The sequence below is a fragment of the Haemaphysalis longicornis genome, unplaced genomic scaffold, assembly GCF_048455015.1.
Source record: "Haemaphysalis longicornis isolate Haplotype H1 unplaced genomic scaffold, Haemaphysalis longicornis Haplotype H1 scaffold_8, whole genome shotgun sequence".
Lineage (NCBI taxonomy): Eukaryota > Metazoa > Arthropoda > Arachnida > Ixodida > Ixodidae > Haemaphysalis > Haemaphysalis longicornis.
The window spans coordinates 185,085,905-185,146,852 of record NW_027526445.1 but is presented as its reverse complement, the minus strand read 5'-3'; the positions used below and the strand labels follow the sequence as shown (position 1 = coordinate 185,146,852).

Here is a 60,948-nt window from a genome sequence, read left to right as displayed (position 1 = left end):
TACATTGAGCAGCCATTCCTGCAACACAAAGTAAAGAATAAAATCTCCGTTGGACGTCACAGACCAGTGAAATGTGGTCTTTCTCTTTTGCAAAAGGTTTTAACCTGAAAATAAAGTCATTGAAGAAGAGTAAAAGGGGACCTGAAACATCCGTATTTAGTTCGAACTTTTCAAACTGAGACTCATGTGCTGATGTTCGTTTTAGCCTACCTCTTAAAAAGGGTACGATGAAATTTTTTTAATTACAATAAAGTAGACGCGATTTGTAATGTCAGTGCGTTTTTTTGACCTCCCGCAAGAAAACTAAATTCTGGGCTTTTCAGTGTATATAAACAGGTGTATCCAGAGCCTGTCATAGCAGCCGCAAACTTTTAGGCTTACCACTGTACCTAGAGTTCCACCACGAACTTCTGATCCGTCAATTCAACGATGGCCATCGTACACGCCATGTAAGTACCTCAGTGTTGAGTAAATTTTTGTCAGTAGTAAAACTCATTTAGAGTGAAACACGGGCCATACTTAACACAATCAGCTGCACTGACTTAACGAAAGCGACAGCTGCTCGCCCGCTCACGGTGCCCTTGCCAAACTTTCTCGATACGTTCACGTAATCCAAACCTGTGCGATATTGCGTTACAAGATAGGTACAAGCCCACTATTTCGCAAGGTTGTGAATACGATTTCAGGCCAAAATTTGTCGTGTGCATCCTAATATTGCTCCGATTCGCTTTGCAGCACCCCCTTAATCGGAATTAAACTTATCTGCTTGAAGAAATCGTCAATATACTGGGATACGGATATCAGGACGTTTTTACCGCATCAACTAAAATTTATCTTGAAATCTACATTTCAACATAGATTTGAGAGGGTAGTTTTGCACACAGATCCGTTACGCAGATTGGGGTGTCAGCGTCCCATACTTCTTTTCAAACATTTTACGCCTAAGCGTAAGAGCTCAGAGCCGGCTGGTCTATTTTTAAGTGCGAATGCACTTCTTAAGCGAGCCTGAAGCGTCCGCCGCCGTCCGCATAGATACAGCTGCGGGTGCGCGCGCTCCTCGTCTTCCTTGGCAACGGGGGGAGATGGGCGCGCGCTGCCTGGCCGCTGACATGGCACATACCCACGTGGGGGATTGGCCAGGAATCTCCTCGTCTTCCTTGGCAACGGGGGGAGATGGGCGCGCGCTGCCTGGCCGCTGACATGGCACATACCCACGTGGGGGATTGGCCAAGAATCGGGCGTGAGAAGGGCTAATGCACCCGCTTAAAGGAGTACTGACACGAAATTTCAAAGCTGAGATCCGCTCTAGCAATCAAGTACAACGACAACACAAATAGGTGTCTGTGAATAAATGCATCTTTCTTTCTTTGTAGTTGTGTGTGTGTGTGTGATCTCTCTTTCGCGAACATTACCGAACCGCGCAAATTCGACTCGTGCATTCGCACTTTCACATTCTTCCCCTCGGGGAAATGCGGGGAATTTTTTCGTAGTAAGAGTTACCGGAGAAGTCTTCAGAGCAGGAGCTGCTGTTATGCAGAGGACGAGCTGGACGTCACCGGCTGAGCGGCACCGCGGTAGGGAGCACGCAGTGCACCAAAGATGGCGTCGCGTGGCGTAGCGAGTCCACGTGTTTTTCATTAGCCCTCAAGTATATTAGTCATCGTGTATAGATTCATTGAGTAAAGGGGAATACGAAAGTTGGCTGTCTAAAAATCAAACCAAGGTGTCCCAAAAGAATCATATTATAAGCGTCCAAGAAGCGGCAGGAAATGGTCGGCAGGCCAGTTTTTATAACAAGAAAGGGTGACCGTGTAGCACGAGGCGACATGAAGATCCGTTACGTCAGATGAGTCTTGCTTTGGGGCGCTGTAGTGCTGATCGCAAGGACGCGGTTTCTATCCCGGCTGCGGTGGCTGCCTTTGTGATGGAGCCGAAAAGCAAAAAACGCCTGTGTGTCGAGATTTTGGCTCACGTTAAAGGTACCCAGTAGGTCAAATTTAATCCCGAGCCGTACACTACGACGTATGGGCGCGTTAGACCCCAACAATTTGGATTTGAACGTCATTTTGACCAACTAAAGTAATGTTCCGTGTGTCAACCGTGCCAAACCGCAGGGGGCTGACGCAGCGCTATTTTCTGGCAGAGCCGATCGCCCTGCGCGGGCGTGCTCCATTCCTGAGTGGCCCTGCCTCATCGTCATCGTCATTCGTATCACAAGCATTATTGTCACCGCATAAACACTGAAGAATACGAGGGCGTGTCTTTGGCGTGGCTGCTTCCAGGAACTATGCACAAACTTACCCAAATACATACTCTTTTCCATTTGTTCTACTAGCCTGAACAGTGGTTGTTGGACGGTTACGATATATCTGACCCGCAATTCCTAAAATCGCGGCGCTCTATTATGACCTGGGAAAGCGCAGCCCAATGTAGGCGTGCGGCTATTTCGGCCACAAACCACTAGATTACATGTTTTGTGCAATCGCCATATTAATGTAACCTTGCCTCAAGTGAATTCTACATGTTTGAACCGTCTACGGCGGTTAAACCCGCATAGCGGCAAGAACTTCCACTCGATGAAGAGGTACTCCGCTTGCAGCGCGCGCTGTTTTCGAGAACACTCCCGAACAAACCCTTGTCTGTGTAAATTTACAATGTTCAAATATTGACGAACTTGCATTGAGTTTAGGGTAATTTATTTGCACATAAATTTCAGCTTTGTGGCGCCTGCCCAGAATAAATAACGTTTAATACCTGATTGATTTGATTGATTGATTGATTGTAGGGTTTAACGCGCCAACGCAACGCAGGCGGTGAGGCGTGTCGTAGTGGAGGGCTCCGGATTGATTTTTACGACCTGGGGATCTTTAACGTGCGCCAAAATCTCGTACACACGGGCGTTTTTGCTTTTCGCCTCCATCAGAAAAGCGGCCGCCGCGGCCGGGAATCGATCCCGCGATTTCGTGCTCAGCAGCACAACGCCTTAGCCACTGAGCTACCGCGGCAGTTTTTTTTTAATATATACTTTTCTTATCTCACAATTCCTCGTATTTCCGCCACTTTTACTTTCAACTTCAAGCTGTTCGTTACAAAATCCGTTTCTTTCTTTTAAGGCATAGCTTAGGTCCCCGCCGAATGCTGATCTTAGCACTGTTTCTTAACTCCATATTCTTAATGTTTCCCCAGCTATCACCATATCGCACACAAGCACACTTACAATCAGCCTTCCTTTCAAAAAGCTCGGCTATTTCACATCTGTAAGTTTCTCAAACTTATTTTTAGGATTTCAGGGTCATTCTTATTGGTTCTCTTCATTTTCTACCTCGTCAAAGTGAATAACCTTAAACAACTTGGGAAGAACAATAACTGCAGCAAAACGTTTTCCCGACCGTATTTTTCTCCTTTTTGTTCATTATGCTTTGTGGAAGCGTTTAATATGAAAGACCACCTAACCCAAACCATCAGTGTATCACTCATCAAGTAGCCGTTCATTAAGTGCGTGCTTCTCGTCAGTCAGTAGTGCCAGTTTGTTATTAGATAAAACCTTCGCATCATGCCCCTCACTGGCTGCACAATTCATTGTTTTTCGTTGTTTGAATTTTCTCTTATCAAACGACCATAATTGCCCTAGCCTGGATTCCGTGGACGCACCTCTTGTTATAAACAAGTAACGATGCAATGTTTACCTCTGTTTACTTTCGCTACGAACCAGAGGCTGGAGGAAGTTGGCGTTTGAAATTTTTAGTTTGTACCCCAAAATATTGGCGTATTCATGGTAGGTTGTGGCCGTTACTGCACCAGGGTGGCCAATCGTGCTCTGGTGAGGGAGTGCGTTACGGGCAATGCTCGCCGGGGTCAGGCCACACCCCAAGCCCCAACAGGTGGGAGTAAGGGTTAATGGAGAATACCTCAGTAACCTCAGATTTGTTAATGACGTTGCCTTGCTAAGTAACTCGGTCGACGAATTGTAAAGCACGCTTTCCGCACTAGATGAACGGAGTAGCACCGTGGGCCTGAAAATTATTATGCAGAAAAGTAAAGTAATGATCAACAACCTTGGGGCAGCACAACAGTTTGGGATAGGGGGCGAAGTAGTGGAAGTGGTAAAAGAAATATCTACTTAGGCCAAGTTGTGACCCCGGATCCCAACCATGAGGCAGAGATAATTAGAAGGATCAGAATGGGGTGGGGTGCATATGGCAGACATTCTCAGATAATGAATAGCAGCCTACCATTGTCCCTGAAGAAGAAAGTTTATGACAGCTGAATCTTACCGGTACTCACCTACGGGGCAGAAACGTGGAGGCTCACTAAGAGGGTTCAACTTAAATGTAGAACGACTCCCAGGGCAATGGAGCGGAAAATGATAGGTTTATCATTAAGGGACAGGAAGAGAGCGGAGTGGGTCAGGGAACAAACGCGTGTTAAGGACATACTGGTGGAAATTAAGAAGAAGAAATCGACGTGGGCAGGACATGTAATGCGCAGGGAAGATAACCGCTTGTCATTAAGGGTAACAGAGTGAATCCCGAGAGAAGGCAAGCGTGACATGGGGCGGCAGAAAGTTAGATGGGCAGATGAAATCAAGGTGTTTGCGGGGATAAATTGGTCACAGTTGGCACAGGACCGGGGTAATTGGAGAATAATGGGAGAGGCCTTTGTCCTGCAGTTGGCGTAGATAGGCTGGTGATGATGATGATGATGATGACCTCAAAATAGAGTTTAATTTCGCTTAGGCAACTGCATAAAACTAATAAGCGAAATTGTCGATTCAGAGAGAGAGAGAGAGAGAGAGAGAAGAAAACCTTTAATGAAGAACAGTGAGGTTAGCTGAGCCATGGCACTGTCCTGCTACGCTAGATGATAGAAGAAGAAGAGAAAGAAAGCAAAAAAGAAAAGGAAAAAAGAAAACAAAAAACAAAAAAGAACAGTAAAAATGAAAAGGTCATTTGATGCGACCAAAATTTGCAGTCACAAAACTCTGTCCACTTCTGGGCTCCAAAGAAACACCAAGAGAGAATTTATTGCACCTGCAGCATGACTGAGACCCAACCAAGGTCCAAAAACAGCCCTCAGTTCACGTCCCGCACCATTTTATGCAACTAACGAGAATAAATACTGGTCTGGCTAACTGTTATATTTAAAGCTTTTTCTACTAATGCAGGGTAAAGAGGCACGTCAGCAACGCCTCTTCCAGATGTAATTTCGGTTCCTTGCATAGAACTCAATAATGTCAACTCGTTATCCTCTAAACATGCTCGAAACTTGCTTTTCAGGATTCTGTGCTTTATCTTGGCCAGTTTCACCAATTCAGATGCTTTTAGCTTTCGAGATACGCCGGAGAGTGAACACAAGTGTGGCGGAGAAGTGAGTAACAATTTTTTCTGGTTTAACGGCCCTAGTGGACAGAATTGAAAGGGGTGTTGGTTTTGCCATATATACTTTTAGGCTACAGTAATATCTGTTTAATACAGAGGAAAACTCAAAGATGGGCTCGTCTTTTACCTTTCCTGTCGAAGTTTTCGTGCGCACATGAATTAGCAGCGACTCGCCCAACTGGCCAATGTGCCACCACTAAAATGTATCGTTAAAAGAATTTATTTATTTTTATTTATTTACAGTATACTGAGGTCATGGAGGACCATGCAGGTGGGAACATGGTGATTCAGATATACATTTTATGTGGCACGGCAGAAGCCACATGGCGCACAAGCACCCTAAGTAACAAATAGAGAAGGAATAGACATATCGGCATAACTAGAAACATTAAAAAACGGTTTAACGCAGCCAATGAACAAAATAACACACCTTACTGAAGGGTTCAATACACATCACATCAAGAAGACACCATAGAGGTCTCCGAAAACAATGCCAGGTGTGCAGAATACTTTGCTGCTAACAACAGATAACAGGGCATCAATAAAACATCAGCATTTAAAAACAGACAAAATACAAAGGAAATGTGACAAGGTCGTTTATCTGGTTGACTGCGTTTCTATATCAGTAAGCAGTACACTCTCAAAAACACTTACAGATTCCGATGAAACAATTTTTTCAGACAACGAATTCCAATCAGCAATAGTTCTACGAAAAAATGAATATTTAAAAAGGTTCGTGCGAGTTTGATAAGGAAGGATGTTATGCGCATGCCGATTTCTGGATGTGCGACTCAAGAAAGGCTGAATATATGCGCGCGCCTTTACGTTCAGTTTGTTGCGATAAAGCAAAAACAAAACGTTTACCGGCTTTTAATGTATAGATCGTTATGGGGTCTTGAATTTTTATTGTATTCCGTATCACGCTCGTTCGGTGAAAACGACATATAAATAAACCCGGGGCCAAACGTTTACAGGACGCGATATGAGCAATCAAAGGTAATTTCTCCATGGCCTCTTGGCTAACTCCCTGATAAACATATGGTGATGATGCTCCGAAGCGTGATATTTTTCTTACAAGTAAAAATAGAGTGATGTACCTGCAAACTGAAGACAAATAAACTTGGAACATTGAAATCGCCTCCTGTACTATTTTGTTCTGGTGTGTACATTCCGCAAGCAAACCAGTGGATTTCGCATTTCCGGAACAATCACTCTGTGATGATGCGACGTCGTTAGTCAGCTATGACCACTACGCCCTTCCTGGGACTATTTTATCGCGACAGCGAGTTTATTTTGTTATGAATCGAAAACAGGCGGCATGACTTCACGGCATTTTTGAAGCCAGCATGCAGCCTTGTTATCGTCGGCTGCAGTATACACAGAACTCGAGCAAATGATCACGCAATGCCGCTTTCGGCAAGGTATATTGCAGGGTGGTTCCACCACCCATCGCATATGTGTTTAGCGCCTATGCTACACGGGCGATTGAAATGGCATTCGAGTCAACCAGCCGTTCGAGTGAACTGCAATCGACCTCCCCCTTATCGGTCTTGCCCCCGGTTTTCTTTGAAGAGTGAAGCCAATTACCAATACGGTTCATTAAACTCCGTTGCAAATAAATGAACTTCGGCACAAGTTTGATAGTCAAAGTAGAGTGCCTGAATGTTCCTCCTCGCCGCCCCTACGTTACGGGTGCAGACAATCGCGTCGTCTGCTTCGGCAGCCGCCATATTGATTCTCGCCGCTCGGCCCGCGCGCTGCAAAAACGGGAGTCCGATATCAATTATCGTGCGCAGTCGCATTCTGTGATCATAAAATACATTTACAGTCAACGATACCTTGCTTGTAGAGTTGTTGGCAGATCGTAATTGTGAAAACACTGCTCTAACTACGTTTACAAAACAAAGAAGGCGGAGAAGCACGTGATGCACGCACAGGGAAGCGCATTCATGTGCACGCGCCTCCGCTGGCGTGCATCGTGTCTGTAACCTTTATAGCTGCTTTAATTGCGTTCAACCGTCAGAGTTCAACGGGGAAGGTACTGCGCAGTGACTCTTCACGAGAGAGGTATGTTACATAGATGTTTCGGTTCTTCCACCGCGCCTGCCGGATTGAGAAGTTCGCTCCTATTACTCCGTCAGCATTTTAGGGGCGAAGCCCCTTAGGAGCTCCTGCTTCCGGCGTCTCATGCCGCCGTATTCTCATGTGGTCACCTACTGAAACACCGGGACACTCATTTTCGAACGCATCGCGCTACAATGTAACGCGGAACTAAAACACCCGGCCACTCGTTTTTGAACGCCTCGCGCTACAACGTAACGCATGCTAAAACCTATAATGCATAAAACCGGTTCAAAATAAACTAACATGACTGAAAGAAGAGTTTAAGCTTGAACCGGTTGGTACATAACTTTGAGGGTAAGAGGCAGCGTTACAAACGATACGAAGAAGAGACGAGACAACCAGATGCGTTGATTCATCGTCCCGTTTGCTCAAAGTCAATTAAAGATTGGTGTATTGTTCCCTGTCCGCTTCAGCAATCGTCAATCACAAGCACAAGCCGTTTTTAGACGGGCTATAATTTGGGTTACACTCAAATACCCACAGGCTCTTGACACTAGGCCAACATTTTGGACTGTGTTAAGCAGGTTGTTTGGTCTCACATTTCGAATGAGCACACGTTAAAATGACGTGTTGTGTGCAGTGTTGGGTGACGTGTTCCTGGTGTGCGCTGGTGATTTTGCTTTGTGCGAAATCGTGCTGCCGCGCGGCTTCGCGTCCGGGTGCAACGTGCTATGTTTCCACTGCTGTGGCGTGTATGCTCGATCCTTGTGAGTCACTTATAAAAGGAGTTGGCAGTTCTAGGCGAAGAAGCCTTTCGGTTACGCTGGTCCACGCGCTCCATAGTTGTCAGGAACAACATCCCGAGCATACTTATTGTACCGTATTGAGTTACATGTAGTTTCTGAACTTTTCTTTGGGCACCTGGGACTTTCTGCGGATTGATTTTGCAGTAGCTTGTTTCACTACCACAGACATTTGATGTACGAAGTGTTGACTGCATACAGTACTTGGAAACGGATACGGTTTTTTTTTCTGTTTTTCGGCACCGCTGTTAACACTAGTCGCGGCGCTGCGACCACCAGATGCAGGTTTTATAATAAATTCTCTTTTCACACAGGTTGGGCATTGCACAGCCATCGCGTTGTCCCGTGCCACTATTCCGAACTGGGGGAGATGGGGCATACAAGTTGCTTAAATCCGGTTTAACGCCAGTTACCGCGGCGCCGCCTCAGCAAGGGCGCGATTGCTCCTCTCACCGGCGCTTCTACGGCGCCCAATCAGCGCGCGCCGTGTGGCATGAGAAAAACCAGCAATCTTTGAATACACTGATACGCTGCATGCACAAGGAATCAATTCGAAATTGAAAGTAAGGAATTTCTAGATGCCTTCGGCCTAGTATACAAGGCAGTGGAAATATTTTCTGCCCTATTGCTCTTGTTCGGAAACGTTGCACACTGCCTAGGGGTGAGAGCAGACATCGAAGCCATGAATGATCTGTAGCTTGCGACAGCAACATAATTATTGGTACTTTAGTGAGCTCATTATCACCTCCCGCCATTGCAGGTCTCCTAATATCTGGGGTCCGCCTCCTCCGCCCCCCCCATGTGTACGCCTGTGATCGTAAATGAGGATATTTGCTAAAAGAAGACCACAGAAATGTAACAAAACGAAACAAAAAACCGCTGAATATAGCCCAAGGATAAACTAAGGACCGAGAGATATCGCCACTTTGGCGATTCATAGCGAGATCTGCCTAATAAAAGTATAATGATGCGACGAAATATCGCTGCAGGTCTATATTCACCGTCCTAATCCGATTAACAAACAAAATTGACCCAGATGATGTCATGAAAGAAACGTATAGTTTATGAAGCGGCCAAGCGGCGTAAGAATGCTTACACATTAGTTCGTTTATCCTAGCACCTGCAGCATCCACTTTTGGGCATTACAGTAACAGGGTACAAAGTCACAAAACATGATCCAGGGTACAAATGATACCTACGAGAAAACAATCCAATGAAACTGCCAATGCATTAAGCGAAATACCAGTGTGTCCAAGTGCGTGTTACCACCAGCAAGACGAGGAACAACATGGTGAAAAAAGATGAAAAACATTATAATTTTATTTCAACGAAACAACATCACAGCTTCTTCAAATGTAGTTTCCGTTGTGGAGACGTACAAATACGCACGGCGTACCACGCACGACTTACCACGCTGCACATTTGTGATACACTTGAGTCTTTAGGGTTCTGTTGGGAAGCGAAACATTTTCCACCAATTTTTTGCTGTGGTTTGTGCGCAGCAGCAAGCAGCAACAAGGCAATTTGAGCCGCGAATCGTTGCCAGACAGAGATGCAAATTGAAAACGTGCAGCTGTTGTACGGTTCTGCTGCGGAGAGAGTGACAGCGAATGGCGGCCGGCGCCTCCGAAAATCGTTCTGGGCGGTCAAGACAAGATGTTGCAATATTCTCTGGAGAGGGAACGCCAAACTGCTGCGCAGAATGCCCGTAGACCATGTACAGCGAGTGCTTAATCCCGCCTAGAGATCTTGCATATTGACCATGATATTGAGAGACTCATGTGATGTAAACTGATGTAAACATGTAATATAATGTAAACAATTTTAATCCGGTGTCCCTCTTCCGTGCTGTTTCTGAAATCTTCGAGATTGTTTTTTACGAACGGTTGTTCTTTTATCTGAAAGGAAAAATTTCCCCCTTCCAGCATGACTTTGTAAAGGGAAGGGCCACTGCAGCAAACTTGTGTGCTTTCCTGGGGTACACCGCTCACGTTGTGTTTAACAAAAGCCAAGTCGACACAATTTATTTGGACTTGACAAAAGATGTGATAAAATTTCGCAGGAACTGCTTTTCTTGAAACTCAAACAAATCGGGCTACGCCCAACATAGTGCTCCTGGTTTGGCAGCTATTTGAAAAATCGCTCTAATCAAGTGAAACATTTACATTGTTTGTCTAAGCCATACTTGTCTCTATCTGGCGTGCCAAAGGGCTGTAACCTTGACCGTTGTTATTTCTAGTGTTCATAAATGATCTGCCATCGCATGCACGCCACTCGAGGACTTTGTTGCTTGCAGATGACCTAAAACACTTCCGTAAGATAGTGAGTGTGCGGGATAGTATATTGCTGCAGAATGTCATCTATTTTATCGAACACTGGTGCACTGAAAATCGACTGCAATTGAATTTAAAGAAAACGGTTGTTATGTCAGTCAGCAGAAAATGCGATGGCATTGTGTTTAATTGCAACCTCTCAAATGAAGAAATACAGCGCGAGTGCCTTCTACGGGACAATGGTATCCAAGTGGACTCAAAACTGGACTTTCGTTCACATGTGTCTAACGTTGTTAAACATGCACTTCAATTTCTTGGTATGGCTTCTCGTCTCACACAAACATTTTGTCTTCTTACTCTCTATTGCGCATTAATTAGACCCAGTCTTGAGTTTGCCTCTGTCATACGGAACAATCTGCCTGTTTCTTCCAGTGACGCAATCGAAAATCTTCAGCGCAGGTTCATTCGTATTGTCTATGATCGATACATTGGTCGCCACCGTTTTTACAGCTACCACTCCATTTCAGCTGCCCTAGGCATAGTGTCTTTGCAAGATAGGAGGCAAGTGCGAGATATGAACTTTCCACAAAAACGTTGTGCGCGGCCATATGACTGTGATGAACTTTCGACGTCATTACAGCTACGAATCCCATCTTGGAAAGCCTCGAAGTGTTCTTATACGTTAATCGACCAGATTTAGGGGAAATATCTCCAAGGTCGAGTAAGTTTGTGCGAAGGAAATTTTGACATCCACCTCAATGCAGCTGCACGCCTACAAAGGAAAGCTATACACCTTTCTCAGAAACTTCGCAGTTGAAGAAAAATTCCTCCTGGCCCAGGATTCAAACCCGGGACCACATCCTAACCGGAGCAGTCGTTCTAACAACTGAGCTAACCAGGAGGCTAGTCGTTTGTAGCGCGAGAGCGAATGATCAACAACTCTAAGTGATGGACTGGTGATAATCGACCAGATTTAGGGGAAATCCCCAAGGGGGAGTAAGTTTCTGCGAAGGAAAATTTCCGCACTTTTATTTTAGTCGATATACGGATGATATTACGCTATGGGTCACTGGTAGCAGCGACGCATTTATTGACAACACGTTACAGCAAGGTGCACGTGTCGTGAATGAGGAAGCACAGTTTGCGGGCCTCGAGTGCTCTCCCGAAAAATCGGAGATTCTCCTCCTACCAGCCAAACCGGCGTCTCGAAATGGTCCCGACATCAAATTTACCTGAGGGAACATTTAATCCCAGAGGTGCGCACCCTCAAAGGCCTCGGTCTTGTCATTCAGCATACTCGCACCAATACAAAATTTATCTCGAAGTTAGGCTCACACTTTATTCAGACAATTGGACTCATCTGACGAATTACCGGACACTACCATGGTCTCAAGGAGACGGAGACGATCAGGCTTGTTCATTGCATTGATCATTAGTCGCATAACATATTCCTTCCCCTACCTTCGAGTTCCGAACGCAGAAATGAACAAAACTGACTTTATTATCAGAAAGGGCTACAAAGCTGCATTACAAATTTGTATGAGTGCATCCACTGCCAGGCTTGAGCATCTCGGGGTTCATAATACTGCCCAGGAACTAGTCGAGGCAAATCATATCAATCAGCTCCGTCGGCTCTCAACAACGTCCACAGGACAGCATATACTGGTCCACCTTCGTATCGGGCCCAAAGTCTGTTCCGAACCGGCTATCCCCGTCCCCCGGCCTATCCGCGACTTCCTCCGCGTCCGCCCTCTTCCGAGGAACATGCATCCAACCTATCACCGAGGTAGAAGGAAGCAACGGGCGCGGGCGCTCTTCAAGAAATTCCCCACCAAACCTGATATTGTGTACGTGAATGCAGCCTAATAGCGCCATGACGACGCTTTTGCCCTGGCAATCATTAATAGACCGAGTGACCCCCTTGTGAACTCTCTGTGAGCGTCTGCACCAGCACCCCTTCAGCGGCAGAGGAGGCAGCAATGGCGCTCGCACTAGCAACTCGGCCTTCACCTACAATTGTAACCTCCGATTCAAAAACAGCCACCCAAAACTTCGGCCGCGGGGACATATCGTCCGTGGCGTCCACAATTCTCGTTCAGAATCCCCTGACCTCCCTGGTAAACATTGTCGGTACCCCGGCACACACTGGTTTGGGGGAAATGTGGCAACACACAACGCAGCACGAGGATTCACTATCCGTGCCGGTGCCAGCCTCGTCCGCAACCACAGCGCCAGGTCAGCTGCCGGGATGAGTTAACGAAGTACCATGATATCACTGTTATGGAACGGGACGCGGACGCGAGGCCATGGCTGAGCCGGACCGAGGTTTGGTAGCTTCTTTCCCCTCTCTCCGATCGTAATGATAGTTGGCGGTTAGCCGCCTTTGTCCTCTTCCTTACTAAATCTGCAACATTCTTACTAAATCTGCTAAATCCTTACTAAATCTGCGGAGCCAGCTGCTTGGCCGAACTCGGTCGTGCTGGTACAGTCGCGTGCGATTTGAAGGTAATCGCGCGAGCGTCGACCGACCACGACGATAACGCTCCCACGCGGCTTGTTTTACTCTGCCTGGTTCCTGGTTTACGCTTTCTTCTCTCCCTCGGTCGCTGTTTATTCTAGCAGCCATCCCTCCAGCAGCAAAATCAATAACCCCTTCCTCTTTTTTTTTATCGCGCATGCAGCGACGACGTCCTACTCGTGGTATTTTACAGCAGTTCTCGAAAAGATGGGCAGAAACACATTCTTGGGATAGCACCCATAACAATGGGTGCTATCGTTGCTCACGATAACCAAGAAAAAAACGCATACGTGATTGCAACAACACAAGATCACCACAAAGCGGAAAGGGTGGTTTACTAGCCGCAGGAGTGATCACTGCTTGATGGAACAGCGACAGAGAGAGAGGAGAATGCATAAACTAGGTCCCAGTCGCTCCGAAAAAGGCCGCGGAGGGGCGTTATCGCCTTTATCGGTCGAAGCTCGCGCGATTACCTTCAAATCGCACGCGACTGTACATCCCGCGGCCTCGTTTAACGACGACGTTGGAAATGTAGAGTCGCGGTGCTGGTCTATCCTCTCTGCCACAGACGACGACAAACCCACGGTTTTGAAGGCAGCCCTTGTTGCAAAGGGGAGGACTGCGCTGGCGGCGTCCTTTTTCTGTGAGGTGCCACCTTTGAGAGGCCCCTGCTTCCTTTGAGGTGGCGACAAAGTCTTCGTCACGGTTCCCGCCCTTCTCAACGTTTTCTCGGAGATTCTCTCCTTTAGCGAAACCTTAGCGCGACTGACCGTGTATGAGTACTCGTCGTCCTCTTCTAAGTCCTTTACGAAGGTGTCAAAGTCGAGGAGGTTCTGAATCAGCCCGTCAAGCTATCGAAGTTGATCCTGTTTTTGTTCTACGTCACGGCACAAATCCATAAGAATACTGATATTCGGTGTTGATGATTGCAAGGCACGAACAGTCGTACTGGCTAATTCAGTTATGTCCGCCCGGAGGATGGCCCGCGAAATTCTAAGTCTTTCTACGACCTGCCAATCATCAGAACCAGGGAGCGCAGCGAAGCAAGGGTCGCGATTGTCCGATGGGTGGGGCTCATCTCCGGGTTCTAGGAGGGGGGTCTGCGTCCAGCACACAGCCATGGCAGGCACCGTTCAAGGGTGAGGCCTCCGAAATGAGAAGATCCGACATACAGAGGCCACGCACAACCTTGAAGGCGCTGCGCTGTGAAGTCCGCTGGTGCGTCGTTCCCGGGTTTCGGCACCATAATGTTATCGAACGGGACGCGGGCGCGGGGCCATGGCTGAGCCGGACCGAGGTTTGTTAGCTTCTTTCCCCTCTCTCCGATCGCAATGACAGTTGGCGGTTAGCCGCCTTTGTCCACTTCCTCTTCCTTACTAAATCTGCAACAATCACTACGCACTACCGCCTCTCTTGCCGTCGATACCCTCCTGCCCACCCTGAGCTAACCAACCATCAGAAGCACTTATGGCAACTCCTGCAGACAAACTCTTTTGCCTGCCGAGCACAACTGCATTGAATTCAGCCCTCGCAAGTTCCCTCGCAAAATTGTCCACTTTGTGGGGACCCAGCCCCGCTGGTCCACTCTATGTGGGCCTGTCCTCAAGACCCCTTTCCCTCTATAGTTAATGAAGAGCAGTGGGAGCCCTGGGCAGCTCAGACCCAGAGGTCCAGATACTTCTGCTCACCCGTGCTGACAACGTCACCGCCAGCCTCAAACCGACGGCCACACCGCTCCCGTGAACCCGGTTAAGGCTCAATAAAGTGATGGCTCCCTCTTTCCCGCGAATACGGTATGACTGCGGGAAATCCACTCCGCGAAAGAGCCGCCCAGGGGTGTGTGTTGGTGCGCACTTAGAAAAACAGGCTTCTGATAAATACTGCACAAGTAAGCCAGTCATTGTACTGTCAAGAAACAAATTTGGTGATATCTGATTTATGTGCGCCTTCAATAAATGAATGTAGGACATTTCGAACAATTGTTTTAAGTGAACTTGGGTGGTATCCACCGGAATTAAATGTAATATATGACAGGTGGGAACAAATAGGGCAAAGGATAACTACTGCATGTACTAAACAATGACAAAACAAGGAGACTGCTAGATGTAAACACTGCTTCTGTGCAGATATTTGTGTTTTCGTAAAACGCTGTTAATTTGTTCCCTCAATAGTACTTTTGTGTGTGCACACTGGAAAATTTATAATTCTATAGCCAAAATATATATTTTACCTAGCGAATAACCACTCCACCTTTGCATTACTAAATGCTATACCGTACGTAGGACCGTTCTGGATTCCGGGAAACATGAAGTTTGGCTATAACGCATGGCATTGGTGTTCCATTACAACAGCATGATAACTCTTGAGAACTGAGTTGCGAATACCCAGTTTCTATGCTATGCTTAGTCGGGCTGACTACTTCGTGCGCAACAGCAAGATGTCATTCTGAATGAGAAAGGAATGTTCTTCTCTTACGGAAAGTTAGGTCATTAAAAGCTCTCGTGTTTACCGACATATCGTTTGTACGTAGATGGTTCTGCGGAGCCTCCATGTTGAACGCAAACTTTTACTCTTGAGAAACAAACTAAACATCTAACTTTTATCTCATACTCTGATCTTCATGCAACATTTTAGTCGTTACATGTAAGATTTATTTCATTTTTTTTACTTTCAGTGCGACACCAGCGGTAATACCTGCCCACAAGGCTGCACATGCTACTTCGGGAGAGGTGACAATTCAATAGGCCGATGCTACTCTAATGAATATCCTTAGCCTGAGACCAGCGCCGAGATCATCGAATGTTCGGGAGTTTCTTATTTTGAACCAAAGAACTGGTCAATATAATAAAATTGTTCATTTTGAACTCGCTGGCGACATGTCTTGTCAAACTACCTGACGAGTGCGCTGCTCAAAAGCATATTCAAAAAATCAAAGCGCTGTGCTTTGCTTTGCTTCTACGTATCCGCCCTCCGTAAGGAGAGCAGTAAAATACCTATAAGAAAGGGCGTCAGGCAAGGAGATACAATCTCTTCGATGATATTCACAGCTTGTTTACAAGAAGTATTCAGAACATTGAATTGGGAACAGATGGGAGTAACGGTTAATGGAGAATATCTTTGTAACCTCACATTTGCTAATGACGTTGCCTTGTTTTAAGTAACTCAGGGGAGGAATTGCAGAACATGCTTACCGCACTGGACAAACGGAGTAAAACTGTAGGACTGAAAATTAATATGCAGAAACTAAACTAATGATCAATAACCTCGGTACAGCACAGCGGTTAGACATAGGTGGCGAAGCCGTGGAAGTGGTAAGGGAATATATCTACTTCGGCCAATTTGTGACCCCGGATCCTAACCATGAGGCAGAGATAATTCGAAGGATAAGAATTGGGTGGAGTGCATTCAGCAGGCATTCTCAGATAATGAATGACAGTTTACCATTGTCCCTGAAGAAGAAAGTGTATGACAGCTGCATGTTACCTGTACTCATCTACGGGGCTTAAATGTAAGGGTTAAAATTAAATTGAGGACGACTCAGCGCGCAATGGACCGGAAGGCGATAGCTGTAACATTAAGGGACAAGAAAAGAGCGGAGTGGGTCAGGGAACAAACGCGTGTTAAAGACATATTAGTAGAAATTAAGAAGAAAAAATGGACGTGGGCAGGGCAATGCGAAGGCAAGATAGGGCGTTGGTCATTAAGAGTAACAGAGTGGATCCCTAGAGGAGGCAAGCGTGACAGTGGGCGGCAGAACGTTAGATGGGTAGATGAAATCAAGATGTTTACGGGGATAAATTGGTCGCAGCGAGCGCAGGACCGGGATATTAGGAGAATAATGGGAGAGGCCTTTGCCCTGCAGTGAGTGTAGATAGGCTCGTTATGATGAGGAACCGTAAGACCACTTCCTTTACTGGAAAAACCCATCAACTTCAAACAGTCCGAAGCAACTGTACTCGTCGTGGTGATGTAAATGAATGGTTCTACGCGCAATGCTCTGTATTTAGCCGATGCTTTACACCTAATATTTTTTTCTCTGCTGCCTGTATAGACAACAACATAAAGCAAATAGGAGCTCAACCTGGTGATCGAAGTTCGTGGACTTAGCATAATTAAATCACTAGTTATTTAACAATTCATTATTTTTACACGCTTGTAAGATATACACTTCTCTCATCTTACAAATGTTTTCATTTAAATAATAAACTCCGGGTCTTGCGTTCACGTAAATATTTCTTAGAGCCATTCTGCTTCTGCATTTGGAAAAAAAAGTCACAGGTGATATCACCACGATCAACTTCAAGGAACAGCGTGCCGTTTTGCGTCAAGAGCATATCCTTTCGAAGAATTTGCTGGAGGACATCCCAGAAGAAAAAAATAATGTCCCTGCAATGAATGAAAAAACACGTTCAACATTCTCAGGCTTCTTACAGAGCCTACACAATCATTTACACATGGCAAACAAATACCCATGTCGTCTAACCATGGGAGAACCGGTAGTGTCTGAGTACCCAGATTAAAATAGAACACTTTGACTCCAGCAGCGTGTAATTATCCTAACAAGGTTAAGAATATCATGACTCCGTCCTTTGAGATAACTGGTTCTATACATTGGCTTAGGACAGAAACGTTTACCTGCGTCACCATACAAACGCTGGGATGTTACTACTGAAATGCAGTCTATCTAAAATCCCTCATAAAAGCACCGGACCGACAACATAACTTCGCGCAAAAAACACTCACAGCATATCTTTTTATATCGTCATCACTATAAATTCTAGAAAAGCTGAACACAACGTTATCCAAAAAAGCTACACAGAAAGGGGTCAGTTTAGCCCAGACGAAACAAAAATCTTCCTACAAGCTGCTTCACAAACAGGTTCGCAATTTCTAACCTACCACCTCCTATATGGCTGATCAATTTGCTGCGTTTCTTTCGTTCATACCAGCTTGCTAGACAAACAATGCAAAGATTCAACGGAACTTCTGAATGTATGATGGTGTACTAAAAAAAGGCCTGCATTACATACCATATCTCCGCTCGTGCAAAGATGGATACGAGGTGCCTGGGCTATGCCTTGTTCGGGGCCGGCATCTCCGGCACCTTCTGTCCTCAGTACAGCGTGTCTCCACGGTAGCTCTCTAGCTGCACCCCAAGATACTCGGAAGGTGTGACTGTATACTCGACCCGTTCATAAATTCTGGCGTATCTGACTATTCCCTTTTCCACATTCCAACCCATTTACCCAATTGAGACTGCTGCCTGATGTTCCGCAAAATTTTCTGGTGACTAATAGATCGTTGTGAACCCCCTTTTATTATTACAAAAAATGACCACGTCACCGGCACATGGCAACGCCTTTCTTCAGATGCTTCCAGCCAAAACCCTCGAATCGGGTTAACTCGAATCGTTTTTCCACGGAAGCGACCCCATATTCTTCCTGCATGCGTCGCCAAACTTCTTCATATATCGCTGTTACATGCTTGAGACTGCAAAAACGGGGCGTGAGAAAATTATAGCCTCTCTCTATTTCTCTGTCGCGTGCGTGCGTGTATGCGTGCGTTCATGTGTCTCTGTGTGTGTCGTCGACTGCACATAATGTTTTGATGCCTAAATTCAACACTGAATATCTACAAACACAATGCCAAATAGCTGTTTTACGAAGTTCAGAACTTTTATTCTGTGGCCTAATGTTTCAAAAAAAAAGTTAGGTGTCATTGCTATTAGTTACACTCCAATGTTGACGTACTAGGTGCCTTGAAGTAACATGATTAAGTACGGAATTCCACCACTCAAAAAGGGCAAGACGGGATAACCGTGGAAGATATTCCACGTTAACTTCTGCTGGAAGCATGAATATTAGGAGCTTCCCTGCCAGCTTGGAACTGCATTTTTTACTCCAGGATATATAACGAGCTGAGCTAGGCACAGCACAGTCCATAATAGGTACTTTTAAATGAAAACTTTGGAACACTCAAAAAGGATTTATTATGAGAAATTATGTGGATTATAAGATGAGCTATCGCCCTCTGTGGCCATTGCCATGGCCGCTTCACGTTCGGTTAATTAGGGTTGAATTGAATTTAATTGAATTTTATTATAAAGCGTGAAAATGAAATGTGAATGGGTACAGAGGCACTGGGAGGTCTCAAGGTAAGAACCGCAGGCGGGACCTCCCATCATGTTTCTAATATTTCAAAAAGTAAATATCCAGCAACACTACAATACAACGCCAGCAAATAGACACTCAGCATAAAGTAGAGAACGACGAATACAAAAACAAACGAAAAAATATTACACTAAGAAACAGGAACACTAAAAACAACAATGAATACAACTCCAATCTATTCACAAATCGGGATAATGCTACATTACAAAAACACATAATACTGCAGTTACAATTCAATCAAACAGAAGTGCCTAACAAGAACGTTTTAGATGCGACGCCGAGAGGAGCATCTCTTGGCGGCGGCCCTGTCCTTCCTGCGTTGTCGTCGTCCGCGTCCGCACAGCTGCGTCTCTCCTCCGCTCGCCTCCTCTCCTCTCTCCGATAGCGAACACTCTCGGCCAACATCTGCGGGCGCGTGGCCCAGCGAACTCTCACTCCGCCGGCGGGCGGCACTGCGTGCGGCGCAAGCGCGCTGTGCGCATGTCCAGCGCCCTCTCTCTGCGCGGTCTCCTCTCCTTTGGGCGCGCTACGCATATAAGCGGAGTGCCGCGCCCCGGCAGGTCTCTCAGTCGACGGTCGTCCGCGCTACGATTGCTCTCTCTCTCTCTCGCATTACCCGACGATTGCTCACGCAATTCGAGTAATTGACCCAACGGAAACGCACAATGAAACCCCCTTCAGCATCGCATCACACCAGGGTTGCCGCGAGGGGAGGTGGGCGTAATTTTTTTAGTTTAAATTTAAAAACGCATGGTGAATTAGAAGATTTAATATAAGGGGTTAGTGAATTCCAGAGTGAAATGGCAGAGAACAGAATCGTATGTTTGCCGTAGTTAGTGTGTGTACATGGGAGTTGCAGATTCTGGCGTGAGGCAAATCGCGTTGAATAGAGATTAGAAGCAATGCTTTGAGGGGAAATATCTAAAGCGAGGTGATCATAAAAAATGTTAAAAACAAGTACCGGAGCTGTAGCTATGAAGTTGATGTAGGGGGAAAAACACGGAGGTGATAGAACAACGGGGAAGATTCAGCTTGCCGATGGGAAAATGTAATGATGCGTCGCGCTTGTTGCTGCAGTGTCATTAACGGTGTGATCTTGGTGTGATACGCATCACCCGAGGAAGAAATGCAGTATTTTAGATGACTGTGGACAAAAGCGTAATACTAAGTTAGTAGAGTTTGCGAGACGAACTATGGTCCAGCTCTAATCAAAACACTGATACGAAATGGAACTTTTTAAATGAATATTACGTGCTTATGAAAGTTAAGGTCAGAATCAACTATCACATCATGAAAGTTAATCCTAAGACGAATTTAAATTTCATCACCTGAAATATAGATGGAATGGAGGGCCCCAGATAAAACACAATGTCCTCAGGACGTCCTCAAAAGGTGCAAATGTCCTCACTTTTCTGCGATGTGTTCCTGAAATCCTCAGTCCGGCAGTGCCGTTGATATCCTAGGAATGTTTATTTGAGGACTTTCCCAAGATGCGCTAATTTTTGTTTCTAGTAGACAATGGGGACGCTCGCTAATACAATTTTCACGCTCAGGTATTCAACACAGATAGTGATTACTTTCTAGTCCATGGTGTTTGTAATACAGACAAAAAATAGCGTTCTAATATACTGGCTGGCTACACCTTCAACATTCAGAAGAATACTAACATCTTCAGCAAATTTTCAAAATAAAAATGAGCCAAAAGAGAAAATTTTCAGAATGTGCTTGAGTTTTGTGCAAAACAATTTTTCAGCACTTCCATTTGCCGCTGGCAACCAAGTGCAAGTACTTATTTTATGCACGCCAAGTGGAAATTTTGAAGACGAAATCCATCCGTAGCCTAGGAGGGTAAAGCAGGCTCTCAAAGTGTCTAAACGCGTGTGCCGCACATTATGCCACGCTGTCGTTGCCAGATGAATAGTTAAAGCTACCGTTAACATTTTTTAGCAAATCAGGCACCAATTCGGAGCCCTAAACTAAACGTAGGCGTACACTTACTGGGTATTGTATGATTTTATAAGTTTTTTCAACGCATTCATGTTTGATGAACAGAAATAAATGAAATATTGTTACGTGGAAAACAATTGGACAATCCCCGATGTCCCACCAAGCACGACGACGAGGAAGTGGCTGACGCGCAGCGCTTGATAATTAACCGCATGTATGTTCGCCCAGTCTTAGCGTTTGGGTGCGTTTTGTTCTCTGGCTCTGCGACCTTGAAGCTCTCGCCTTTGGTGAAGCTTGAACGTCAAACATTGCGCTGCTGCTTAGGCCTGCCCGCTTACGTTCCGATTAGGGTGTTGTACTTAGAAGCCGGAGTCCCAACGCTGTACTCCAAGTTCAAATACCTAACAGTCAATGCATTCGCAAAGTTCTTTAAGTCCCCGCTGGCCAGACCACAGGCTGTTTTCCTCCAGCATGCAATGTCGTTTTTTGGTTCCTATTGGTCTCGTCTCCGGCGACCACAGGTCATTTTTGCAAATTCGTTGCTTACTCCATTAAATACCACCTTCCTTTCAGTTCCCGCCTTGCATTTACCATCCAGAGTAGTAAGAATTTCGTTTCATAATATTTTCCCCCAAAACGCTAAGCTTCTCCCGCCTAACATAATCAATAACATTCTCCTGGCTGACCAGACCGAATACCCATCCCACGTGGTCATTGCATGATGCTTCGAAAAAAGACAAAAAGGTTGGGGTGGGTATTTTCTCTCCGACATTAAATTGGTCTTTTTAATTGCGATTACCAGATTTTATCCCCATTTTTTATGCAGAATTTTTTGGTCTACTCCTTGCAATCCTGAGACTTGATTCGGCGAATTCTTCCGTGATGTTACTCACCGATTCCTTGTCCGCGTGCATGGCTCTCTCCTCAGAAACTTTACATCCTATTCTCAAAACGTTTTATTCCTGCGTCCCCATTCACGTGCGGGAGATTCGGCTCGTTTGGCTACCCGGCCACTGTGGGTTAACCCTCAATGAAACCGCTGACATATTAGCTAAAACAGCTTTGGCTTTACCGATCGTCGAGGTTCTTCCCCCGTTTTCTTGCGTGTTGTTGGCACGTTATCGCCAATACCTGTTCAATCAAGATGCATCTGATCATGGTCTGAACACTTCTCCTGAACTTGCACACCTCAGGTACCGCTGCAAGAGAAGTTTATGCCAAGCTCGCTTGTGCGAAGTATTGCTGACTCCTTTTCGTTGTGGTGTGCCGCAACTTAATCGGTATTTATACAGGGCAAATCTCATAACCTCCCCCTTGTGCCACTTTTGCCACGAAATTAAATCCGAAGAGCAGTTCTTTCTTTTTTGCCGCCGATTTTCTAACAATCGGAGAAGGCTGCTGGAGATTCCCCTGCTACGCCTTGGACTGCTTTTGACTGTACCGGTGCTTTTGTCGTTTGGGGGGACTAGGCTGGGCCGATGCCATAGGGACGTGTGCAACGCCATCCACTCCTTCCTTTCGGAGACAGCTCGTCTGCAGTGTTAAAAAAATTCCGATTAGGCTTACTTTTACTATAGTATTCCTACTCTTCTTTCTGTTGTTGTTTTTTGTTCGTGTTTTTTTCTCTCTCTCTCATTAACTTAGACCAAATTCTCTCTTCTGATCCATTATTTTGCCTCGCATGATTGATTGTAATGAAAACATAACTCTTCTTGGCCAAACCCCTAAATAGGTATGCGTCATTTTTCGGGCCACCACAACAACCGCCGGTGCGAGCTCGGCAATAGCCGCCATGTAAAAAGTGTAAAATACATCATCCGCATCTGATGGTTCATGTCATGCGCCACGTAACATTTTTGGTGGAGTGTGCGGATTTCTCCCCGTCCTGGCCCCGGCATCGCTCCGTCTAGGCACCGGCGCAAACATCGAGGGTGCGTGGGCCGTTTCTGGCAGCCCCAGCCCCGCCGCGACCAGCACATGACGATTCCCTCGCCCCGTGTCCCCAACCCGTGAGAAGCCGATCAAGAACCAAGACGCAAACGAAATGTGACCTGCGAAGACGTTTCGCCCAGCCGTGTCCACAGCCTTTCTCTTCCGACGCTGTTCTCCGCACCCTCATCGGTTCGTCGTGGCCTTGGGGGCGTTGATGTTCGGGGATCAGTCGATAATCGGAGACCTCCATCGTCATTCGCCGTGGAAAGGACTTCAGTGTTTATACGCATCGCATCTCACCCTCACCGCACCCATCCATTCACGGTGACCGAGCGCGACCGGGACTGTCATCTTTGGCTGGGGGGTGATGTTACGAACATTGGACAATCCCCAATATCCCACCATAGACGACGACGAAAAAGTGGCTGACGCGCAGCCGGTGTGAGCTCGGTGATAGCCGTCATGTAAATAGTGTAAAATACATGATCCGCATCTCATGGTTCATGTCGTGCGCCACGTAACTATATTAAGCAAAAACAAATGGGATCTGAGGCGCGAAATGCAGTTCCAGTATTTCGTGAGGAAGGTCAGTCGTGTGGAAGAAATTTATAAAGCTTGACACTAGGGCACCATGGTGTCGTCTACTGTGTCATTTCGACTCTCGTGGAAACTATCTTATCTACCCCCGTGCGCCCTGGCTGCAGCTCGCACACTGCCGACGTAACGAAGAAAGCCGAGGCCGCCTATCTTCAAAGATTCGACTCCCTACATGCCGGGGAGTGGCTGCTGCCGATTTGAACTCGCCGACAGCCGGTGATTTCACGTTTCGTGAGACATTGGTGGGCAGAATGTCTTCCTTTAAGTGTACATGATTCGTAAATTAAAAACAAACAAGCGTCCGAAATATTTTACGGTGTCTAGCTATAAATGTAGGTTCTTGTTTACGTATGATGTTATACTCTCCCTAAACGCTATTTTGTTTGAGTGAGAAATGAAACAAGCGCCAAATAATAGTAATAATAATAATTATTATTAATATATTTGCACAAGAACATAGTTTTCTAGAGGAAGACAAGACCAAGCAGAAACGAACAAGTTTTCGATTGGTGCATGCTCCTTCAATCACTGAAACACGCAATCCAAATTTTTTATAAAACATTTAGTGCACCCGTACGCGCTCCTGTTTCATGACCAACCTTATCGAATTTCCACGCTTCCATTCCAGCGTGCTTACAGCAACAAGAACGATGACGAGGTTGCACTGCCAGAGCTGGGGGCCAGTACTTATTATGAAAGTTTCGGCTAATGTTCATTATCGGTAAAGTGACCAGCATTTTTATTTTCATCAAAAATAATGGGGGCATGATTGAAACTTTATTTCTCTCTTGCTCTGCTATAGTAGAGAGAGGACGCACGGGAAAAAGCTGCAAACAACGCAGCTTGAAGACCCCATACGCCCCAATCCGATTGCTTAGTTCATATACATTTCGCTTCGTACATTGGCCAAAGCACAATTTTAACGTCTACGTAATATGTGGGTCGCTCAGAAGGATAAAATAAAATCACAAAGCACACTGAACGAGAACAAAAAAAAAATAAAATAAACACAGGCATAAAACTCATAGCACGTATCTTAAAAGGCACAGCATAAAACCTAAAATAAAATTCTAAAACTCTGCACAAGGGGTTTGCTGTTCGCGCAGTTTGCTGCTTGACAAACATTTTAATGCAGTCTCATCAAGATAATTCACAGTGATTCGAACAGGTAAAGAACCGTATACAATTTTTTCTTTGAAGTTTTTTCGAGGCAGATATTATTACTTTCAAGACAATTTAGATACAATTGTAAAATATAGCACAAGGACTGTAGTCGATAGTTAGTACGGAAAAAAGGCAGGAACCATGCCAGGCGCTGACGTAAGTTTTAAGAAGTGGCATGGCGTGTGAGTTGAGGCATGGAAATAAATGATTCATTGTTTCTTGATATTGCATTCTGATACATAACTAGTAATCTAAAGTCGTATAAGGTATTGCCTTTAGTTACATGATATTGTGCGAAGTAGCGTTCGGTGTGTGCATACCATGGTACATTTACAATTAGTCTAACTGTTCGTTTTTGTGCTGCAAGTAACTTTTGAATATTTTCTATGTTGTTGTTCGCCACACGGTATGACAATATGTCATGGCTGGAAGCAAAAAAGCATTGTATATAACTAGCTTCACTCTCGTTGGAAGAGAGTACCTGGGTTTACATATTACACCGTTTATTTCATTCATTTTATTGCGTATTTGGTTGATTTGTAGATCCGAGCTGAGTGTTTCTGAAAAGACTACGCCTAAGGACTTTATGTTTGAAACAATATCAATAACTATATTTCGATACACCAGTTGAATAGTATCACGTATAATTTTGTTTTTCGCTCGATATATTACAGCTTTTGTCTTGTTGGTATTCATTTTTAAGTAATTTTTTTTCGCACCATTGTCGAAGGTATTCGAGAAATTGATTGCCATATACTGACAATGTTGATTCTGTGCTCTCCGAAACTATCATGGTGATATCATCCGCGTATGCTATCATGTTACCTGCCAATGAACTATAAAAGATATCAATAATAAATAATAGGAACAGCAAAGGGCCTAAAATACCGCCTTGTGGTACACCAGACAAGATTGGTTGCATTTCTAAGAAGATGTTATTGTGAGCTACTACTTGACGGCGGTATTACAAGTATGATCGTATAAGACTAGCGACCGAGCCTCGGATGCCGTAATAAAAAAGTTTGTCCAATAAAATTTTGTGATAATTACATCAAATTCCTTTGAAAAATCTGTATATATCCCGAGGGCAAGATGCTTTAGCTCACATGCCTTAATTATTGTTTCTTTTTGTCTCAGTAGGGCAGTCTCTGTTGATCTGCATTTCCTAAAACCGAACTGACACTCTGAAAGCACGGAGTGCTTGGATAAGAAATTGTTCATTCGGTTGTAAATGATCTTTTCTAAGCCTTTTGATAATACTGAAAGGATCGAAACTGGTCTATAATTTGAAAAATCAGAAATGCTTCCACCTTTATGTATGGGAACACATTTCGCAATCTGCATTTGGCTTGGAAAAATCCCAGTACCCAGTAAAAGGTTATAAATGAAAGCCAACACAGGGGCTAGTAGGTCGATCACATATTTGAATGGCTGAATTGGAAAACCATCGATATGCTGAGCCTTGCTAAGTCTGAGATTTTTGTATATTTCTTGAACTTCTATTTCAGTGGTTGGAGACATGAAGAAAGATTCCTGGACGCTTGGAGCCCGATAAGCGTAACCGCATGGAGAATTAGACGAGTAGCATAAGGATCGCGTTACATTTATAAAGAAGTTATTGAATTTGTCTGAAAGTGCTTTACCGCTTAAAACGGTGCCATCATGGTCAATTGTTTTTGGTGACCCTCTTGATCGGTGGTTGAATACGGAGTTTAATTGAGCCCAGGAGTCACGGTAGTCCTTGTTGGAGGTAGAGGAAAAAACGCTATTAAAGTAATCGAATTTCGCCTTTTTTATGCCTTCAGTCCCTATGCATCATGTACTTAACTCCACAGAACGTATTCTGTGTTGCAATTCCGGAAACGAAACAAAGACAAAGTCGACATTGACAGCAGTGCCCTCTCATTCTTCGTCAGGTTATGTTTCAGACCTGAGGAGTAATTTGCGCAAGCTGAACCCAATAAAATCCTGTACACATACGTCACTACACGACTTTCATACGCACTGCACATACAGTACATTATTCACAGAGAACAAGGAAAAAGAAACACAGAAAAGGCAACGGGCCCATATCTATGAGCAATTTTGATCAAATTTTATTTAACCACCAGTAATCCCACCAGGAATTTAGGGAAGTTTATAATGCCAACAGCGAGTCTTGTATGACCTCGTGTGGTGGTGGACAGAAAGGAAGAAAGAGTAGAAGGAAGATAAGGAGGTTACTCAAGGAAAGAGTGAGACCTGTCCGGTTGCCTGCGCTACAAGTGGAAATGGGAATAAGGGGCTCGGAAAGAGAAGGAAGGACTGGTATAAAATAAATTATAAAAAATTGAGGAGCAAATAACAAAGACAGGGCGTGGAAATGACAAGTACAAAGACGGGCAACAAAAGGAACGGCATAAAAATAAGCAGGAAAAACGGCAAAATTGGCAAACGAAGGATGCTAGATGCTGGTAACGCCCTTCAGAATCTGCGTTTTCCCCTCTTATGCACTTCAATCTGCTTCTTCAATACAAGAATTGATGATTGCTTCTGCTGCACCGAGTCTACAACTGAAATATGAGTGATTCGCTGTGTACATGATGTAAATAGTGTAGATAATTTTTATTTTTTCCCTGTAGTGGAGCTGCTCCTTTTTGGCGGGCTTTTGTGCCAAACTGACTCTTAGAATTGCACATGTATTGTTTAAGCTGCCTCTCACTTACTCTTCTCATTCATGCTGCCCCTCCTTTCATTTATGCTGCCTCTATTTATACTAGCTTATTTTGTCCTTCTGCTCTTCTCAACTGCAAAATGTTTTTATATTCAAAGTGGTTTTCCTTCCAAAAAGTTTTTGGCTTCTAGCCCTGTCTGTTCATTGGCTTTAAAGCTTTAACCCTGCCACGGTTTTGCTGGGGCAAGTCAGTTCCCCCCATAATTTTCCTCTTTCCTCATTGAGAGAGGGGGACAAAGAATTTTATAGATCAAACATCCCTGCGGTGATACTAATGAACACTTGAACTGCTTTCTTTGGGTTTGTAAGTACTTAAAACTATAGTTACCACCAACCCAGAATGGCACTGCATGTTTTGCATGCTACCCTTAGTTCCTGGTTTGTTTTTGCTGAGTTTTTGTTTAAGCTGCTATTAAGTAGATTAATTGCGACCCAATGAAACATGCCAACATTATTAAATTATCTGGTGTGACTTCCCCAAGCACACCACCAATGCCCAATCTGCTAAGCTTTCATAGAAAAACGAAAAATCTCTTGAGTGAGTTTCTCGATGCACATACATAGTAATATTAAGCTTGGGTATCTCATGGTTTTTGAATCTAAGCCAGTGCCAGGGCAACTACCAAAAGGTATTTCAATCGGAGACAAAAGGTTGACGCACCTGCTGCAGGGTCGTCGTAGACATGAGCTAGTACAATATCTCAGAAAGCATGTTTGTTTAACATAAGATGCAGCAACAAATACGATTTCCATTTGCACGTATTTCTTGGTAGCAATGTACAGTTCAAACTTCCATTCGCTAGAAATGCAACCAGTTGTAAAGAGCACCTCAACAGATCGCGCAGACAATCAGCTGACGCACCCAGGAAGTGGAAGGGGAGAACGTTTGAAACAAGGGGGAAGCAACCAGGAAAAAAATCAGGGAAAAAAGCAATCAGGGGGAAGTAGTTTGGTTTTAAAGGAAGAGGAAAATAAATGGACTGGGTATATTATTGAGCTCTGATGGGAGCTCACCTGCATTTAATACGGTCCTGAAGCGGGAATAGTAGGGGAAATAGGATCGGAGTGATAAAAGTAAAAATTATAAAGGTGAGGAAAGAGCAGAGAAGAGTAGTACCACTGTGGTCGATTCCATCGCACGCTGCACAACACGAACACTGTGGGCTCGCGTAGTGCGGCATCCGGGGGACGAGAATCCTCGAGGGGAACGGTGAAGCGCAGAGGAGAGCTTGCTGTGACAAGGAGAGAAGTCTGCGGCGGTCCTGACCGCTTCGAAGTTAGCTGAATTGGACTGCGGCCGGCAGACGGGCACTGAAGGCGCGGGAGCGGGCGACATTGAAAATCAGGGCAACGGCCCGCGCGTACAACGGGCCGCCGAAATGAAGTCCCTCCGAAGCAGAGGAGCGCGAAAAAACACGCCCGCTCAACTCCGAAACGATGACCGAACTCCCGCGACGCATCCCTAAAGGCTACCTCTCCGAGCGTGCGAATTACCGGCTAATCTACGGGCTATCCTTCTAAGTTGCGGAGAATTCAGCACTGCATATAACACGTTAGCATGGCGCCAAACGTTCGCTACCTGCGGCAGGAAAAACTTCCCGAAACCTTTTTAGACACCGAAGTTGTCACGGCGCATTCACTGCAGCGCAGGCTGCCATCATGCAATTCATTCTTTTTTAGGTGAATACCCACTGCTGTTGCCAACTCTAGCAGGAAAAAAGACAGCGGGCAACGCTCTGAGGGTGGCTTCATAGCTGCGCTCAGGTTTAGCATGGTTTCAATACACGGGGTGGCCGGGCAGCTTTCCCTCTAGAGTTAGTAGTAATAACTCTATGCTGTAGCCAGTCGGCCATGAGAAAGATGGCAGCCACGCAAAGAGTTTAGTCACCTATCGTGTGTGCAAATAACAAAGGTGAGCGATCTGTGTAATTTTACTGGATTTGAAATGTCGGAAAGCAGCGAGCCGCAGTTCAGGCGGGATCGGAAAGGCCGCATCGATGCATTTTCCGCGTTAGTTGGCAGCGCAAGTAATCCGATCTCACTAGGCGATCTGCGCATGCGCCAGTTTCCGGAAGCGGCGCTGTAGCCATCTCAATTGTAGTACTCCGTGCGTGACTGGTTCGGCGCAGCCCGTTTGCTAGCTGCGTGTGTTGCTATGTAGAACGTTTTGCGCGAATCCTCACTGTTTGCGGCGGCTAAAAACAGTGAAAAGCTGTGTCGGAGCTCCAAAAGCTCCAAAGTAAGTATTGCATTTGTGTTTGCCCGGAATATTACGTTGGTAAAGAAAAAAAACGGCTGGAAGTGCAAACACACGACCGCATTGCGTTGTCGTTAGTTATTTAGTTGATGCACTTGCATCCCTTCATGTTGTTTTTACTCATATTTGCTCAATCATTATTATTTTTTTACAACGCGAAATCTTGTTCCTGTCTTCGTCAGAGCAAAATCTGTTTCAGTGAGCAAGCGCACGCAATCGCAAAGCTATGATATGTGGAAAGCAACTCGGCCAAACTGACCCTGAGCTCTGCGCACCTTACGCAGCTGCGCAATAAACAAGAAGAAACGTAATCGGCGGTGTTGGTTTTTGTTTTCTAGGAATACTCGCACGCATTTACGGAGGAATGAAGCGAGCCAGGCGCTAAATGATGTGTTTAATGTGTACGGCCTGCAGTCAGTAGTCAAGTCTTATACCCAACAGCGTTGCTGCTTTTGAAACCTCGCGTTCGTTTATAAGATTAGTAAAACACTGCTGAGGCCGCCTTTGGCATTGGTTTCGTTACGATAAAATTACCTGTGTGTATTACCCGCCGTACTTCCCTAGAGGGGGTCTCATGCACCGACGAAATTAGGGCGAAAGGAGTCTGTAATATGCTATTCGACGTTACGATTGTTCCGAGCTGCCGCGCGTTGGCTTAGTAAACGCACGCGTTTCCTACTCAATTTCGTAAGCTGCGTACCTGCGACAGGTTGCGTGCGCCCGTTAAAAGATTTGTGCGATTGTAGTGTTGCCATCCACTGTATCTAGGTTTATGTAAAACATGTGGTATTGTGTTTTAGAACGTGGCCTTAGTGATCTAGAACGCAGCATTACTTTTTTTTCTACCACGACAGCAGTGACTTGTTAAAGGAGTACTGACACGAAATTTCTGGCTTTCAGTTTTATGCTGTAAAGAATACCTATTGGCCCAGTAATTACGAAAATCGAACCGAAAGCCGTCAGCCGCCAACACAGAATTAATTATAGCACGTTTATTGCCACCAATTTCAAATTTGGTCGCCGCGCGGGAAAATAGCCGTTCGAAGGCCAGCCTGCAAGCGGGCCAGACTTACGTCACGGTCTCACCCGTGACGTCAGGGACGTTTTTCTTTCCTCCATGCGTTCGCCGCATCGTCTGCTACGATTGCACATGGTCTGCGACTCGCCCGCGCAATCGACATGTCGTCTGATCGTCAGGCTCGGATGAGTCACTGCCACCCGACAAACAGAACAACTTTATTTGACCAGGCGATTAGGCCGGCGATGTCTTCGCCGTCCTCCGTTTTTTAATATGACTGCGGCTCGAACCGGCACAGACCGTGATAGCAACAGCTTGTCGCCACTCTTCTAATCAATCTGATCACGAAAAAGAAGCTCCACATGCGAGAAAGTAGATGTTAGTGTGTTGAAAATTGTGGTAGGAGTTGTTATCAGCGCTGATTTTAAAAGTGGCGTTCAGATATTTGCCGCGATGGTAAGCCTACGCTGACCGGCACCGGAGGTTCGGCGCTCCGACCCACCACTGCCGGTACCACGGTGCGGCGAGCGGCCGAAAGATGGCGCCACCTGCACGCTAGAATCAAAACAGGCCGCGGCAGATGTCTTGGTCACCGATCGCTGAAACGGAAATTATTGCCAAAATAAAGCTTCATATGCGAAAAAGGGGATGATAGCGTGGTGAAAAGTTGTGTAAGGGATGGTTATTCGCAGTTGTACAGATACCAGCGATCAAATAGTCGCCACGATACTAAGTTCCCAACACCCGAGGTGACCCGTGCAACTCCGAGCCAGCTGGCTTTGGCAACAGTTCTTGCGGCCGCCGCCGCGCACGAACTCAGTCCACGTTTAGCGCTGCATGTGGTCGCGTGAAAAATAATGCATCTTGGCGTCGTCGTCGATTTGCTCGGACAAGCTTCCACGAGCAGTACTTCGCATACCGCGAGCTTGCCATAGCACACCTTGGGCGAGCTCAGCGACGCGCACCGCCGCGTCGCCGCGGTGCCCGTCGACATCGTGCGCAGCGCAGTTTTCGGCACCAGTGCCGAACACCATGCGCCGGCAACGAACTGAAGAGCAAAGACGTCGAACACGCAACGTTTACAAGCATTGCTCACACAGCTACGCCCGCGTCTCCTGCCCAAACTAATACCACTGACAACAGCAGCGCAGGATATCGTTTCCGGTTCTGAAAACGACTATATGACGTCACCCTGAACCGGCCAGACACGCAGGCCAATGTTTGTCACGCCGAAAGCGATTGCGCTAGTGCTGCCGATTTGTGGAAGCTCGGGGCCTGGACAATCAAAATCGATTTTAGATGTGATTCCGGCCTCGGATCGCTGCAAAAATTTCTGTGAGGCATCTGTACAAACTACTGAAGCCAATTATATCATTTCTTAGGTATCGAAATGTGGTGTCAGTACTCCTTTTAGGTTCCAAGGCAGTCTAGCTATCCTTGAGGAATCAGTTTAAATGATTTGTTGAGCAGTGTTGTAATAAAAAAAGACGACAAAACATTGATGTGCAACAGCGTTACGTTCATTTTAATTGTAACGGATTAGTCAAATTTTGGTTGCTAGCACATGTTGCGTTATGCGGCATACCTTTAAATTTTGAAACCAAATTTTATCGTATATTTTAGTTTACTCTTGCACTACCTACAGTTACTTAAGGCAAGCACCTGGTAAAGTTGTTAGTCGCCAGCGCTTTGTATCCTAGCAGGCTTTTTTGTCTTAACTGCAGAATGTGCTGAACGAAGTTTTTTTTTAAAAAAAAGGCCGCATGGCAACTTTTTACCACAGTTTATTTTTGTAGGACCGGAAAGGGTCCTCATGGCGTTACTTCCAAGCAATATTAACAAGGAAAAATGGACCAATGAAACAAGATCTTTGAACCCATTTGCAAAGGAGCACATTTTTTACAGTAAAAATATTCATAACTTGCTGTTGGTAGATGGTATTTGTAACTCTGAAAAATAGCGTGAAAATAGACATAATAGACGAAGATTACGCAATCGCGTGAAACCATGGAAACATATGCGATAATTGTGTCAGTGACACGTTGATTTTATTTATCTACGTGGAAATGAGGCAGTGTTTCTGGATCTTTTAATACGAATGCGATAATAAACTGGTTAGCACATAGCTCGGTGTCTTCTTCAAAATAAATATAGTGGAGAGTGAGTGCTAGCGGCCTGCTTATCCTTCGTGTCATGCGTCTTTTTTTAAGCCTTTTATCAAACAACACTGAAAAAATGTAGCGACATTTTCCCTTTCTGATCTTTATGCACAGTTTTAGTTGGTTTGGTTTTATTCGACGTCTTCATGCATATAGTATCAGTATCCGTACCGGAGGGTTTCTAACTTCTGATTTTAAAACCCTTTTTTTTCGTACTTTCAGTGCCATGTTCCTAGCAACAATTGCACACGGATCTGTGAGTGCCATCCTAGAGGTGACGGTGAGGATGGCACTTGCGAGAAAAGAAAAAGCGGTTGGTTGAAGCCTTCGACGAAACTCCCCAACCTGAGGCCTAAGTTGGCTGTTGATATAGACAGACATGTCATCGCTGTTGTTTAACAGACGTCCCATCGCACTTTGTGTACCGACATCTTGGGATGTTTGAAAACGTATTTTCCACCAAAGTCCTGGGAAATAATAATAAACATTACGAATTTGGTCTCGCTGTTGACCTTTTTTGGGGAAACAATTTAAAAGTTGGTTGCTCAGAAGCTTGAACACAATGGCAAAGCTTTCTGCTCTATGCGATATAGGTACTTGTAATTTCTTTTGATTTCCACTTTATCAAAAAAAACATCATAAACAGAAACAGCCAGTAGACCACAGCACTCCACGTAGTGACATAAACGCACGGTGCTGCACGCTTTGCCACGATGGCAAGAAAGTGTTGGGGTAAATATTACTACGCCGCTTTCACCAACATACCTATATATACCTAGCAAATAGGTGACTGGTAAAACGCGGGAAGGCTCAAGGGTACATTGTTTTCTCCCGCGGAATGCCGCCACTTCCGGTTCGGGAGCTCTCCTGGCCTCCCGTACACCGTCGGCTTTCACGCGCGTGTGTGCTTGTAGTTTATCCGTTTCCACCGGGGGAAAAAACGCTCATGCATCGGAAATTGCATAAATAACAACGATTGATCCTACTAGGGGTGCATCTGACGGGTAAGCACACTGTGACAAATAAGAAACACGCACACACGCGCCTGAAAGCCGCGGCATACGGGAGGGCAGGGGAGATCTCGAACCGGAAGTGACCGTTGCAGACGACGTACCCGTGAGCCTTTGCGCTTTTTACCGGTCACCTATGCTTCATGACAATCCAAGGGTGCGTTTCCGTCGCCGCTCTCTCTCTCTCTCTCTCTCTCTCTCTCTCTCTCTCTATCTATCTATCTATCTATCTATCTATCTATCTATCTATCTATCTATCTATCTATCTATCTATCTATCTATCTATCTATCTATCTATCTATCTCTCCATGTCAAATACTTGTTTGTTTGTTTGTTTGCTTGTTTGTTTGTTTGTTTGTTTGTTTGTTTGTTTGTTTGTTTCAACATACTATCAGTCCTGTACAGGAGCAAGATAGGAGTGGAATTCTATTTCGACAACCAAAGTAGTACATACAATATAGAAAAATCACGGGGTCCGGACAGTTCATCGAACGCTGTTTTATCGACGGGCGTTTTATTGAAGCCATTTTATCGGGTCTTTTTCCTGGCCTTTTCGTATAACAAAATTTGCAGTACATTTCGTAGTTCCCTCCTCACTATGTAATTTGCGAATCTTGTCTCCACAGCGAACCTATTTAACAGAATTTGTAGTCTTTGTACATGTTGCCTTTTATTTCCTGCTTGCTTTTTGTTTTTGTCATGCGTAAAATTTGTCTGCGCAATTTTTTCGTTCTGTTCATTGTGCAGGTGGTACTGTCGTAACGAATCTCCTTGTGTCTCTAGACCCCCCTCTTATCCGAAGCATATCACAGCACTGTGGCGTATAGACTAGAATGCCGCGATATGCCTTGTATTTTTTTGTATACAGCGCTTTTGTATCAGCACACAATCTAATTATTTCGCAGTGTATGTTCTACATAAGTAAGACACTTCTTGGCGCTTGTGGGTACAATGTAAGAAACCTAACTGGAACGCTAGCAAAAGTCTCCCCCGATTCCTTCCTTCCCAATTCCTAATGGGCACTGAGTTCACTTGCTAAGAGGTTACAAAGCCTTGTCTGACTGTTCTCGATGTCTATCTTAAAAATAACAAGAAAAAGGTTAGTTACAAAATTAATCACCATACTAAAGTCTGGTTCGTTTTCATATCTCTGTCTCCCCTCGTTGACGAAAGCATGTCTGGGGTTTTTAGCCCAATCTCTTTTACCTTTTTATCATAAGGCATAAAAAAACATTAAGATCAAACTAGTACACACCAAAAAGAGAGAAATTGTGGAGGTCTACTCATTAGAGCGCCGTCAGCCGATTACCTGGAAATAAAAAAGTAAAATTGAAAAAAAATGATAACGAGCAAACAAAACCTAATATGGATCGTGCGATTGGCTCAACAAACCACACAAAAAACCAACAAAGGGCGCTGTCTGGTCTGGCGTCTTCTTCCAACGCCACCAAGGAAACCTGAGGTTGGTGAATCGAAGGAGGGACGTAAGAGTGTCGATGCATAAGTAGAAAATTATACGAAATCGTGTATATTTTTTATTTGAGCATGATCAACAGATGCTATGATAACCTGTCCTACTTGACGAGTTCGCCTATGACGAGTTGGCCGTGACGGGTTCACTTGCGGCGAATTCTCTTAGACTCCACCACCTCTGTTGGGGCAGCAATTAATTTCACTGTCGGAACCCCCTGCTCCTCCCCCCTGTTCCATTCATAAGCAGTAATCTTTCCGAAGTTCTTGGCACGATATTTCTCCTGATACAAACAATGTGACCACATGGTGCGCGTAGGAGTCGGGTGCAAACCACGTAAAAGATTGGGGAAGGACAGGACTTTGGATCACGTAATGATCAACCATGGCGCAGGGGTTACATTTGGCAACACCAACTTGAATACACCGATACACATGTAAGGAATATTGCGCACGGGGCTGCTATTCTAGTTGCTACTATAGTGGCGAATTCTGTAATATGAACAAGGGGGACATACATGCTTGAGTGCAATCAATGAAGATACAAAAAAGAATTTAAGAAACTCGAATAAAACAAAAGTGATTAAAAACACAGGAAAGACACGTCAACATACATACATACAGGCCGGTTTTTGTATGCAATGCACCGCAGCCTGTAGAATGAAGCTAATTGTAGGTTAGGTTAACGCGATGGCCAGTTAAACAAAAAACTCCCACCTCCCCTCGCGGGAACCCCTGTGTAGATGCGACGCATAGGGGGTTCACGTTGCAGCGTTGGACAGCGGAGGAACGGCGCTGGAACGATGGAGCGGAGCCGCGCAGGCACCGCGTTTTATAGCGCGCATAACGGTGAGGGGACGCGCCGGCGCCAGTGCGTCTGCCGCGGCTATGACGCAACACAATCCACTTTAATCCAATCCAATCCAATCCAATCCAATCCAATCCAAGCCAAGCCAAGCCAATCCAATCGAATCCAATCCAATGCCCCTCGCGAGAGAGTGGTCGCTATCGGAGAGGAGAGGGGGTGAGCGGTGGAGAGCGCAGCTGGCGCGGCGAGGAGAATGGGGCTGGGGCGGACGCCGACGACGCCGGATGCAGGGACAAGGCGAGTGAATGAGATGCCTTCGCATCTAATAAACCCCGAAAATTACAATCAAAGCTGCAAAACCACACTTTCGATGAAACGGACGTTGGTGGTTCGATAAAACGGCATTCGATAAAACGGCGTTCGATAAACTGCCTGGGAACCAAAAATCACAATGACCATGGCGTTGCACGGAAACAAGCCCAAGCGGTTTCAGACAGTTTTTCGAACGCCACTTCATAGAAGCCGTTTCATCGAACACCGTTTCATCGAACGCCGTTTGGTAGGAGGGCGTTTCATCGAGGACATTTCATCGAATTTGGTTGTGCACAATGAAGCAGGGGTTTCAGAGCGCATGGATAGAAATAAATGATATTGATATTTTTTTGCGGGCTACTATGTGCATCCTTTTGTTGTTGACTCTGCAAACTGCGCACTTTTAATGCGGTAGAAACTGATTTGTTTGCTCAAGCATGGGACCAAGCGCACTGGTACGTGGAAAGGCTTTGATGAGTTCGCAAGATACTAGCATCTACAGGGTGATCAAAGTTATGTAGACAGATTTTTTTTAATTAGGCGCTTAGATTTACGCGCAGGCTACCTCTACGGTGAGGTTATGGGCCCAGGGGGACAGATATTTATAAGGTAATTATTGATGTAGGTGGATTAATTAACTAAAATTGATTAACTAACTTTTTATTGGATACAGTAGCCAGGCATGTTTGTATTGGAAAGTTAGACGCAATCATGTTTCTCCGCACTTTCATTTGGCAGAATTCTTCTAACGCATCCGTACACCGAGATATTGAACTGCGAAGTTTAATTGCCTCTAGCATGATCACGCATGCTAGAAGTCAAGACCGGCGCATAGCTCCTGCCTTCTGTTCTGTGTTTTGATAGCGGTTGCGAGTACTCGAGATTGCGATAAGGCCAGCCAAGAATGAATGGGTGCCAGTTATCACTTTTTCCTATGCCTCCACCCCGTTGTCAATCTAAACATCGTACACAGCAGGCACGTCCCAGAAGGGCGGAGCTTTGCACCAGTGCAGACTGCCTTGCATGCGTAATCATGCCAACGGCAATTAAACTTCGCCGTTTGATATCTCGGAATACGGATGCGCTCGAAGTATTCTGCCAATTGAAACTGCTTATAAACATGATTGCGTCTAACTTTCTATTACAAACATGCGTGGTTACTGTAGCCACTAAAAAGTTCATTCATCCATTTTAGTTAATTAAGCCTTCGCAATCTATAATTACCTCGTATTTACGTGTCCCCCTGGGCGCATAACCTCACTGTAGAGGTGGTCATCGCGTAAATCTAAGCGCCTATTTTTTAAAGAAAACTCTCGACTTAACTTCGATCACCGTGTTTATAAGCGCCTCGGCTAACGTTATTTCACGACGGCGTCAAAAATGGAATTGACAACTACCGTACGTGGGATCTGTCTCCACGGCTACGCATACATTGTCGACAAAAAGGTCGACTGCCGAGTGTATTAGGAGTGTGAGCGCTACGTCCAGTGCAGAGGCCGCGCGGTAACCATTCAAGAAGGGCAAGCCGACCAACAAGTACGCAGAGCGCGATAACATGACCACGCTCCGGACAGAAAAAGGTTGGAGGTCGGGCGTGCGAACGTAGCTTTAAAACGGATGGCTACACGCACTACTAGCACTCCTGTTCGGATCGTCCAGGTAAGTACATCCCAGAGGCACTTTCATATGCTAAGCTTCTCCGCGTATTCTTTTTTTTCCCTGCACAGCAAGTTTCCTGTTCCCTGGGCGCTGAAGGACGCCAAGCCATTCCATGACATGACACGCTGAGAAAGGTTATAAACAGGGCACAAACGTCACTATTCCCCAGCCGCATGGCACCTGCTATAATGGTGCGAAAAGAATTACGTCGTCGGAAAGCCACGCCAGCTGCCCGGTGGAGTGGTGATCCGCGCGCCACCCCGGTTTCCCCCTGCCTTCTGGTCGGTGCAGCCCTTAGCGGAACGAGGGTTACCGCATGAAAAAAAAATTACGCCCACCTCCCCTCACGGGAACCCTGGTGTGATGCGACGCTGAAGGAGGTTCCGTTGGGTGTTTCCGTTGGGTCGATTAGTCGAATTGCGTGAAACGCGTAGTGAACGTGAATTGCGTTTCAATCACATCGTTGGGCTCCACGCGAGCGGATGCGGGCGTAGCGCACCCGAAGGAGAGGAGACAGCGGAGAGAGAGAGTACTGCACATGCGCACAGCACGCAGCGCCGCCCACCGGCGGAGTGAGAGTGCGCTGCGCCACGCGCCCTCAGATGTTGGGCGAGAGGATTCGTTATCGGAGAGAGGAGAGGGGGTGAGCGGAGGAGAGACGCAGCTGTGCGGACGCGGACGCCGACGACGACGGACGCAGGACAGGGCCGCCGGCAAGAGATGCTCCTCTCAGCGTCGCATCTAATAACTCCATAAGCCCGGTTTACATTGACCCGACGAGGGCGCGTTGAGTTGAAATAAGCAGGTTTTTTTGGAGTCGACGCACTCGTGTATAAGCGGACGCGGTGAGTCGAAAAGCCGTCGGGGCGAGTCCGTTCGACTCGCAGGCAGGGGGTGGGTTGACGCGCTCGTGAGTGTTCGCTATCGAGAGTGTTCGCTGTCGGAGAGAGGAGAGGGGGCGAGCGGAGGAGAGACGCAGCTGTGCGGACGCCGACGACGATGGACGCAGGACAGGGCCGCCGGCAAGAGATGCTCCTCTCAGCGTCGCATCTAATATCTCCATAAGCCCCGTTTACATTGACCCGACGAGGGCGCGTTGAGTTGAAATAAACAGGTTTTTTGGAGTCGACGCACTCATGTGTAAGCGGACGCGGTAAGTGGACAAGCCGTCGGGGCGAGTCCGTTCGACTCGCAGGCAGCGGGTTGGTTGACGCGCTCGTCGGTCTGAGTCGGCGGGCCGTGGGGAGCTGAATACCGTATTTGCACGATTATAAAGCGCCACCGATTGTACCGCGCGCGTAGGTTCACGCAGGAAAATCCGAAAAAATAATTGGACGTCGGCTTTACGGCGCAGGTGTAAAATACATTACACTACTTACCCAGAAGAAGATTTTATTTTGCGCGTGCAACTATGGCAGCAAAAAATAAATTGTGCTTCGTAAACTTGCTTATCCAGCTACTGCAGGGAATAAAACTATTGTTGGAAACATTGAAGATGTTTGCGATTTAAAGTCTCTTGACCTTCATAATTTTGCGCGTGACGGACTAATTGCAGTAGTAGAAAAATGTGTAACAGCTGACCAAGGTCTGTCATTCAGAAATGAGTGCGCAGAAATTCACTCACGTGATATTGACGGAATTTTTATTGGATTGAGTTTGAGTTTGGAAAAACCTCGTGCCTATGGCAATGTTGCTGGCCGATTTAAAACCTGTTTCTGTTTCGGAGCCTGATTGTAGCGCGCACACAAATACACAAATTTTAAGGCTAGCTTTTAGCAAAAGAAGGTTCGTGCTAGAATCGTAAAAATACGGCAGCTCCTTCTCCGGCAATTCCCCGGCCCCCTCGCCTCGACTCTTTGAATGGAGCTCATATATACGCGTGAGGTGTTGAGGTAGCTGAACCCGCCAGTCAACTCGACCCTCCCTCGTCGGGTCCATATATCCGGGGCTATGGAACGCTGGCACAGCATGCCCTCAAAAGTTCTTGGAGTCTCCCATCCTGGCGTTTGGCGGTTCATCAGCAACCTACAACAGGAGCGAAAAGCTACAGACGACTGTCTGGAAGCACTGCTGCGTAGCCACCAGCCACCGAAGCAGAGGAAGGCTATGCTGGCCAAAGAAGCGGCCCTTGAGCGAATCTCGAACAACGTGAGGAACTTGCCTATGAAGGACTTTTTAAGGGCAATTGCACATCAATTTAAACAGTGACTGCGTTTTCGGACACTTCTAACTTGCGGTACAATGCAGTTGCATTTACAGCTCGCATCGTCATTGCAAAATATTTTGATTTGTCAGTAAATTCATGATTTTTTTGTGCGTCCTAAAACTTTCCGGCTTCTGGCAATTGGTGCGATAATCGGTAATTACTACGGGAAGTGGTAGTGACAAAGACTTCGGCTTGAAAATGCGTATCACAGTAATCACAACACAAAAGGCTGCACCACCTGGACCAACTTCAACGCATTGCTTGTTGGCGATAATCGATATGGGAAGTGGCAATGGTAGGGACCTGTGCTGGAAAAATGAAGGGTTTTTTTACGCTACCGTAAATTATAAAGGCTTTAGTCCTTCATGCATCTATGACGAGAAAACATTTCTAGCACCAATACTCATCGCGACCGCAGCTTGCGAACACCATTCGAAAAAACGGGCGACGTCCCTTCGATGAAACGGCGTTCGACGAAACGGTTTCGATGAAACGGGCATGCCTTCGAAGAAACGGCGTTTGATTAATCGTCACGTAGACAGTTTATCCCAGACAGTTTATCGAACGCCGTTTTATAAAAAAAATGCCCGTTTTCTTGAACGCCGTTTTATCGAATGCCGTTTTATCGAACCACATACGTCCGTTTTATCGAAAGTGGGGCTTTGCGGCTTTCATTGTAATTTTTTGGGTTTATTTTGTTTAACTGGCCGTCGCATTAACCTAACCTGCAGTTAGCTTCATTCTACATTGTCTCTGCCGTGCATTACATAAAAAACCTGCCTATATATTTTGACGCGTCCTTTCCGTGTTTTCATCACCTTCGCTTTATTACCATTGTTTTATATTTTGCACCTCCATTGATTGCACTCAAACATGTATGTCCCCCTTGTTTATACTACAGAATTATCCACTATTGTAGGAACCCTAACACCACGCGCAATATTCCTAGATCTGTATCGGTGTACTTATTTTGGTATTTTCAAACATATTCCTCGCGCCGTGGTTCATCACTACGTGATCCAAAGTCTTGTCCTCCCCCGATTTTTCTAGTCACGTGGTTTGCAGATGACTCCTACTCGGACCATGTGGTCGCATTGTTTGCATCTGTAGAAATATCGTGCCAAGAACTTCGGAAAGAATAGTGCTATATGCATGGAACAGGGGAGGTTCCGACAGTGAAAGTGAGGCCTTAGTAGAGGTGGTCTAGGAGAACTCGTCAAGTAGGGCAAGTGGTCATGGGTCATCTCGCACTAGGGAATCTCATAACCTATAGGACAACTGGCCCATCGCTTCACGGTTTACGTATTTTGTTAATCACGCTCACATAAAAATACAGGATTTCGTATAATTCCCTACTTTTGCGTCAACACTCTTACGCCCCCTCCTTCGATTCACCAACCTTACGTTTCCTTGGTGATCATGAAAGAACACGCCGGACCAGACAGCGCATTTTGTTGGATTTTTGTGTACTTTGTTCAGATAATTGCACGGGCAATATTCGATTTTGTTTGCAGCATGTCTGGGGCTAAAAGCTCCAGACATGCTGGGATGCAACGAGGGGCGAGGGATAGATGAAAACGAACCAACCTGTGGTATGGTGACTAATTTAGTACCTAACTTTTCTCATCAGTTCTTAACCAAGGCATTGAGAACAGTAGGACAAGGCTTGGTAGCCTCTTAGTAACTCAACTCAGTGCCCAATTAGAATTAGGAATGCAGAAATCGGGAGAGACTTTTGCTAGAGTTCCAGTTAGGTTTTTGACATTGGATTCAGAAGCACCAAGAACTGCCTTGCTTATGTAGAACATACGCGGCGAAATAATTAGATTAGATTCGATACAAAAGGGGGGCATACAAAACCGTACGAAGAATATTCAGGCATTCTAGTCCATATATACGCCACAATGTCGTGATATGCTTCGGATCAGAGGGGGGGCTAGAGGCACAAGCAGATTCTTTATGACAGCACCACCAGCACATAGAACACAACAAACTTAGTGGAGACAAATTTCGCGCATCACAAAAACAAAATGCACGACGGAAATAGAAAACCTATAAAGACTACAAATTCTGTTAAATAGACTCGCTGTGGAAAGATTTGCAAATTACATAGCCACGAGGAAAATAAAAAACGTACTGCAAGTTTTGTTACAAGAAAATGCCGGGGAAAACACGGCGTCGATAAAACGTCCGTCGATAAAGCCGCATTCGATAAAACGGCGTTCAATAAAACGGCTTCGATAAAAGGGCATTCGATATAACGGCATTCGATAAACTGTTCAGACCTCCTAAAACGCCGTGTTATCTAAAAAATGCCAGTTTTATCGAACTCCCTTTAATCGAATGCCGTTTTATCGAAACACCTACGTCCGTTTTGTTTAAAGTGTGGGTTTGCTGCGTTCATTGTTATTTTCTGGGGTAATTTTGCTTAACTGGCCATCGCACTAAACTACTCTGCAGATAGCTTAATTCTACATGGTCTCTGCCGTGCATTACATACAAAAACCTGCCTATATCTGTTGACGTGTCTTTCCTGTGCTTTCGATCACCTTTTCTTTATTAGAATTTTTATTTTTATCGTCTTCATTGATTGCACTCAAGCATGTATACGTCCCCAGTGTTTATATTACAGAATTTGCCACTATAGTAGCAACCCTAACCCCGTGCGCAATATTTCTTAGATGTATACCGGTGTATTTAGGTTGCTGTTGCCAGATATATACCTTGCACCATGGTTCATCATTACGTGATCAAAGTCTTGTCCTCCCCCGATTTTTCTAGTCACATGCTTTGCATGCGACTCCTACTCGGACGATATGGTCACATTGTTTGCACCTGGAGAAATATAGTGCCAAGAACTTCGGAAAGATTAGTGCTATACGAATGGAACAGGCGGGGTTCCGGGAACACAGTCAAAGTGAGGCCCCAACAGAGAACTCGTCACAAGGAATCCCGTCACAGCCAACTCCTCATAGGTGAACTCGTCAAGTAGGACAAGCCGTCATAGGTCATATCGCACTATTAAAACTCGTAACCTAAGACAACTGGACATTTTACCATCTCGTCCCAATTTATTTTTTCGCTAATCATGCTGAAATAAAAAAATACAGCATTTCGTATGATTCTCTACTAATCCGCCAACACTCTTGCGCCCCTCCATCGATTCGCCAACCCTACGTTTACTTGGTGGCCTTGGAGGAAGACGCCAGACCAGACAGTGCATTTTGATGGTTTTTGTGTGCTTTGTTCTGCTAATTGCACGGGCCGTATCAGATTTTGTTTGCTCGTTCTCAATTTTTTTTTCAATATTACACTTTTATTTCCAGATAATCGAGTGACGGCGCTGTATTGAGTAAAGCTTCACTATTTCTTTATTTTTGGTGTTTACTATTTTGATGTTACAGTTTTTTTTTATGCCTTATGATAACAAGGTAAAAGAGTATGAGGCAAAACCCCAGACATGCTGGGGTGCAACTAGGGGGGGAGAGATGAAAACGAACCAGCCTGTTGTAGGTGACTAATTTTGTAACTAACTTGTTTATAGTTAGTTCTGAACAAGGCATCGAGAACGGTGGGATAAGGCTTGGTAGCCTCTTAGCAACTGAACGGGTGCCCATTAAGAAATACGAATGCAGAAATCGGGAGAGGCTTTTGCTAGAGTTCCAGTTACCCACCGCCGTTACCCACTCTCTCATCCCTCCCTCAGCACTTGCTACGCCCGAATATGGCGCAGACGCCAGACGGAAACCGGAAACCTATTTTAATACCCCTATTCTTCATCATATATCCCCCACTACATACCCTTACTACATACCTACCTGCCATACTCCCAATACGACGTGCCATCTTGTATGGGCATGCGCCGACCACCCGAGCCCCCTCCCTTCCGGAACCCCGGAGCAGTGGGAGTGCGGGCTGACCAGCTCTCAGCTCGGGGCTCAGGAACCCCTGACCTAGCTCCCGGGCTAGAGCAGCAGCAGCCGCTCGCAACTTTTTGAACTGAGAAGAGGCCACCCACCTTTTTTTTCTTTTCTTTTTTGTCGGCTCAAATAAAAACGTTTTTCCACCACCACCACCCTTCACTCTGTGAAGAAGGATGACCTGCAAAGCTGGTTGCAGTCCACGGAGTGCACGAAACAAACCATGTTTATTGTTATTTGCGATGGAGCATATTTTCTACCCTATCAGTTGAATGAACCTCTAAGAATCCAAGCTTAGTTCTTGCCGATAAACATGAAACTGCCTGTGCCCCTCCCGCGTCGTAAGCATCTCAGTGTTCGTGTAAGGCCGGGTTCAGACTGTTCCCGCAACTGCCGTAATAACTTTAAAGGATGACGTCATTTCACGGGTCAGCCAACCGAACTGCGTGACATGACATTTGTTTACTTCCATAGATCATGATACGGGCTTGCGTCAGTAGTCTGAACATAGCCTAACACACAAACCCAATCCGCTCTACCACTACGGACTCCGGAGAGGTCCCATTGGGCCGGTTAACGTCCGCGTTTAAATCTTGCACCAGCACAACGGACATGCCATCCATCAGTACACGCATGAAACCTATAGCTGCGCGTGCACGCCTCCTCTGCGCCCTCCTACTATTCCCACTACAAACCTGCGCACGCATAAATCTGCAAGCGGTCATGTGCGCTTGCTTAGAGGTGACAAACGCCGTCGAAAATATAGCCTAAAAGCCCTTTCAAGAAGGGAGATTGGCTCACGCCGGCGTTCCAAGCAGGCAATTTGCTGCTCAACCGGGAGGGATTCGCCGCTACTACACGAGATTAACTTGAGGCGGCAACGGCGGTGCCAGCAGCTATCCGTTGCTTTTGCACCCATTCGCGCTTGTGCCCGGGTTAACGCCTCGATTCTTGCTCTTCTTCCTCCAAACTAACGGGGTGAATCCCTCCCATAAAGATTTAAAACCTGGAAGCCCTTGAGCCCTATTCTCGCGTACAAACATGTGGCTGTCCGTTTTCCTTCCCCCTCGTATGCGTCTTAGTGTGTGTGTAAGATGTCTGTGTAACACATCAAGCCACACCCGAACCGCTCTATTGAGAAGGACAGCCGACTAACCGCATTGAGCCATGTAATTTCGACATCTAAATACCAGAAAAATCGGCATTTCATCGGTAGCGGCATGAAGCCTGGCTGTGCGTGCCCGCCCCCCTTTTTCTACCCGTAAACCGTGCACGCATAAACCGGCAACCGGTGATGGCGCATACTTAGGCGTGAAAGACACCGCCGAAAATGTCCCTCGGAAGGCCTTTTAAGCTGAAAAAGAAATATGCACTCAAGCCGGCGTTCCAACTGGGGAAGTTTCTCTTCTACTGGGAGTGATTCTCAGCTACTTGGCGAAGTGAATTTGAGTGGAAACGGCGACGGCGGGTTTCTGTCGTTTTAGGGGGCAGCCCTTTGGCAGCCGTTATCTGGGCTTCGTGGGAGCGGCATCTCTTTATGTCCGCGTAACCGAGTGAGCGAATGCAGCAGCGACGAAAGAGAGAAAATGCAGAGGAGCGTCTTGAGAAGGGTGAAGGGGAGTACGACACGTGCGGCTACGGCGTTATCCCCCTCACTGCCTTTCCCTCACACATGTTTCAGGCCCCGCCACCAAGGAGCGTCCTCCCCCTGACACTTTCCCTAGACGCAGTTCCATTCTCCGCTAATCCAAATCACGTGATGTCCGCGCGGGAGGATCAAACAGGATATGCAACAACATTCTTGTTGCTCCCTTGGGCGGGGCAAATCCGGACCACGTGACATTTGCGCGGAAGGTTCAAGAAACGATTTGCAACATGCTGGCCGGCGGCGGCGGCACACTGCGAGGTAGCAGCAGAGTAGCGCACGCCGCCCCACGTTCGCTGGTCACGCGAACACTTCCTGAGACGCAGCAGAAATGCGCTGTGACCGAAAAGACTGCAGCTCGCGCTGTGCGCAAATTTATATTAGAGAGTGTAGTTATCGTCAGTGCATTTTTACGCCCATCCGGGCTTCTGTGTATTTTTCACAATCGTCTGATAACCATACTACCGCCATTAGCTGCCGACTACTCAACTTGCCAAAAGGGCATCAGTGGAGGCGAGGGAAACATAATTGTGAAAGAGGCGTCAGCGATGGTGAGAAGGAGCCCCGGAGCGGCGCCGAGTAAAACGATGACACCGGAATGAAAACTAACAGGGGGAGTTAGACATATACTGCTTTGCAGTAAAAGCACTATGGATACTGTGAAATAAGCGACAGTGTTCACGCGCTTGATAACACCCGTCACACACGCGTTCTTCATTGTGCACAGGCTTCTGATAGTGACGGTACTTCCGCCAGCAGTCCCTCCCCGGAATCAACCTAGCAATATCTTCGCAAATCGCATCTAAGCGATGCATCGTTTCTTTTAACAACATTTAAAGCGTCAGGAATAAGCGTGCCACCCTTTCTTCATCCATCGATTACTGCTCTTCCAATATCACCGTTTTAACAGAAATGCGGCTTTCGGTAAAAATAAAAAGTAGTGAAATATTTGACTGCGATGAGGCGTACACAACACATCGTCATGACCTCAAGAACCCGTGCTTGCGAGAATATCTCAAAACTCAGAAATATTTCGTTCAGGCAGTCACCGGCCTGAGCTACGGGTCCTAGACTTGGTAGCCGGCTCGTTCAAATTAATTCATGAAAGCTTAATTTTTTAATACAGATGTGTCATGGCTATGTACAAAGCGAGTAATTACCTAGTGGGCTATCTGGAGACGTCTGCCTTTCTTCCCTACTTCATGATCACACTGATGATCCTAAGAAGTGCAGAAAGGGGGTAAACGCATGTGCGATTTCTGGGATTGGTCGGCAGGAGCACTTGCATTTCGCTCGAACGTGCACGGCAAATATTTAATAAATTAGTACGTATGTGGAAAACATGTCTTTCCTCTATGTGTGCCGTCTACGTTTTAGCTACAACATTTGCTATTTTGGATAGAGCTTTATATGAAACTGGCTCCCGAAAACTGCTGCATACAGGACCTGAACAAAAGATTTATCGATGAAAAAATTGGCTGGTGATTACGACACTGCCTAATATGGTATTTGGGCGCAGCTGTTTAGCCCTTTTGACTGTGCAAAGTATGTCGAGGCAAAGAATTTCAGGCAGACGTATTTTTATGGTTACAGAAAACTTGTATTTGGAGTAGCTGACGAAGCACATGCACCGGTTGCCTCGCTTACTGTTCACACCTCACTCGGGGTTCTGGCGTCGGCGGTGCTGAGACTCCGTTCTAGCAGGTCCTTTAGCTGCAGCGGCTGATGAAGCGCATGACCGGTCGCGTCACTCGCAGTTCAGCCCTCACTCCTGATGGCTGCAGTGCCCTGAGGCAGAACTCACTCGTGGTTCTCTCGACGGCAGCTATGGTGAGTCTCTGCATCGGCGACGCGAAGTGCGTCTCAGGAAGGGACCGCGAACTGCGTCTTAGGAAGCGAGCGCACATCACCGTCACGTGCACACCGCCCTCACGTTTTCGCCAAGAGTCGCGCAGTCGAGAGTCTCGTGCCGGCACAGCATACTGCCCCCTCCCCCCCCCCCCCCCCGTACACCGTCGGAGAAGCGTCTCGATCAGCCGTGGCGAACCCCCCCCCCCCCCCCCCTCCCAATTTCTCGACAGTCTCCTCCTCTGGTTTCTTTCACTCTTCGGACTTCTGCTTTCTTTCACTCTTCGGACTTGCAATCGTTCGTCCATGACACCGACAGCGACGCCCCTCAGCCCACGAACTGGTGCCAAAGGCCTGCGACCTAAAATACTGCCAACAGGGCCGCACCGAACAGAATCAAATAGAATATTATTTGTGAAAGCGTACGTAAATTGTACCTTCATCACAACCCCAATACTTTTCTGGTCAAGGTTATGGTGGTCAGATGCATTAAAAACAGTCTATTTATGAGTTTTACATGCAGGCACAGGTTCGAGCGAAAAAATTTCTGTGAGGCGCGTCTCCGACACTTCGTTTTTATGAAGCTGTGAAACAAACACAGCGCGTAAAGACGACACTACCAAAGAAAACACACAGGACTCTTCATTACACTCGTTTTTGACGCGCTATTTTAATGCTTCGCCTCTATAGTAACCTACTCGCCCAGATTATTATGCGTCGGGAACGCGACAGAGAGACGATCCGAGACACGTCAGAACGGTATGCCGTGCACCCAAAACCTGGGGCCCGATTTAATTCCACGCTCGTGTCGTTCGTGGCTGCTTGCGCATCGACGGCGCGTAGCCCGCACTCATCGCTTGACGCTCAGCCCCAGCGCCATCGCTCTTGCAGCGACCGGCTGCGGCAGCAGACGACCCGCGCTGCTGGGGCGCCGCCCCAAATGCATTGACAAGTATTTTTACTGAATCTCTGTATACTAAAAACACTTTATTCAGAAATTTAGGGCACCGCTATACGGTGGTTATATCTAAATTTGATATTGTTTCCTTATCAGAATATCTGAGAGGATCAGAAGTGACCCTAGCTTGACTGATCACAGGTGTGGAAAGGAAACGTGAAGAACAGCAAGAATGCAATTAACTTCGAGGCGCATTACTATGATTTGACATTTTACAGGTTGCTGTGCCTCTTTGAGAAAAAATGGGCTTACGGTTCAATAACCAAATCTGTTGCACAAATCAGTATCATTTATCTGGGTACCTCATGGACACGTCCGATGGCGCCTTGTGATCTTGTTTTGCTTAACCACCAGAACAACACGTTTTCAAAGAATAAACCTGTCGCCACGCTTCAACACGTGTCATGCACTGCGTCATTTGCATGCATGGCCACATGTGTATGCACGGCGGCAATGAGAAGAAGTCGTCCAGCCCTTTTCCGTTCACCGAAAAACACATCACTGAAAATGTATTAAAAGTCAGACCCTTGTCTGCCGTGCCCACGGACTCTGTGTGAATTTATCTATGGTGGGATTGATTCATTCAGGTTCTTTTTGGTAATACGAGGAAATGTGGAAGCGAACCCTGGACCTGACATAGAACTGCCCAAGAAAAGGCGAAATCACTGCAGAGTGCCGATATTCCGCAAATTCCTCGGACACTTAAATCAGCTTACGTGGTTTCAAGGCGAAAGGCATTCAGTTATAAGACCTCTTTACTCATTATTATGTTGATGGCAATGATTATACCCCCAATGTGTTTGTCACGTATCGACAAGGATGGATTGGACAAGGCTAAATCTCTTGTTGTAATTCGTTAGGACTTTAAGATAGGAATTTATTTCCAAAAAAAAGGTGGTGAAGTGAAACTTCTTTATGACTAAAACCACTGCTGCATCGGGTTTGCAGCTTCTTCTTTTTTTCTTCGCTTCTGACGTGAATTTCTCCAACAGACAGGGGAGGAGGAGGATGGAGGAATGCCTTTAATCATGAGGAACAGAAGACTAGCTGCACTTGCCGATGCAGCTTCCTGCAGCCAGAGCTTTCCTCAGCGTCCACTCGTTCTCGCATGTGCCGCCATGTGCCATCAAGGCAATTAAGGCATGTTAAAACAAATCCAGTGTTAACAAAGTTGTTCCAACTGGTGAAATTATTCTGCCACTCTGTACCCACTGCTGCCCCCCCCGTCCCCCAGATATTTTTAGCCAGTGCAACTTACTGGTACTTTCAGATTCCGTAGTGCTGACACAAGCTACTAAGGCACAACTTTATCTGGCATGTTTTGCCCTTTCTAACACTGAACGCAAAATTCGGAATGAACGGCCTCCCATCACTGCACACCCACAAAACAAGCTTACTAATTTATTGCAGACACTCATTGCACTGCACTAACTAGAATCTCGTTGCAACAAATAGATAATACTGATAAAAAGTAACATATAGGATAAAATGGTACATTCGATGCACAATACTTACCAAGCATAACAGAAAAAAATGAAAACATGACTACCAACAGTCATGACTTGCACTCAAACATGACTGGCACTCAAAGAAGATGGAACAAAGGACAGAAAACAATTTTTGTTTAAAAGGCAGAAGCTGCCCTTTGCAGACAATGTGAGGAAAGGAAAAGGTGCCAAGAATGCAACGCCGTGTTGATACTTTCAATACCGAAAGCCGAGCTGACTGGCAAGGGTTAGTATAAAAGCTTCCCTCATTGTGGCACAATTTCCCAACAATAAGAATGTTTGTGCCAGACAGGAGGAAGTTTGTGCCAGACAGGAGGAATTGTGCCAGACACAATTACAATTCTATTGTCAGTGAGAAGCAGGCAAATGTCAGGAGCTTTAGTTGTAATTGCACTTCTTTTCCACACTGCTCTGCGATACTGCTGCCACTTAGGATAAGAAAGAGTAGGACCACTGGAGTGACTGGTGGAAGGGACGACACCAAATTCTACACCTGAATCTGGGCTACAGGTGACCGCTGGCCAGGACTGCTGCTCAAATATCCGATGATATATTTGTTGTAAAGGCCTATTGCCAAACCTCACAAATGTCTTCAACTCCTTAAAATAGTTCTCAAATGGAAAACAGCTGAAAGAATCGAGACAGCCAAACCTGCAGCAGTCCTCAGGTAAATGAATGAGACAGTGCACATTATAGACTAATGACTGCTCACCATAGATTGATTTGCACTGCTGCACAAAAGTGCAAAGCAAATGGTGAGCATATGGGTAGAAACTTTCCATTGAGGGGCATGACAGAATAACAATTGCTACATGTAGGTGCAAGAAGTGTCTGTACTTGCCCAGTGGCAAGACCTTCAAAGCAACTGGGCCTGAATACAAGACAAAGTGTCTGAATTCAGTAGCTTTCCACCTCTCGTACTAATGGAGGGCGCGTGGCTTCCGAGCAAAGTCTCTAGGTATGTGGCTTCTAAATGTAGCCAAGTGCCCAGATGCCTGCATTATCAAAAAGTAGGCTAGACGAGTTTTTAGGGGCCCCTTACACCAGTACCCGAACAACTTTCGCACAACTCCAAGACAAACTAAGTGCATATAGTCCAAAGGGAAAGAGATTACCATTGGAATGCCTAGTACTAGAGTAAACGGTGAAATTCCCTTCTGGTGCATTTTCTGATCCTGGTTGGCAAAGGACTGGTCAGTGGGGAAACGAGCATAAAGGTTTGGAAATGTCATCCTACCAAGGTACTTTCCTTTGCTGCAGCATTTGTCGCACTCATAGTAGCCAGAAAACGTTTTGGCTGCTTTTACGTACGCTTTGCAGGAGCATCACACAGGAATGCCCTACGTGTAACCTGACAATCTGCACCTTTGTAGCACAGTCCACAAGAAAGTACTTCTGCGAGCTCCTGGACAAATTTGTCAAGGTACTCTTGCAGACAAGGCGGTTTTGATGTGCCACAAAATATACCAACAGGAAATACCACATCAAGTGCTTGTTGGAAGGATGGTGAGCTTGGGCAAGAATAGGCCAAACTTGCAAATTGCTACTCTTGAACAACGGCAAGCCATCAATGTTAAACGAAACTTCCACAATGTGTACCACTTTTAGATGATGCCATTCATCCAATGCATGCAAAAGCCCACCTTGAAGACCAAAATGCACATATTAGCCGTCGCTCATTTGAACTGTTGGCACATCACGGGGCCCGGAAAGTAAAGTTCGGTGGTCTGTGGGGGCATCTGTAAAGTGAGGGTTTAGGATTTGAAGCAGCGAATCAACAGCCGTCCGTCTCACATTGTTTTTGAGTGCCCAAGTTTTCAAGCGACTCGGTATCATGAACGTTCCATGCCAAGTGTCCAGGAAGTTCAGTGACTCCTGCTGAATACGGCCCAAAACACTAATCTTGAACACAACATGCTAACCTGTCGCTAACTACTTCGGGTTCACTGGTATCTAACTATGAACACTCAGACAACGCTTGCTAATGTTGACCAAAAGTGTCCACAAGTCTTGATTGGCCACTATCACTCCCCACACACGATTCTGGCGGTGAGAGCACCTGTTCAGGAACCAGATGAACTGTTCTTGCCAAGCATATTCCTGCCTCAGCATCCGCAAAAACTTGCGGACAACACTGCCGACTAGCACTTTTGATAAGGCGGAGCTGTCGACGCCGCTTTGACTTCAAAAACTTCTCTATGATAGCTTTACCTCGAATTTTGCGGTGCAGAGAGGGATGTCATGCTGAAAAACGAAGAAATGAACAAATATTACCAATCCTGGAAGCTGCACTGCTGCTTCAAACCTTATACTTGGTTTCCTCTCATACGTTAGCAAGTTTTCCAAACAGCTAATTGAGCGACCCGCAAATTAAAGCAGCCACTTCTAGCAGTTAGGTTGTAAATTGTGAGCTGTCGCATGGTAAGGCTGCTATGCTACATGCAGGCGCCTCGTAGGCGTTGTGCACCCCCCCCCCCCCCCCCGCGACTATGTTAGTACCGTGCGAGGTTATATGCGCGTATTTCAAGTTCAATTTCCACGTATGTACGGGGGGGGATTAAAAGAAATACGAACAGAGCACACAGCCTCCGACGCCTGCCGCTCCGTCTGGCTGCAGTTTCAGTAAACTGCGCGCATGCGTAGTTCTTCCAGAGCGTTTGAGAGTGTGGCTTACTGTTAAAGGAAATGCTCGATAAAGAATCGACGCCGGTTATTTATTTTGAGGCGTCTTTTTTGCTCTGTCGCCACTGAGCGTCATGTTCTCTAGTAAATAGGGAAGCCAAGCGCGCAGCAGGCTGATTGCAGCAAGCATGCTGCCCTTCAATGATCATCCTGCTCAGTGGCGACACAGCATGAAAAGGCGTCTCGAAATAAACAACTGGAGTCGCTTCTTGATCAAGCATTTATCATAAATGTAGGCCACGCTCTTAAACGCTCTCAAAAAAGTGCGCATGCGTGCAGTTTACTGAATTGGCAGCCAGACTGTGCAGCATGCGTCGCAGGCTGTGTGCTCCGTTTATCGCATTTCTTTTAATCACCTCTGCAAGCTCTATGCCTCTACGAACTTTACATGAACACTAAGACGGGCGTTGTGATATGCGTCTCGTAGTGAAACTTGGCAACAAATTCAGGCGTCGTGAAATTGCCGTACTCGCTCGCCGGCGCGCGGCCCTAACTTTACCATCGTTTCCTTCCGTTGCATATTATTTTCTTCCCCTACGCTGTGTAAATTCTCATTTCTCTTGACTTCACCCGCGTCCTCATCTCTTGCCTACTTTTCTTCCAGCACAATTCCGCCAGCACCCGGTCGACGCGTACGCTGTCGGGGCGCGTTGGCGAGAGAGTACGGCAATTTAACAACGGCTGACTTTGTTGCCGAGCTTCACGGGTACCTACGTCAAGCATATGACGACGCTCGTCTTGGGGCCGCGAGACGGACGGTTGCGATTGCGGCAGCCGGTCCCGCGAGCACAGTAGGTGCGAAGCTCACTGCACTGCACGAAGCTCACTCTCGGGTAGGGAGGGGGGATGGGGGATTCCACAATGCCTACGAGGCGCCAGCCTGCAGTCACAGCATTGCAGGCTCAAAAATACTGCTGGCGAAAAAGGGACGACACAGACCCACAGAAGACCACTTTTTGGATAGAACGCCAGGTTATATTTTAAGGGGGATGCGCTACGTGGCTGAGGAAAACCGATGGATAATAGTAGCCGAATGTACTGTATGGGATCACGAGCAAAGTCTTAGCAAGTATTCACTCTTACTGTCAATGCAGGCACGTGGTACGGCTTCTTTCGCAGAACCAGTGCCTCCTCTATATTTTTATACAGGAGGCACTGGCAGAACATGCACGTCAAATTCACAAAGAGCATGCAAGTGGCATCGCGATTCTGTGCCGCCCGGTTAGACTAGAGATTTACGAAGACAACGTGCAAGCAAATATTCTGTAGCTAACAACAGACCGTCCGCACAAGTAAAACCCTCTCCCTAAACGCGGCAGTCTGGCTCGGAGGAGTTACACAAGCAAATTAACAAATAACAAATTAACAAAACCACGCGGACATCAAACACATTAGGCCTGTCAATGAGGTAAACTAAGCTCTCCTCTGGAGTCTCCTGATCTAGTAAAGCTTATCTCTCTTTAAACAGGTGCGAAACATGTTTTTGTTGTAAACAACAACAAAAAATCACCGTAATTTTAAACAAAAAAAGCATCGTAAGGCTCAACCAGGGTTACAGCACAATCGTAACCAATCCGCAGAAAATATAACGCTCCGGAACCATCTAAGCTTCCTGAGGCTTCAGCTCCGTGTATTATATTAATATGTACGGTTATTTAAAGTAAAAAGGTATGGGAAACTTACCTCAACAGCAATAACGAAGGAAATGGACAGAGATGTTTCCGCGACCGAGGAGCAGATCGCTGATGCGGAAATGCCGGTGGCGCCAGCGGTCGCTGCGGGAGAGAGTTGTACTTGGTTTTGCCAGATTGAGGCCGTTACTGCAACCGCTATTTCGACCAATGTTCTCGTAGTTGCAAAAAAAAACGCCAGGTTTTAGGTCTCTTCGGTTTTACCTGTACTTTCTGCATAAGTTCAGAATTAGTTTAGCCAGTTCAGCGCAGGCGCCGCCACTGCAGAACCAGCACTGCTCTTTTGTCGTCTGCTTCTGCACCTCCCCCCCGGGAAGCGCAGGGAAAGCCGTGAACTGATCCTGCACTCGCTGCACCGTCCGTAAGTCCAAGAGAAAAGTGCTGGCGCCAAGCGCTGCACTGGAAAATCGACGAGGAGAGTGCTGCACTACCTCAATGAGTGCAGCGAGTGCAGCCATATCGAAGATATCTTTTATTTGCAGTTGTTTACTATTGGGCATGTTTGATGTATGCATGACATATATCTAATTGTTAGCGTATTTTACCTTCTCAATATCAAATATGGCGTCGTATTCTGCATCCATGAAAAACGCAAAAAAAACAATTATTTTAAGCTTGTCTTTTCGCCAGCACAAGTACTTACAGCGTGCCACCATTTCAAAAGAACAAAATAAAGCCTGCACGATTAATAAAGCCTGCACAGTGAATATTTGCGGCTGTGATTGAATTGTGGTTGGCCGTGTAGCTTGGCCCGAGGTTCGGTTAACTTCTTGCTCTTACACGTGACGCGCCGTGGAAAAACTAAAGAAAAACGGCCTTCGCCAAACGTCGTTGGCAAACCAAAGACCGAGTGGTTGGCTGCAGACCGCATTCCAACGTATCACCGGGTCTTGGCAAAACGTAGTTGCCCAACCTAAAGCCCGACTGGTTGGCTAGAGACCACAGCCCTCCGTATGACCAGGACCGGCAGGCCGACTCCATTGGCCACCGACCAGCACCCACTGTGTTGCCAATGGTTGGCAGACGGCTAAGGCTGCTTGGGGCACTGCTATCAGGAGGCGTCGGGTATGGACGACAGCGTGATTATAGGACGTATTCTGCCTATATCGCTGACCGCCCAGGCTGCACGGGGGTACCGGCTGGTGGGACCCGATGCTCGTACGATGTGTGCCAAGAAGCTACGCGAAATCGAAAGAATACAAGTTCGACTAGATTGGTTGCCAAGACAGTTGGTAAACTCTTGCGAACAGGTGCCTCACACCCTGGAGACCGCTGCTATTTGTAACCGCTCCCACCTACTTTCACTTCATCACAACCCCAATTTCAACCCATAGAAACCCGCCTCATCCACAAGGCATTCGCTGTGGATCTACTACTCACATCCACCGGCAACAACGACGACAATTTGGCCCCAGGACAATCGCGCGGCCGACAGGTTCTTATCCAAGGGGCTGAAACTGAGGCCACGTTCACAGAAGACATACGTCACACATCCACACCGCCGGAAAGTTCAAGCACCCCCTTCTCCCCCCCCCCCCCCCCCAAAGTATGCAGTTTTCCACGTGCTTGGCAAGCACGGTAGCGCCCACACTGAACATGTGCGACCTGATCTGGGCGTAGATGGGACAACAGCTCAATCGGAACTGTTATACGGTGAGCTTCGGCGTGTGTGTCCAATATTGACTATGCCGCCACGCAACTATAGCCAGGCTCGTTTTCAATTAATTGTGGGACTTCGTCATCGCCATAGGCGTTCATTTGCGAAGGCGAACTTCAGCCTTGCTTCACCCAACCCCACCTGCCACGCAAGAAGTTGGAGTAGCCAACCTTGTGTTAATTAACTTCCTTCTTTCCTTACTCCCATCCTCATTTTGGACTATCTCCCTCTCCCTTCTTCCCTCCAATTATATCATCTCCTCTAATCTCTCTCACCGCCACCTATCCTCTTTCCTCTCCATTCTTAACCCCATCACCCCGTAATATTTCCTATTTACGTCCTGTCACTAGTCCTCCGCCGTGCCCTGTTCACCGCCACCCTCTTGTTTTCGTGGTCGATTACCGCCTCTCATTCCTTCCCCCTCTCTATCCTGCCTTTCCTCCTACCTTTTTTTGCTACACTTTTCTTCCATTCCCAATCTTTCCTCTATTCTAATAACGAATTCTCCATCCCGCTTCCCGTCTCTCCGCTCCTTGTTTTTCTCCTCTAGTCAAACTACTTCCCCTTCTCTCTATGGCTTTCTCATCGTCATCAATTGCTTCATTTCTGTTTGAGTCTGCGCTCAACACCCCCTCCCGCTTTACCCTTTTCCATCCTCCTGACCCTCCCCGCATCCCACTTTCTTCCGCTACACCTTTAAATCCAGCTCTCTATTATTCCCTTAGTGTGCCTACTCCCCTTCACCCCTTCACCACACATCTCTCCCCCTCTATTCCACGCTAATCCCAGCGCCATCGCATTTTCTCCCTCCCCAGCCCCCACAATTATACTCCTCCACTCCAAACCCACTTTTCCCTTTCAACTTCAGCATCTAATTTCGAGCCCTCCCATCCCCGTCCCCTTCGCACTGCCCTTATTTTCTCATCATCTTCCTTCTTTCCACTTTTTCTTTTTTCTTTTTTCTTGACAACCCAGATGCCCTTCTCCTATTCATTTCAACGTTCCTGTTCGCCTTACTAAACAGAAAACAATACCCAGGGGGTCGGTAACTGAGGCTCCTAGTCTCTTTTCCAGCTCATTCGAGTGGAGGACAGACACAAAGACCGACAGAAAAGCGGTTAGCCCGACAAATACTCTCGTGTTAATAGCGAAGACGCTGATTACGGCAATTCCTGTAACGTAGCGGTACCGGCCGCCCCACCGAGCACCGCTACTTTGAGTGTTTTATAGAAAGTGTTGCTTATTTGGATTTTTATTTTTATTGCCTGCTTCAGTGAATGTTGCTTTTTGTAAGGATCGCGTTGACGTTGCAGAAATACTTATAAAGCTACAGTAACTATTTTGCTGTGGGAAGTTTATTTTTGATACACCGACTATCCACTTATAAAAGAAAAACTACATGATAAAATTTACGTTGAACTTCACAAATGAGTGACACCTTGTTTTTGTCTTTTGCAAGAGCCTTGGCCTCCAAAAGCTGTCATTAAAAACGGGTAAAAGGCATTGAAATATCCGTATTTAGTTCCAGCTTTCTGGTGGAAAGATCCCTGTGCTAATGCTACTTTTAACCTGCCCTGCACCTCTTAAAAAGGCTACGATGAAAAGATAGTAACGACAATAAGGTAGACGCGAATTGTATTCAGTGCATTTTACTGACCTCCCGCAAAAGAAATATTCTGAGTTCTTCAGGATATATAAAGAAGTGTATCCACAGCCTGTCATGGCATCAGCAGTAAACTGAAAGCTTTACGCTTATCATTGTTGTAAGCCTAAAGTTCCATCAAGAACTATTAGCTGATCCGTCAATTCAGCGATGGCCATCGTACATGCCATGTAAGTGCCTCAGTGTTGAGTAAAACCTTATTATTATATTAGTAATCCTCAGGTTCAGTGAAACTGTTGTGTAATTACCTCAATATGCTGCCCTGACAACAAAACCAACCGCTGCTCACCCGCTTATGGTGTCCTTGCCAATCTTTCTCGATACGTTCACGTAGCCCAAACCGGCGCGATATTTCATTCCAAGTTTGGTACAAGCCCGGCACTTTCGGTGCATCTGTGAATACGGATGGCGGGCAACGTTTGTCGCGCGCATCCTAATAGAAACACCCACTCGTAGGGTTTTAATTTCCTCATTTGAAAGAACGTCAACATGCTGTGAAACGGATATTCGGCAGCAACTGCCTTATTAACCAAAGATGCTCTTAAAATTTACCTTTTAACCTATATTTGACAGGATAAAATTGCTACAGATCAGTTTCGCCGATTGTGATGTTTGCTTTCCAAATCGCATTTTTAACATGTTATGCGTACGCACACGAGCTCAGATTCGTCGGGTCCATTTTTCGGGACAGCGGTTGCCGGTAAGACAGCAGAATCTAGCCATCCTGATGTGATAGCTTGGGGCTACACCATTGCGCGACACAAGTGCAGACACCGAAACAATTTTTCATGTGAGCTTAGTGATTCCCATTTATACCGCTTTAAACTAGTTATTTTAGTAAGACTGAGAATTGCGAGGAAGCTGAGGGAACTTTTATAATCGCTATTGATCAGATTCAGTTGCTCTTTTCGCCTTTTGTAACACCTCTGAAAACACAACCGCATTGGTATACACTAATTTAGAAAACGGAGTCCCATTCGTGGCAAACAGTGCGCAAAAGCTACCGTTTCTTTAGCGGCCAGATGCCTGTGTGTGGTCTCTGCATTTTGTTTTCCCGCCCTTCAAACCAATTCTTAACGTGTCTTTGCCGTACGCCCACTTAATTCCGTCACGTCCGGGTTACCAGCAGGTGCTGTCGAACAAGTTAATCAAGCTGTGCGAAGAAAGCACGCAATGGACGCGAAGCAGCGCCAAAACAGGCCCAAAACAACTGTCGACAAATCCGCCATGCCGACGCTCCCACCGGTGCGAGCAGTCACGTGCGTGCGGGGAACGCTTGGTAATAGCGCCCAATCGCCGCGCCATCTACACTGTGTTCCGTGAGCGAAAAGCGCCCTCCGCATCCCCACCCGCGTTGGGAGTTTCTTGTCCCGGACGCCACGCAAGAACCCTTGGCAGGTAAAGGTAGAAAGGTTTGCTTTAAAAGGCACTCCAAACGACTACTTGACAAGTCTACACCCACAGTTAGCATCCAGGGTAGTCTGGGCGTGCTAATACGCCCAGAGTTAGCAGATGCAGTTCAATTCAATTCAATTTATTCAGCATTCTCAACAGAGAACAACAAGAATGCTAGGGCAAGAACAAAAAGCCGCCATACAGCAGCTTGACAAAGGTCCTTGTCCCTGAGTTAGTTAGTGTTAGTGTATATGTTCGTTAGTGTATATCGTTTCTAGTAGGGCACGTTTGGTTGATCTATTTTTAGTAAATCCATACTGGCAGTCGTTTATTACAAAACCTATTTCAAAAACGTTTTGAAGATGGCGATGAGTTATACGTTCCAAGCCTTCGGAAAAAACAGGGAGGATAGATATTGGCCTCTGGTTTCTTGGGATATATTTATCGCTTTTTGTAGATTACAGCCACTCGCTCCTCATGCATATCGACAACAAACTCAGCGGCAATGAGCGCGGTGTTGTGTCAGAACGTTAAACATGGCGTGGTTACGGGTAGGACATTCTTAACCAGCCTTCCGTGGATGTTGCACGAATCAAGCGCTGTGGTACTTTTTAGTGTTTTCCAGACGGTGAAGACTTCCCTCTCATCGGTTGGCTCAAGGAACACTGATTCGCTTAACGTGGTTCCCAAGAACCGGAAAATTCCATCATTATAATCATTACGGAAAAGTTTAGAAAAGTTGCTAAATGTTGTGGCGAGGATTGACCCCGTCAGCTCATTGCCTTCAATAGTAAGGCTTGTTAGTTCTGATGTTGTGTAGTCCTATTCAGAAAATTATTCAAACGTCGCCATTTTTCTTGAGGAGTACCTGACAGCCGTTGACCGAACAAATGAATGTAATAGGCTACCCTGGATGACCTAATTTACATATCCAAACTACTTCGCAGAGATTTATAACGCAACAGTAACTCGTGCTGCTTAGTTTTAATGAAGGCTGCAAAGAGCTTGTACTTTTTTAAACCAGACTAATAAGCAGAGGCGTCATCCACGACTAGCGCACTTTAGATTCTTCGTATTGAAGAGGGGTCCAGTCAATTGCGGTCAAATCGAGAAATGTTTCACGCCGACTCTAGTTCAACTGTCGCCGCACTTGTGCAGTACGCTGGAGTGCAAGCGCTTTTTAAAAGCACAGAGAAACAGGTAAATGATCGGTAATTTCAACTGTGATACGATCAGAGTGCTATAAACCGTTGTGATTAGTAATTGTTAAATCGAGGACCGAGGACAAAGTAGATGTCATGCGTTGTGGTTTACTGATTACGTTTTGAAATTTCTCACTTTGAATAGAAACAAACGTTTGTTGCTGTGCAGAGCTTATTGTGCCCTTATCTGCGTTGAAATCTTCTGCTATAAGCGATAGAAAATTTTCAAACAACGAAGTTATTTCGCGTTCGAAGGTAGTAAAAAATTTGTTCAAACTGCCTTGCGGTGGGCGATAACCGACAGAAAAACATATTGACCGG

General features: G+C 46.1%; 1 long non-coding RNA gene across 1 annotated transcript; it reads left to right on the top strand.

Annotated features, from left to right (window-relative positions):
- Positions 1 to 346: 346 nt before the first annotated feature.
- Positions 347 to 15,900, top strand: LOC144150081 (uncharacterized). Its single transcript, XR_013318425.1, has 3 exons — positions 347 to 449; positions 5,277 to 5,367; positions 15,711 to 15,900. It is a non-coding gene; the product is annotated as an uncharacterized LOC144150081 (long non-coding RNA).
- The last annotated feature ends 45,048 nt before the right edge of the window (positions 15,901 to 60,948 follow it).